This window comes from Pelophylax lessonae, assembly GCF_965119305.1.
Source record: "Pelophylax lessonae genome assembly, chromosome: 13".
Classification (NCBI taxonomy): domain Eukaryota; kingdom Metazoa; phylum Chordata; class Amphibia; order Anura; family Ranidae; genus Pelophylax; species Pelophylax lessonae.
The window spans coordinates 10,582,840-10,642,787 of NC_138780.1; the positions used below are offsets into that span (position 1 = coordinate 10,582,840).

The 59,948-nt window shown below is 45.8% G+C and overlaps 2 protein-coding genes across 2 annotated transcripts; both read left to right on the forward strand.

The window, feature by feature from the left end:
• Positions 1–918: 918 nt before the first annotated feature.
• On the forward strand, positions 919–27,325 carry LOC309569909 (uncharacterized protein; the record flags this gene model as incomplete). The annotated part of the gene is made up of 8 exons (XM_082275900.1): positions 919–1,080; positions 3,945–4,028; positions 4,567–4,647; positions 7,733–8,047; positions 10,513–10,623; positions 20,214–20,306; positions 20,431–20,511; positions 25,661–27,325. The coding sequence occupies 8 exons, from the start codon at positions 919–921 to the stop codon at positions 27,323–27,325; spliced, it is 2,592 nt and encodes an 863-aa protein (XP_082132026.1).
• Positions 27,326–35,287: 7,962 nt separating this feature from the next.
• On the forward strand, positions 35,288–56,271 carry PEX19 (peroxisomal biogenesis factor 19). The gene is made up of 8 exons (XM_082242755.1): positions 35,288–35,427; positions 38,087–38,190; positions 41,458–41,623; positions 43,872–43,957; positions 45,274–45,438; positions 47,401–47,565; positions 48,211–48,255; positions 56,142–56,271. The coding sequence occupies exons 1-8, from the start codon at positions 35,379–35,381 to the stop codon at positions 56,220–56,222; spliced, it is 861 nt and encodes a 286-aa protein (XP_082098881.1). The 5' UTR covers positions 35,288–35,378; the 3' UTR covers positions 56,223–56,271.
• The last annotated feature ends 3,677 nt before the right edge of the window (positions 56,272–59,948 follow it).

Below are 59,948 nucleotides of genomic sequence, written 5' to 3' on the forward strand. Positions count from 1 at the left end.
CCCCCCTGGTTCCCCCCCTACTGTGCTGCCCCCCGCCCCCTTGGTCCCCCCTACTGTGCTGCCCCCCTGGTTCCCCCCCCCCCCCCCCCCACTGTGCTCCCTTCCCTCTCCTGCCGGCTGCTGCAGGGGATGTGTCACAATAGACAACCAGGAAGGGATCGGTAAATATGTAATTTACCAGCTCCTTCCTTTTCTGAATGGACAGAGTCATAGTCAGTGACATTGTAAAAAAATAAAATGATAAAAAATAATACAATTAAAATACCAAAAAATAAAAACTACTGACACCAGTGGGTGAACTTCCAGGATCGCAAATGTCACACTTGCGACCGGGCCCTGGCATTTCACCACCGTGAAGAGGCCCCAAGATGTCAGGAAGGGGGCCCACTGCAGAACTTGTGAAAGGGCCCCATAACAAGAGTAAAGGGCCCCAGGATCAGTGGGAAGAGCCCCAGGCTTGAAGGGAAGGGCCCCGGCCAGGGGTGTGGGGGGCCCTCCATGGTTTCTTGCACCGGGGCCCTGAAGGTTCTAGTTACGCCTCTTGAGCGGACTATGGCGGTGGACCCGGTCTGGGGCTGGTATAGGTAATTTTTTAATCACTCTTTTTGGGGGGGCCACTCTTAGCTCTGATGACTTTAGTGGCTCCCGACAAGTTCTATTTATTAATGCCACGGGCCAAAACACTGCGGGGGGAGGGGAGGGGAGGGGAGGGGGGGATTAGAAGGAAAACTGAACACAAGTGCAAAATTGTAACATATCGCATGTAGTTCTGCAATACCTGGAGGGCCGCCATGTTTGACACCCCTAGCTGGTTAAAAAAAATCACATTTTTTTTTTTTTAAGCTCTTACCATAATAAATAAAATAAAATACAAATCTGCTATATGATGCTTTTACCAAACCACCTTCTTGTACGTAGATGGCTTCGGTTTTTGAGCTCCAGGATGATAACACGGTGATTAAAAAGTCGGTTTCGCTGACCTTTCCTCGATCAAACAACAGCCGCTTGAGCATCATCACCAATCAGAAAAGTAAATGTCACCTTTTACAGGAGTCGGTCAACCAGAAAGGCATGGAAAAGGTGAGAAACTCCCACACATAAAGGGGTGCCCCGTCTAAAACTATCTTCAGATAATTATTTTGGGATTACCATAGGTCTAAAGCCGGCCATAAATGCAACAATTAGATTGGAAGATCTCCTTTATATTGATTATGTAGGGGTCTACTTAAACCATCCGTTCAATTTGTATCCAATCAGGTGGGCCCTGTGCCCTATAGGGGTGTGGGAAGATTTACAGGAGGAGGTACAATCAGATTCTAAAGCGTTCCCTCACCTTAAAGGTGACCCTCTCACCCTTTCATAACTGAAACATCCATTAATACCATGGTGGATGAAGTCACCAATGGGCCCTTGTGCAAAAGCAATTAGTTCTGTGGTATGGGGTAAAATCAAATGTTCTCCTTCTATTTCCTCTGCAGATCGAATGTTAGTCACTCATGAAAGAAAAATCCTGCCGAAATACTGCATCGTGGCCACTAGATGGAGCTGAAGATCCTACAAAATACATATTTACTATGGTCTTCAGCTCCATCTAGTGGCCATAATGCAGTTTTTTCATGAACCACACTCGTTTTTGTTCATGAATAAATATTCAATCTGCTGAGAACATTCAATGCTGCTCCATTTGGACAGAATGAATGTACAGTACCAGCAGTTTTGCTGGAAGAATAGCTATGCATATTTTTCCTAAATACACCCCTACACTGTACAGGCAAAGGTTTGTCGACACTCTACCATCACACTAATATGAGCTTGTTGGCCATCCCATTTCAAGACCATGCCTATTAATATGCTGTTGGCCCCCTTTTTGGGGTTTAAATAGCCCTCACTCATTTGGGAAGGCTTCCCACAAGATTTTGGGATGTTGTGCCTGTTTGTGAGGGCAAATACTGTAGTTAGATAAGGACACCTGGCTCCCAAATGGTGTTCCAGTTCATCCCAAAGGTGTTCAGTAGGGTTGAGGTCAGGGCTCTGTGCGGGGCACTCGAGTTCCTCCACATAAAACTGGTCTAACCATGTCTATATGGAGCTGGCTTTGTGCACGGGGACACAGTCGTGCTAAAACAAAAAAAGAAGGTCCTTCCCTAAACTTTTATCACAAGGTTGGAAGTGTACAATTGTCTCCAGTCAATGGGAGGGTTGTCCAGTCTATGTTTAGCCATCATTTGGAGGACTGTCAGATAATGTTTGACCATCACTTGGAGGGCTTGTCCTTTGGTCATCATTTGGAGGGTTGCTAGGCTAAAAAAAAAGGTCCTTTTACTAAACTTTTACCACTAGGTTGGAAGTGTACAATTGTCTCCAGTCAATGGGAGGGTTGTCCAGTCTAGGTTTGGCCATCATTTTGAAGGTTGTCCAGTCTACCTTTGGTCATCATTTGGAGGGTTGCTAGGCTATCTTTGGCCATTTCTTGAAGGGCTGTCCCGTTTATGTGTGGCCATCATTTAAAGGGTTGTCCAGTCTATGTTTAGCCATCATTTGAAGGGTTGTCCAGCCTATATTTGGCCATCATTTGAAGGGTTGTCCAGTCTATTTTTGGCCATCATTTAAAGGGTTGTCCAGCCTATTTTTGGCCATCATTTGAAGGGCTGTCCAGTCTACATTTAGCCATCATTTGGGGGGGGGGGGGTGTTCAATCTACCTTTGGCCATCATTTGGAGAGCTGTCTATTCTATGTTTGGCCATCATTTTGGAGGGTTGTCCAGTCTACAGTTGGCCATCTTTTGGAAGCCTGTCCTGTTTATGTTTGGCCACCATTTGGAGGGTTGTACAGTCTAAATTTGACCATCATTTGAAGGTTTGTCTAATCTACATTTGGCTATTATTAGAAAGGTTGTCCAGTCTATATTTGGCCACCATTTGAAGGGTTGTCCAGTCTACATTTAGCCATCATTTGGGGGGTTTTTCAATCTACCTTTGGCCATCATTTGGAGAGCTGTCTATTCTATGTTTGGCCATCATTTGGAGGGTTGTCCTGTCTGTTTGGCCATCATTTTGGAGGTTTGTCCAGTCTACAGTTGGCCATCTTTTGGAAGCCTCTCCTGTCTATGCCTGGCCATCATTTGGAGGGTTGTCCAGTCTATGGTTGTCCAGTGCACAGTTGGGCATCATTTTGGGGGTTGTCCAGTCTACAGTTGGCCATCTTTTGGAAACCTGTCCTGTTCATGTTTGGCCATCATTTGGAGGGTTGTACAGTCTAAATTTGACCATCATTTGAAGGGCTGTCTAATCTACATTTGGCCATTATTTGAAGGGTTGTCCAGTCTACATCTGGCCATCGTTTTGAAGGGTTGTCCAGTCTATATTTGGCCAATATTTGAAGGGTTGTCCAGTCTATATTTGGCCAATATTTGAAGGGTTGTCCAGTCTATATTTGGCCAATATTTGAAGGGTTGTCCAGTCTACATTCAGCCATCATTTCGGGGGGGGGGTTGTTCAATAAAATAATAGAGTAAAACAGAACAGAATAGAATATAAAATAATAGAATAGAAGAGAAAATAATAGAAAACAATAGAGTGAAACAGAACAGACTAGAATAGAAAATAATATAATAGAAAATATTAGAATAGAATAAAATAGAATAGAAGTTTAAGGAATAGATTAGAATAGAATAGAATATAAAAAACAATAGAATAGAATACAATAGAAAGAATATAACCGTCTTTTGAAATTCAAATTTCAAATAGAATATATTGGAATGCCATTTTGAATTGAATCAGAAAAGGAATAAATAAACGAATTTTGAAAATGAATTAACGAATGTAACTAAATGAAATTATTTAAATAACCAATGGAAATGAAACATTGTTTTCTGTTCTGCACATGCCTAATATCTGATGACAGCTCCACTCATCTGTATCTATTTCTTTATTTATGTGGGAAGAAGTTGGAGGAGAAGGAGATATTCCAGTACGGCAGCTCCACCAAAGTCTTTTCTGTGACTGATAGAACTGGGAACCAATGGGAGGTGAGGAGTGATGTCATCCATCCAATGACGTCTATATGAACGTAGATGGGTCAGATTTCTGTCTTACAGCCCAGATACGGCCAAACTTTTTTTTTCGGTTGTTTTAGGAGTTTGTTAGTTATGAATAGAGTGGGGCAAAGTTACAATTTCTGTGACCCCCACTGGGTAGATTTTCCTCACTTCCTGTCCCTGTGACACCCCAGAAATAAGGAATGGGGCTGTCGCTGAGACAAGAAGACAACAATGTCAGACATAACGCTCCCCCATTCTATAGACAATGGATTTCTGCTATTGCCAGGGACCCCGCTCTGGAGATTTGTCACCATTTCCTGACATGAAGTGAGGGCATACTTCATTTAGACCACTGGGTCTCTGTGCTTCTCTATGCAATGCAGGAAGATCATGGCTGGTGGGAGGGGCCTGTATTACAGTGCATGACTGAAGGGAAGGCCTGGAGGGGAGATTTAGGTTTGCGGGCAGTTGATGACGTTGATATCTGTATCTCTGACCCTTCAGTTGGGATCTTCTGTCTTCACAGGTGCGTTTGCTGCTGAGCCCCTCAGAGGTGAACCGGCTGTCCTCCAACTTTAATTTGATTGGCTACCTCAGCACTTACCTGGTGAGTTGTGGATTGTAGAGTAGATTAGAAATTCTCAGTTTATAATTTGAATAAACCGACCAATAAAATTACAGACTGATCATTTCTTTGTCAGTGGGCAAACGTACAAAATCAGCAGGGGGTCAAATACTTTTTCCCCCTCGCTGTATACGTTGTGGTCGGTAAGTGGTTTATCGGGTTGGCTGAAGACATCATCCATAACCCCCGGTACCGTCCTTTCAGCAGACGGCCACCTTTCTCATGAAACTGGTCCGAGCCACTGGAAAGGTTTTAAAGACCCCTCCCCCCCCCCTTTTCCCGATCGCCGGTTCGCCCATGAAACGATCCAGCGGTGCTGGCTAAAGAGTTAACAGTCTTTGATTGCCTCTATGGCCTTGGAGGACCGGAACGACGTCATGACGTCACTTCCTGTCCAGGCTGGAAGTGAATCAAATTTTTTCTTTTTTTTTTTTAAGGCAAAAGTTAAAAAAAGTTTTATTTTTTTAATTTTTTGCTTTTAAAGGTAAAGAAGAGATGCTGCAGACATATGACATATATCAATGACAGTTTCTGAGGCCGTTTGACATATGTCATTGGAAGTTGCTGTGGACATATGACATACATTATTAGCAGTTGCTGTGGACATATGACATACATTAATAGCAGTTGCTGTGGACATATGACATACATCAATGGCAGTTGCTGTGGACATATGACATACATTAATGGCAGTTGCTGTGGACATATGACATACATTAATGGCAGTTGCTGTGGACATATGACATACATCAATGGCAGTTGCTGCGGACATATGACATACATCAATGGCAGTTGCTGTGGACATATGACATACATCAATGGCAGTTGCTGCGGACATATGACATACATCAATGGCAGTTGATGTGGACATATAACATACATCAACGGCAGTTGATGTGGACATATGACATACATCAATGGCAGTTGCTGTGGACATATGACATACATCAATGGCAGTTGATGTGGACATATGACATACATTAATGGCATTTGCTGTGGACATATGACATACATTAATGGCAGTTGCTGTGGACATATGACATACATCAATGGCAGTTGATGTGGACATATGACATACATCAATGGCAGTTGCTGTGGACATATGACATACATCAATGGCAGTTGCTGCGGACATATGACATACATTAATGGCAGTTGCTGTGGACATATGACATACATCAATGGCAGTTGCTGTGGACATATGACATACATCAATGGCAGTTGCTGTGGACATATGACATACATCAATGGCGGTTGTTGTGGACATATGACATACATTATTGGCAGTTGCTGTGGACATATGACATACATCAATGGCAGTTGCTGCGGACATATGACATAGATCAATGGCAGTTGCTGCGGACATATGACATACATTAATGGCAGTTGCTGTGGACATATGACATACATCAATGGCAGTTGCTGTGGACATATGACATACATCAATGGCAGTTGCTGTGGACATATGACATACATCAATGGCAGTTGCTGTGGACATATGACATACATTAATGGCAGTTGCTGTGGACATATGACATACATTAATGGCAGTTGCTGTGGACATATGACATACATCAATGGCAGTTGCTGCGGACTTTGACATACATCAATGGCAGTTGCTGTGGACATATGACATACATCAATGGCAGTTGCTGCGGACTTATGACATACATTAATGGCAGTTGCTGTGGACATATGACATACATCAATGGCAGTTGCTGTGGACATATGACATACATCAATGGCAGTTGATGTGGACATATGACATACATTAATGGCATTTGCTGTGGACATATGACATACATTAATGGCAGTTGCTGTGGACATATGACATACATCAATGGCAGTTGATGTGGACATATGACATACATCAATGGCAGTTGCTGTGGACATATGACATACATTAATGGCATTTGCTGTGGACATATGACATATATTAATGGCAGTTGCTGTGGACATATAACATACATCAATGGCAGTTGATGTGGACATATAACATACATCAATGGCAGTTGATGTGGACATATAACATACATCAATGGCAGTTGATGTGGACATATGACATACATCAATGGCAGTTGCTGCGGACATATGACATACATCAATGGCAGTTGCTGCAGACATATGACATACATCAATGGCAGTTGATGTGGACATATAACATACATCAATGGCAGTTGATGTGGACATATGACATACATCAATGGCAGTTGCTGTGGACATATGACATACATCAATGGCAGTTGATGTGGACATATGACATACATTAATGGCATTTGCTGTGGACATATGACATACATTAATGGCAGTTGCTGTGGACATATGACATACATCAATGGCAGTTGCTGCGGACATATGACATACATCAATGGCAGTTGCTGTGGACATATGACATACATCAATGGCAGTTGCTGCGGACATATGACATACATTAATGGCAGTTGCTGTGAACATATGACATACATCAATGGCAGTTGCTGTGGACATATGACATACATCAATGGCAGTTGATGTGGACATATGACATACATTAATGGCATTTTCTGTGGACATATGACATACATCAATGGCAGTTGCTGTGGACATATGACATACATCAATGGCAGTTGCTGTGGACATATGACATACATTAATGGCAGTTGCTGTGGACATATGACATACATCAATGGCAGTTGCTGCGGACATATGACATACATCAATGGCAGTTGCTGTGGACATATGACATACATTATTAGCAGTTGATGTGGACATCTGACATATATCAATGGCAGTTGCTGTGGACATATGACATATATCAATGGCAGTTGCTGTGGACATATGACATACATCAATGGCAGTTGCTGTGGACATATGACATACATCAATGGCAGTTGCGGACATATGACATACATCAATGGCAGTTGCTGCGGACATATGACATACATCAATGGCAGTTCCTGTGGACATATGACATATATCAATGGTAGTAAAAGGAGTGAAAACGGAAGCACATGGAACATTCACATGCAGTGAATATTTGGTGAATGTCCATTCATGTAAAGCAGGATTGTATAATTCCATATTTTAGGTATCCGCAGAGTCTCATAAGGATTTTCGTGAACTCCTTTGTGGAACAAAAACCAAGGATGCAGCAGAAAAGATCTGCAGTGCCATCTCCCCGTTCCTCTGCCTTAAGGAAGGTGACTACCGGGCCCAACTCATCGGAATGGTGAACACAAGGATCAGAGAGTCCTGCGAGGACCTACATGGAAAGGAGGCAGTGATGGTGGCCGGAGGACTGACGGCTCTGATGGCGGCTGAACTGGCCGCCTCTTTTGTAGCCTCCAACACATTTGACTATACAGGAGAGAAGACGGAGAGCAAGGAGGACATGAAGGAGAAGGTGAGGAGATTGTAAGATTTGGAGAAGAATTCAGGGTCCGGTTGTAGGACCTCACTGTCCTGATACCACTGTATTATAATAATTAGGAGCTGTGGTCCCCAACTCCTCCTCCGCATGGTATAGATAAGCTGGGTAAATCAAGGAGGGGAAGTGCTTGAACCACCATTGGTCAGCGTACATCAGTCTTGTATTTGTAAGGAAGCCCACCATTGGTCAGCATACATTAGTATTGTATTGATAAGGAAGTCCACCATTGGTCAGCATACATCAGTATTGTATTTGTAAGGAAGCCAACCATTGGTCAGCATACATCAGTATTGTATTTGTAAGGAAGCCCACCATTGGGCAGCATACATCAGTATTGTATTTGTAAGAAAATCCACCATTGGTCAGCGTACATCAGTTTTGTATTTGTAAGAAAGCCCACCATTTGTCAGTATACATTAATATTGTATTTAAAAGGAAGCCCACCATTGGTCAGCATACATCAGTATTGTATTTATAAGGAAGCCAACCATTGGTCAGCATACATCAGTATTGTATTTATAAGGAAGCCAACCATTGGTCAGCATACATCAGTATTGTATTTATAAGGAAGTCAACCATTGGTCAGCATACATCAGTATTGCATTTGTAAGGAAGTCAACCATTGGTCAGCATACATCAGTATTGCATTTGTAAGGAAGCCCACCATTGGTCAGCATACATCAGTATTGTATTTGTAAGTAAACCCACCATTGGTAAGCGTTCATTAATATTGTATTTATTAAGAAGCCACCCATTGGTCAGCTTACATTAGTATTGTATTTATAAGAAAGCCAACCATTGGTCATCGTACATCAGTATTGTATTTGTAAGGAAGCCAACCACTGGTCAGTGTACATCAATGTTTTACTTGTAAGGAACCCCCCCCATTGGACACCCTACATAAGTATTGTATTGGTAAGGACGCCCACTATTGGTCAGCCTACATCAGTTTTATATTTGTAAGGAAGCCCACCATTGGTCAGCATACATTAGTATTGTATTGATAAGGAAGTCCACCATTGGTCAGCATACATCAGTATTGTATTTGTAAGGAAGCCAACCATTGGTCAGCATACATCAGTATTGTATTTGTAAGGAAGCCCACCATTGGGCAGCATACATCAGTATTGTATTTGTAAGAAAATCCACCATTGGTCAGCGTACATCAGTTTTGTATTTGTAAGAAAGCCCACCATTTGTCAGTATACATTAATATTGTATTTAAAAGGAAGCCCACCATTGGTCAGCATACATCAGTATTGTATTTATAAGGAAGCCAACCATTGGTCAGCATACATCAGTATTGTATTTATAAGGAAGCCAACCATTGGTCAGCATACATCAGTATTGTATTTATAAGGAAGTCAACCATTGGTCAGCATACATCAGTATTGCATTTGTAAGGAAGTCAACCATTGGTCAGCATACATCAGTATTGCATTTGTAAGGAAGCCCACCATTGGTCAGCATACATCAGTATTGTATTTGTAAGGAAGCCCACCATTGGTCAGCATACATCAGTATTGTATTTGTAAGTAAACCCACCATTGGTAAGCGTTCATTAATATTGTATTTATTAAGAAGCCACCCATTGGTCAGCTTACATTAGTATTGTATTTATAAGAAAGCCAACCATTGGTCATCGTACATCAGTATTGTATTTGTAAGGAAGCCAACCACTGGTCAGTGTACATCAATGTTTTACTTGTAAGGAACCCCCCCCCATTGGACACCCTACATAAGTATTGTATTGGTAAGGACGCCCACTATTGGTCAGCCTACATCAGTTTTATATTTGTAAGGAAGCCCACCATTGGTCAGCGTACATTAATATTGTATTTATTAAGAAGCCTACTATTGGTCAGCATACATCAGTTTTGTATTTGTAAGGAAGCCAACCATTGGTCATCGTACATCAATGTTTTACTTGTAAGGAACCCCCCCCCATTGGACAGCCTACATAAGTATTGTATTGGTAAGGATGCCCACTATTGGTCAGCATACATCAGTATTGTATTTATAAGGAAACCCACCATTGGTCAACATACATCAGTATTGTATTTGTAAGGAAGCCAACCATTGGTTTGTGTACATCAGTGTTGCACTTATAGGGAACTCCGCCATTGGCAAGTGTACATCAGTATTGTACATGCAAGGAAGCCCATCATTGGTCAGAGTGCATCAGTATTGCATTTGCAATGAAGCCTACCATTGGTCAGAGTGTATCAGTGTGTTACTTGTAAGGAACCCCACCATTGGTCAGTGTTCATCAGTATTGCATTTGTAGGTTAGCCCACCATTGGTCAGCGTGTATCAGAGTGTTACTTGTAAGGAACTCCACCATTGGTCAGTGTTGTCAGTGTTCATCAGTGTTGTACTTGTAGGGGAGCCCACCATTGGTCAGCTTACATATCCTGTTCTAATTACTTTCTCTTTAGATCGATCAGATGGTCAAGGCGTCTATAGAAAACGCTGAACTTTTGGAGGTTTCACATCGGGGGAAGTCAGTGTTCATTATATTTCGTAACCCCTCCTGTACTGATAACTGGGTGAGTGCAGAACTTTTATTGTTGAGTGTATTAGAATGAAACTAAGTATGAAATGAAAATAACGGCAACAGTTACTTTGGCTACAATGGTTCTCTTAGCAAATCACAAATGATGTTCTAATATAGTGAGTCCATGGGTGCCCAGTATTGGAATACACCTTCCATCATGGGATGTCAGTAATAAGTAGGGATGATCGAACGGTTCGGGTCGACCATCGGTTCGACCCGAACATTGGATGTTCGATATTCGGCCGAATACCGAACTTTTTGCGGCAAAAGTTCGGTATTCGGCCACCAGAACCGCCCAAAATGCACTGGGACAGGAACTGGGCTTTAAAAGCCCGTGATTGGCCCAGAAACGTCTGCAAAAGCCAATGAGGGGGCAGGAGTCTCCTAGGAACGTGATTGGAGTGACTACGGGGACCAGAGGCCAATCAGGAGTGAATACGCCCCACACTATATAAGATGGCCCCGCCTAACCCCTAGCACAGTTATCCAGAGCCTGTTGAAGAGAGTTGAAGCAGTTCTGTCTGACTCCTGCTTGCTACACTACATTTCCTACATATCGAGTGGTTCTAAAGCTCCATATAGCAGAATTGTATTTAGCTTACAGCCAGTGTAGTTAGATACAGCGATTGTGCTGGTTCTTAGAGTTAAAAAAAAAAAAAAAAAAAACTTAAGGGACAGTGTCAGTCTTCTGCTGTATGGAGCTTTCTATTTAGTGGAAAGGGATATCTAGTGTAGTTAGGGAACTTTGTACTACATTAGTTAGATTTGAAAATTTAGTTTCTGTAGGGAAAGTGTGAGGGTTCTGTTTAGTGAGCACGTGGCACAGTGCTGCTCTATCACAGCAGGTATACGTGCTTGCTAGGCAGCAAAATACAGTGACAACTTAACGCCTGTTGTTCAAAGCGTTAGGTGCACTGTACAAAAGCCTTTGCAACTGTGCGTGACACGCAACTGCTGTGCTGTATCCAGCGACAACTGTGGGTCGCATAGCAGTGTGCGTTTTTCACCGCACACAGTTGCCAACGCATCAGTGACAACCTAACGCCTGTTGTTCAAAGCGTTAGGTCCACTGTGCAAAAGGCTTTGCTACTGTGCGTGAACCGCAACTGCTGTGCTGTATCCAGCGACAACTGTGGGTCGCATAGCAGTGTGCGTTTTTCACCGCACACAGTTGCCAACGCATCAGTGACAACCTAACGCCTGTTGTTCAAAGCGTTAGGTCCACTGTGCAAAAGGCTTTGCTACTGTGCGTGAACCGCAACTGCTGTGCTGTATCCAGCGACAACTGTGGGTCGCATAGCAGTGTGCGTTTTTCACCGCACACAGTTGCCAACGCATCAGTGACAACCTAACGCCTGTTGTTCAAAGCGTTAGGTCCACTGTGCAAAAGGCTTTGCTACTGTGCGTGAACCGCAACTGCTGTGCTGTATCCAGCGACAACTGTGGGTCGCATAGCAGTGTGCGTTTTTCACCGCACACAGTTGCCAACGCATCAGTGACAACTTAACGCCTGTTGTTCAAAGCGTTAGGTGCACTGTACAAAAGCCTTTGCAACTGTGCGTGACACGCAACTGCTGTGCTGTATCCAGCGACAACTGTGGGTCGCATAGCAGTGTGCGTTTTTCACCGCACACAGTTGCCAACGCATCAGTGACAACCTAACGCCTGTTGTTCAAAGCGTTAGGTCCACTGTGCAAAAGGCTTTGCTACTGTGCGTGAACCGCAACTGCTGTGCTGTATCCAGCGACAACTGTGGGTCGCATAGCAGTGTGCGTTTTTCACCGCACACAGTTGCCAACGCATCAGTGACAAATATGCCTGGTAGACCAAGAAAAGGCATACGTGGCCCTGCTGCGGAAAGGGGCACAGCTTCTAGGGTGTCTAGAGGCAGGGGTGGACGTGGTGGTCAGTCCTCAGCCAGGCCACCATTTGGATTGTTCTCCGGCAGTGGCCAAGCTATACGTCCACAGTATGTACAGGAGGTGGTGGACTATATGAACAAACCCTCATCATCGGCATCATCTGCAACTACAGTGACCCAGGCAGAGAAAAGTGGTCAGTCTTCTGCAGTTGTCAGAACAAATACAGATGAGTCCATGTCCACCTCATGTCCTCCCTTAGACCCAATTTCAGACATGGCAGAGGAGTCAGCTGAGCTGTTTGACCACAGTGTCGGCCATCTACTCCAGCCTGATGCTCAGTCCTTTATGGAGTCTGATGTTGGGTCTGAGTTTGAGGAGGAGGCAGAGCAAACAAGAGGGGAGAGCAGACGGCCCGCTCCATCTAAGGCCGCACCTGTTGTCTCCCAGGCCAGGCCTGATGCTCAGTCTTTGATAGAATCAGATGTTGGGTCTGAGGTTGAGGAGGAGGCAGAGCAAACAAGAGGGGAGAGCAGACGGCCCGCTCCATCTAAGGCCGCACCTGTTGTCTCCCAGGCCAGGCCTGATGCTCAGTCTTTGATGGAGTCAGATGTTGGGTCTGAGGTTGAGGAGGAGGCAGAGCAAGCAAGAGGGGAGAGCAGACGGCCTACTCCATCTAAGGCCGCACCTGTTGTCTCCCGGGCCACTATACACACCTCATCTTGCTGGGCCTTTTTTGAGACATCCCATGCAGATAAAACAGTTGCGATCTGCAAGATTTGTAAGAAGGGTATAAAACGTGGCAAAAATGTCAACCACCTGGGTACAAGCTGCCTAAACAGGCATTTGACAACCCACCACTCGGCCCGTTGGCAGGAGCATTTAAAGAACCCACAAAAGGGCCAAAGATTGGTCAGTCGGCCTCCTAGTTCTCCTCGCGCTCCTCCTCATGCTCCATCTGCTCCACCTGCTCCACCTGCACATCAGTCTGTTCCTGGCCCTGCTATAGTCACTCGTCACCTGTTGGCAGCCTCCACTGGCAGGGATGATGATATAGCAGGCAGTGTCGCATCTACCTCCAGCACACCACCAGCTGTATCATCTAGACGCCAAATTTCGATTCCACACATGCTGGAACGAAAAAAAATGTATACTCCCCGCCACCCACATGCCCAGCGTCTAAACAGTAGTTTGGCTAAACTACTGGCTCTGCAACTATTACCATTTAACCTGGTAGAGTCTGCTCCCTTCCGTGACTTCGCAAAATGTGCAGTTCCACAGTGGCAGGTGCCAAGTCGGCATTACTTTTCCCGTAAGGCCCTGCCATCCCTATACCAACATGTGGAAGGCAATGTAGTGTCATCCCTGGCCAAGTCAGTCAGCCGTAAGATACACTTGACGGCTGACACTTGGTCAAGCAAACATGGGCAGGGACGGTACATTTCTGTCACTGCTCACTGGGTGACACTGCTTGCCAGTGGAAGGGATTGTAGCCAGGGCTCGGTGCTGCAGCCAGTGTTGCCCCCACGTCTGCAAACAGCTGGTGGTGTCGCTGATCCGGGTAGATCGATCACTTCTACCCCCTCCTGCTCCTCCTCCTCTACCTCCTCCATGCCCTCCTCTGCAGAATGGTCCTTTGAATATGATGAGATACCACGTAAACGTTCAAAGGGCTATTCTATGTCTCAGGCCAAAAGGTGTCACGCAGTGCTGCAGCTTGTGTGTCTAGGGGACAGGCAGCACACTGCCCCTCAGATTCTTGGGGCTCTGCAGGCACAGGCCCAGAGGTGGTTGACACCACGCCAGCTGCAGCCAGGGATGGTGGTTACTGATAATGGGTCAAACCTCCTGGCCGCCCTTCGTCAGGGAAAGTTAACCCATGTGCCATGCCTGGCGCATGTCCTGAATCTCGTGGTACAGCGGTTTTTGAACTCGTACCCGGGAATGCAGGATGTGCTAAGGATGGCAAGAAGGGTGTGCAGTCACTTCAGGCGGTCGTACAGTGCCACTGCACGTTTGGCCGAAGTGCAGCGCGAGTTTCACCTGCCGGTACACCGCCTCATCTGTGACATGCCCACCCGCTGGAACTCCACCTTGGCTATGCTGCAGCGCCTGTACACGCAGCAGAGGGCCCTCAATGAATACCTATGCGAGTACGGCACCAGCACTGGCTCTGCGCGCCTGGGCTTCTTTTCACCACGGCAGTGGCTTTTGATTAAGGATGCATGCGCTGTCCTCTCGCCATTTGAGGAGGCCACAAGGATGGTCAGCCGGGACAGCGCATGCATCAGTGACACCCTACCGGTACTGTTTTTGTTGGAGCACACTCTGCGTGGCATTATGGACAGGGCACTGGAGGCAGAGCAGCAGGAGGAAGAGGAGGACTTCCTTGCCTCTCAAGGCCCCCTTTATCCTGAGAATCCTGACCCCATTATGCCTAGCTCCCAGAGGCCCGAGCAGGATCCAGGGGTGGAAGAGGAGGAGGAGGACGATTCTGCGGGAACTTTTGCAGGGTTTGAGGAGGAGGAGGAGGAAGACATGCGGCAATCTGCAAGGCCTAGTTTGACTCCCTCGGGACACTTTGGAGTAGTACGTGGCTGGGAGGAGGAGGAGCCCGTTGAAGATAATGTCGTTATGAGTGACCCCGAGGAGTCAGCTTCTCAGGCCTTCGCTAATTTGCGACGCATGGGAAACATCATGCTCCAGAGCCTGCGAAAGGACCCCAGAATCAAGGCCATTAAAGAGACTAACCACTATTGGTTGGCCACCCTACTTGACCCCCGGTACAAGTGTAAAGTCTCGGAGCTTTTCCCATCCACCCATAGAGTCCACAGGATCAAATCCCTTGAGGACAGTCTCAAGAGGAATCTGGTGAACATGTTCCCCGACTCCCGTAGGGTGCAGGGGCGGGGACAACCTACCATGGATTCTACTGGTGGTCACGAGAGGAGCGTTGGAGAAGGCGTGCGGTTGACGGATGCCTTTCGGTCTTTTTTTAGTCCTCACCGCCCAGGCCTCTCAGCTGCCACATCGCATCGACAGCGTCTGCATCACATGGTGGACGATTACGTGAGGGCACAAAGTGACACAGAGGGCTTTTCATGTGACGAATCCGATCCACTGGCATACTGGGTCTTAAGATTAGACCACTGGCCAGAACTGGCCCAGTATGCCATGGAGTTGTTGGCCTGCCCTGCTTCCAGTGTCCTATCGGAACGGGCATTCAGCGCAGCAGGAGGATTCGTCACAGACCATCGAACTAGACTCTCCACCGACTCAGTCGACCGTTTGACATTCATTAAGATGAATCAGTCGTGGATATCAAGCTTTGATGCACCTGATGCAGACCTTGTAGACTAGGCTATCGTTGTGATGTGGCAGTTGAGCCTCAGTTTAAGCCTGGACCATGGTGCCACCCTCAAACCCTCCTCTCATTCTCTTTACGTTCACAGAACCTCATTTTGGTTATGACAAAAACGACAATGTTTGCGCACCTGTTCCACAGGTGCACACCTTTACAATTTTTGGGCCTCCTTCAACACCAGCTCTTTGGGGTTAAGGTGGGGAGGCTATGCTAAAACAAAAACGACAATGTTTGCGCACCTGTTCCACAGGTGCACACCTTTACAATTTTTGGGCCTCCTTCAACACCAGCTCTTTGGGGTTAAGGTGGGGAGGCTATGCTAAAACAAAAACGACAATGTTTGCGCACCTGTTCCACAGGTGCACACCTTTACAATTTTTGGGCCTCCTTCAACACCAGCTCTTTGGGGTTAAGGTGGGGAGGCTATGCTAAAACAAAAACGACAATGTTTGCGCACCTGTTCCACAGGTGCACACCTTTACAATTTTTGGGCCTCCTTCAACACCAGCTCTTTGGGGTTAAGGTGGGGAGGCTATGCTAAACAAAAACGACAATGTTTGCGCACCTGTTCCACAGGTGCACACCTTTACAATTTTTGGGCCTCCTTCAACACCAGCTCTTTGGGGTTAAGGTGGGGAGGCTATGCTAAACAAAAACTACCATGTTTGCGAACCTGTTCCACAGGTGCACACCTTTACAATTTTTGGGCCTCCTTCAACACCAGCTCTTTGGGGTTAAGGTGGGGAGGCTATGCTAAAACAAAAACGACAATGTTTGCGCACCTGTTCCACAGGTGCACACCTTTACAATTTTTGGGCCTCCTTCAACACCAGCTCTTTGGGGTTAAGGTGGGGAGGCTATGCTAAAACAAAAACGACAATGTTTGCGCACCTGTTCCACAGGTGCACACCTTTACAATTTTTGGGCCTCCTTCAACACCAGCTCTTTGGGGTTAAGGTGGGGAGGCTATGCTAAAACAAAAACGACAATGTTTGCGCACCTGTTCCACAGGTGCACACCTTTACAATTTTTGGGCCTCCTTCAACGCCAGCTCTTTGGGGTTAAGGTGGGGAGGCTATGCTAAAACAAAAACGACAATGTTTGCGCACCTGTTCCACAGGTGCACACCTTTACAATTTTTGGGCCTCCTTCAACACCAGCTCTTTGGGGTTAAGGTGGGGAGGCTATGCTAAAACAAAAACGACAATGTTTGCGCACCTGTTCCACAGGTGCACACCTTTACAATTTTTGGGCCTCCTTCAACACCAGCTCTTTGGGGTTAAGGTGGGGAGGCTATGCTAAAACAAAAACGACAATGTTTGCGCACCTGTTCCACAGGTGCACACCTTTACAATTTTTGGGCCTCCTTCAACGCCAGCTCTTTGGGGTTAAGGTGGGGAGGCTATGCTAAAACAAAAACGACAATGTTTGCGCACCTGTTCCACAGGTGCACACCTTTACAATTTTTGGGCCTCCTTCAACACCAGCTCTTTGGGGTTAAGGTGGGGAGGCTATGCTAAACAAAAACGACAATGTTTGCGCACCTGTTCCACAGGTGCACACCTTTACAATTTTTGGGCCTCCTTCAACACCAGCTCTTTGGGGTTAAGGTGGGGAGGCTATGCTAAACAAAAACTACCATGTTTGCGAACCTGTTCCACAGGTGCACACCTTTACAATTTTTGGGCCTCCTTCAACACCAGCTCTTTGGGGTTAAGGTGGGGAGGCTATGCTAAAACAAAAACGACAATGTTTGCGCACCTGTTCCACAGGTGCACACCTTTACAATTTTTGGGCCTCCTTCAACACCAGCTCTTTGGGGTTAAGGTGGGGAGGCTATGCTAAACAAAAACTACCATGTTTGCGAACCTGTTCCACAGGTGCACACCTTTACAATTTTTGGGCCTCCTTCAACACCAGCTCTTTGGGGTTAAGGTGGGGAGGCTATGCTAAAACAAAAACGACAATGTTTGCGCACCTGTTCCACAGGTGCACACCTTTACAATTTTTGGGCCTCCTTCAACGCCAGCTCTTTGGGGTTAAGGTGGGGAGGCTATGCTAAAACAAAAACGACAATGTTTGCGCACCTGTTCCACAGGTGCACACCTTTACAATTTTTGGGCCTCCTTCAACACCAGCTCTTTGGGGTTAAGGTGGGGAGGCTATGCTAAACAAAAACGACAATGTTTGCGCACCTGTTCCACAGGTGCACACCTTTACAATTTTTGGGCCTCCTTCAACACCAGCTCTTTGGGGTTAAGGTGGGGAGGCTATGCTAAACAAAAACTACCATGTTTGCGAACCTGTTCCACAGGTGCACACCTTTACAATTTTTGGGCCTCCTTCAACACCAGCTCTTTGGGGTTAAGGTGGGGAGGCTATGCTAAAACAAAAACGACAATGTTTGCGCACCTGTTCCACAGGTGCACACCTTTACAATTTTTGGGCCTCCTTCAACACCAGCTCTTTGGGGTTAAGGTGGGGAGGCTATGCTAAACAAAAACTACCATGTTTGCGAACCTGTTCCACAGGTGCACACCTTTACAATTTTTGGGCCTCCTTCAACACCAGCTCTTTGGGGTTAAGGTGGGGAGGCTATGCTAAACAAAAACTACCATGTTTGCGAACCTGTTCCACAGGTGCACACCTTTACAATTTTTGGGCCTCCTTCAAAGCCAGCTCTTTGGGGTTATGGTGGGGAGGCTCCGCCAACACCAAAACTACCATGTTTGCGCACCTGTTCCACAGGTGCACACCTTCATAATTTTTACGCCTTCTTCAACACCAGCTCTTTGGGCTTACAGTGGTATGGCTCCGCCAACACCCAAACAACAATTTTTGCGCACCTGTCACACAGATGCATATCATTGTAATTTTTTTCCTTACAAAGGCAATTATTGCTTTCATTACCAGCACTTTCATAGGGATATGGTGTCAAGGCATCGTCCGCACCACCAAATGCCCAATTTTTAAGCATCCTTTACTTCTATTCAAAGTCAAGAGACAACAGTATTCATCCAAAACATCTCTAATCTTGTTCACTCTGCACTACATTGTGGCCCCTATCCCTAACCCTCAATGTATCCGTGCATATATGTCTGTTTCTTGTGAGATTTCAAGTTAAAGTGCACCAAACACCATTTTACATGAAATAAAGTGCAATTACATACATCTTTGGACTTCTTGAAACATTTGGTAATAAAAGCCCCATTGTGGAAATACACCCGTTAATTATATGCACATTTAAAGAGACAGCACCTTTTTCCAAAAAAACCTCTAATCTTGTTCCCAGTGCACTGCATTATGTCCCCATCATACACATTGGCTGAGCCGTTGATTAGGAGCAAAAGAAAGGTGCGGTTAAGCAAAAAAGTCATTTTTGAAGGTTTGGTATGCTGTAATTCTGGTTCTGGACATGCTACAGAGCTGAAACTTCACAGGTACAACTTTTAGACCCCCCAGACACTAAATCCAAAGAAATCTCTTTTTTTTTTTTTTTTTTTTCAATAATTGGCTATCTATCAAAAACGACAATTTTTAAGAACTTTTTTTTGTGTGATTAATAGTCCCTGGGGCATGACCCAGAACCCTAGGCACTTTTTAGGGGCATTTATTGGGTTTTAGGGCTTAAAAATGGTGTTTTTTGATTACAGAAGTTCGGGTCCCATTGATTTCAATGGGGTTCTGAAATCCGAACCGAACTTTCGTGAAGTTCGGGTGTTCTGGTCGAACCGAACTTTTCAAAAGTTCGATCATCCCTAGTAATAAGTACAGCTAGTTCCAGTATAGATAGAGGCCCCTTTGAACCTATGAGCTTCAGTGACGCCTGAAGTGTGCAGTGCCCCTTTCATTTAGAATGCACAAAGTACAAGTACAAGCACACAACTCCAGACATATAATTGATATCAGCCTCTTGCAGTCCTTATACATCAGAGCTCAGACTGGAGGGAGAAGCCAATCCATTGTGCTGCAATGCTCATGTGCTAATCAAAGAGTATGCTTATAGGAGGAGAGAGCAGAGTGCCAGAGATAGGAACTCATCAGTCTTCTGCTTTTCCTTTCATTGTCCAATCACAGTCTGGGGGAGGGACAAGAACTGTAAATGTTACTGAACTGCCTCTGAAATCAGGTTTCCTGTCCTGCCAGACAGGGTTGTGCTGTGTAAATCTTAGGTCTGTATGGACGGAAATACAAACCCTTTGGCAGATAAACCAACCCGCATGTATGTATTTCATCTGTGAGTTTAGCCGTATGCCAGGAGTTCAGGTTTAATTACCCATTCTGTTCCAATATGCTATGACTTATGAAGGTGCCTCGGGTGTTTTTTTCCTTATGTGGTTGTTTTATTTTCATATTCAGGCTTCTGGTGGTAGGAAAAGCATACAGAGCGGAGAAACTTTTGAGTTTGGCCTTTGTCACAAGGTTTTTTCCATCTCTGGATCACAATCCGAGGTGAGCAACAGCATGGGAAACCTCAGGAGTTCCCTCCTTATCATACACCGCCTCTATATTCTCCACTGTTCTCCTATGGATTATTTACAATTAAGATACTTCTTCCATTGTCCTCATTTCATAGGTTCAATTGCTGCAAAGCCTGCAAGGATCCTATGACCTCATCACCGTCTTCCATACTGCCGCTTTTGCTGAACACTTGCTGGTAAGCATGTAACAACTACACCAAGAGAAACATGTCTAATCTCATGTGGGTTCGATTTTCTGGCCTCCTGGTCCTTCCGGGAGTGTTGCTTTTGGCCTTCTGAACCATGTAAGAACTACACCAAGTACTGGCCTCCTCCGCTTTGAAGGGAAAATCAGAGCTGGGGGAACCTCTTAGTAATCCCAACCATAATTCATAATCTTTTTCAGCTTCAAAGTATACAGTAGATATTTTTTAGATTTGCTGACATTCGTTACTGTGTCCATTCGGAGATTAGTATACATCCGAATTTCTGAAAATAAAATTTGCGTCCGAAAAACGAAACTAAGTGAAACATGTCTAATCTCATGTGGGTTTTATTTTCTGGCCTCCTGGTCCTTCCAGGAGTGTTGCTTTTGGCCTTCTGAAACATGTAAGAACCACACCAAGTACTGGCCTCCTCCGCTTCGAAGGGAAAATCAGAGCTGGGGGAACCTCTTAGCAATGCCAACCATAATTCATAATCTTTTTCATCTTCAAAGTATACAGTAGATATTTTTCAGATTCGTTGACATTCCTTACTGTGTCCATTCAGAGATCCCTATATATCCGAATTTCTGAAAATTAAATTTGCGTCCGAAAAATGAAACAAAGAGAAACATGTCTAATCTCATGTGGGCTTGATTTTCTGGCCTCCTGGTCCTTCCAGGAGTGTTGCTTTTGGCCTTCTGAAACATGAAAGAACTACACCAAGTACTGGCCTCCTCCGCTTCGAAGGGAAAATCAGAGCTAAGGGAACCTCTTAGTAATTCCAACCATAATTCATAATCTTTTTCAGCTTCAAAGTATACAGTAGATATTTTTTAGATTCATTGACATTTGTTACTGTGTCTATTCTGAGATTCGTATACATCCAAATTTCTGAAAATTAAATTTCCGAAAAACGAAACGAAGAGAAACATGTCTAATCTCATGTGGGTTCCCATTTCTGGCCTCCTGGTTCTTCCAGGAGTGTTGCTTTTGGCCTTCTGAAACATATAACAACTACACCAAGTACTGGCCTCCTCCGCTTCGAAGGGAGAATCAGAGCCGGGGGAACCTCTTAGTAATCCCAACCATAATTCATAATTTTTTTCAGCTTCAAAGTATACAGTAGATATTTTTTAGATTCAATGACATTCGTTACTGTGTCCATTCAGAGATTCGTATACTGTATTTCCGAATTTCTAAAAATGAAATTTGCGTCCGAAAAACGAAACAAAGAGAAACATGTCTAATCTCATGTGGGTTTGATTTTCTGGCCTCCTGGTCCTTCCAGGAGTGTTGCTTTTGGCCTTCTGAAACATGTAAGAACTACACCAAGTACTGGCCTCCTCCGCTTCGAAGGGAAAATCAGAGCTGGGGGAACCTCTTAGTAATCCCAACCATAATTCATAATCTTTTTCAGCTTCAATGTATACAGTAGATATTTTTTAGATTTGCTGACATTCCTTACTGTGTCCATTTGGAGATTTGTATACAGCCGAATTTCTGAAAATTAAATTTGCGTCCGAAAAATGAAACGAAGAGAAACATGTCTTATCTCATGTGGGCTTGATTTTCTGGCCTCCCGGTCCTTCCAGGAGTGTTGCTTTTGGCCTTCTGAAACATGTAAGAACTACACCAAGTACTGGCCTCCTCCGCTTCGAAGGGAGAATCAGAGCCGGGGGAACCTCTTAGTAATCCCAACCATAATTCATCATCTTTTTCAGCTTCAAAGTATACAGTAGATATTTTTTAGACTCATTGACATTCGTTACTGTGTCCATTCTGAGATTCGTATACATCCAAATTTCTGAAAATTTAATTTGCATCCGAAAAACGAAACAAAGAGAAACATGTCTAATCTCATTTGGGTTCCAATTTCTGGCCTCCTGGTCCTTCCAGGAGTGTTGCTTTTGGTCTTCTGAAACATGTAACAACTACACAAAGTACAAGAGCTGTGGGAACCTCTTAGTAATCCCAACCATAATTCTTTTTCAACTTCAAAGTATACAGTAGATATTTTTCAGACTCGCTGACATTACTTACTGTGTCCATTTGGAGATTCGTATACATCCAAATTTCTGAAAATGAAACGAAACATGTCTAATCTCATGTGGGTTCGATTTTCTGGCCTCCTGGTCCTTCCAGGAGTTTTGCTTTTGGCCTTTTGAAACATGTAACAGCTACACCAAGTACTGGCCTCCTCCGCTTTGAAGGGAAAATCAGAGCTGGGGGAACCTCTTAGTAATCCCAACCATAATTCATAATCCTTTTCAGCTTCAAAGTACATAAACACAAGACATGCCCATACAAAAAAGCCAACATTTACCAGGTTCTTGTAGACACAACCGGAACTGAGAGGAGATCTCTCCAAAATGCAGGAAATCTTAGTTGTCATTAGAGTAATTTTACCCCATTGGAAGATTTTCACTCTAGTCATGTTTTGGTGGCAAATTACAATTTTGGATTTTCCCTCAATCCTAATGACAACGGTCACCAAGACAAATAATGAGGACGAATTGAAGGAGGAATAAGGACACACACAGCAATAAAATGCTAATAAGGGTTTTAACTTATCCCTACTAAAAAAAATATAGATTTAGATACGCTTTAACCACTTCTAAACTGGGCCCCTTTCCTGCCAAGGTCAATATTCAGCTTTCCGCGCTGTCACACCTTGAATGACAATTGCGCAGTCATGCAACACTGTACCCAAATACATTTTTTATAATTTTTTTCATACAAATACAGCTTTCTTTTGGTGGTATTTAATGACCACTGGGGTTCTTTACTTCTTGCTAAATAAACGAAAAAGACCAAAAACTTTGAAAAAAATGTATTTTTCTTCATTTCTGTTGAAATTTTGCAAATAAATAATCTTTCTTCATACATTTAGGTCAAACTGTATTCTGCTACATTTCTTTGGTGAAAATAACCCAAATCAGTGTCTATTATTTAGTCTGTAGGAAAGTTTTAGAGTTCACAAACTATGGTATACAGCAGGGATCTCCAAACTAAGGCCCTCCAGCTGTTGTGGAACTACATGTCCCATGAGGCATTGTAAAACTCCGACATTCACAGACATGACTAGGCATGATGGGAATTGTAGTTTCTTAACAACTGGAGGGCCATAGTTTGAAGACCCCTGGTCTACAGTATATCTGAAAATTAATCAATCCCGATGTACTGACGGCCTATCTCATATCTTGAGGGTAGAAAATGCCAGGACAGTACTTATATCCCCCCAAATGACCCCTTTTTGGAAAGTAGACAGTACAATGTATTTAGCAAGAGACATGGCAAGTTTTTTGAAGTTATCATTTTTTGGGTAAATTAGGAAATTAAAAAAATAATTTTTATTTCATTTTTTTTTTTTTTTAAATACTGTCACCAGTGCAGTACAGAGTCATCATATAACGGGTGTGGTGGTGATCAGGGACACTGACTGGAGACCATATGTAAAAAAAATAATAATAATAATATTTTGTTTTAATTTTTTTTATTATTAAATTTTTTTTTTTTTTTAATAACTATTTTTTTCAACACACTAACCAGAGTAATACAGTGTTTCCATAGTAACATTATACTACTCTGGGGAAGTGATTAGGATTTTATTTATTTTTTTTACACATTATGATTGCTTATACCAGTGAATTTCACTGGTATAAGCAACCACTTTTACTTAATGAAACTGATTCATTCAGTTTGTATTGTTGTGATTAGCTGTGGTTGGCCACAGTTAATCACATGGTACAGATGGGCTGTAATTGGTCCTCTCTGTACCATATGATCACCTTAACCACTTAAGCCCCGCAAGATTTTACCCCCATCCTGACCAGGGCCTATTTTGCGATTCGGCACTGCGTGACTTTAATGGACAATTGCGCGGTCGTGCGACGCTGTACCTAAACGAATTTGACGTCCTTTTTTTCCCACAAACAGAGCTTTATTTTGGTGGTATTTGATCACCTGTGCAATTTTTTGATCATGCGCTATAAACAAAAAAAGAGCGTCAATTTTGCAAAAATAACAATATTTTTCAAATTTTTTTTATATGAAATTCCCCCCCAAAAAAATGTAAAAATCTAAATTTTTTAACATTTTCGGCCAATTTGTTTTATGCTACCTATGTTTGGTAAAAAAAAAATCACAAAAAGCGTATTTTGATTGGTTTGCGCAAAAGTTATCGCGTTTACTAACAAAGGGAAAGATTTTTGTCATTTTTGTTGTTTTTTTTTTAACGAGTAATGGCGGCGATCTGCGATTTTTTTTGCGGGACTGCGACATTGCGGCGGACAGATCGGACCCTTGACTGACATTTTTGACACTTTTGGGGTTACCAGTGACATTACTGCAGTAATCAGTGCTATACATATGCACTGTTACTGTAAAAATGACACTGGCAGAGAAGGAGTTAACTGTATTGGAGAGGGAGGGGTTAAGTGTGTCCTAGGGGCGTGTTTCTAACTGTGATTGGCTGTGGCTACTAGTGTAGGAACAAAGATCAACGGTCCCACATAGTAGAACCGTCTGATCTCCATTCTTACACAGGGAAGAATGACAGGCGGCTGTGTTTACATTAGCCGCCTGCCTTTCTTCCGGTGTAACGGAAGATCGCGAGTGCCCGGCGGACATCGGGTCCGCTGGGCACACGCACGGGGGGGTCCGTGACCGCGCGGGAGCGTGCCTCCGGCGGCGCGCTCGCTCCCTAGAGCCTCACAGGCTAGGGACGTAGCCCTACGTCGCTTTGCCTGTGAGGGGCTGACCGCCGCAGTAAATAGTTGTGCGGCGGTCGGCAAGCGGTTAAGCAATCACAGCTAGCAACACAATTGTACACAATGAATGGCATGAAAGGAAGCCATCCGAAAAACGAAACAAAGCAAACGTGTTTAATCTCATGAAGGTTCAATTTTACGGCCTCCTGGTCCTTCCAGGAGTGTTGCTTTTGGCCTTCTGAAACCATAGATGGTACCTCATCCAAAAGAATAGTAGAGTGTTCTACTGTGCTAGCTGTGCAGAAAGTTTGGAGTTTAGGTGATACCCCTTATTGGCTATTAAGGACTCCAGCTTTTGGGATGCCTTAGATGGCCTTCAAGCTTTATACAATTCCTTAATCTGATATCATAACATCTTGATTTTCTTTCAGATGACTCAGAAGTGGAGGAAGACAATGGATGTTCTCCTGAAGGACGGTGAAAACAAGGAGACGATTAAGGAGCTTTCCCAGTTTGCTGCTAAATTTGTTTGTAGCAAGAAGTGTGATGTGGAGATTTTTCAAAAATGTTTTATAAAGGAGATGAGGGAAACGTTGTCTAAGGTTAAAACATTGCAAGTGGGTGGTGCGGCAATATCTGTCTTTGGTCTTTTGGTGGCTATCATGGCAGCTCTCAAGGCCAAAGCCATTACAGATAATCCCACTGATTATATCAATTTAAGCAGTGATGAGGATACAGAACAGCCTCTTGCTCCAGAAAGTCAACTTTCAAGTGAAGACCCTGATTCTAATAGGGGTGATTTACCAAAAACGCAAGATGTTGTCCACTCCGAGCCTCAAACCATCGGTCCAAATTTAGCAGGAAATGATTATGGTAATGAAGAAGCAGCGATCGGTAACGTTGGTGGGATAGCAGGAGGTTTAGGGGATAGTCTTGGGGACAAGAATGTAGATCCTTCTGAAAATCCCAACATTGACAGCAATGAGATAGGTTCTTCTAGAACATCTGGGGTTGGAGCACCGGATACTAGAACATCATCGCCATATCTAGATGATGCTTCATATCCTTGTCCAACAGAAAAGCCTTCAAATGAACATTTCGATTCAAACAATGATCGTCCAGTGAGTAGCAGTGATAATAAAAGATCTGATTCACTGGACTCTCCAGTTGATGCCCCAACAGCTAAAGAACCTCAATCAGCTGAAGAACCTCAATCAGGTAAAGAACCTCAAACTATAACATCACCAGAAACTATAACATCATCAACGTATCCAGATGATGTTCCACATTTGTGGCCAACAGAAAAGCCTTCAAATGAACATCTCGATTCAAACAATGATCGTCCAGTGAGTAGCAGTGATAATAAAAGATCTGATTCACTGGACTCTCCAGTTGATGCCCCAACAGCTAAAGAACCTCAATCAGCTGAAGAACCTCAATCAGGTAAAGAACCTCAAACTATAACATCACCAGAAACTATAACATCATCAACGTATCCAGATGATGTTCCACATTTGTGGCCAATAGAAAAGCCTTCAAATGAACATCTAGACTCAAACAATGAGCGTTCAGTGAGTAGCAGTGATAATGAAAGCTCTGATCCACTTGGCTCTCCAGTTGATGTCCTATCAGCTAAAGAACCTCAATCAGCTGAAAAACCTCAATTGGGTGAAGAACCTCAAGGTTTGTCTGAGATCACCTCAAAAGTTGACACTATCAATGGTGACAGACAAGGTTCATCTCTAAGGAGTATCCTTAGTGAGACACCTGTAGGTCAAGTTCATGATCTCGATAGTGGTTTGAGGACAACTCCCGATGAAGATGCTACAGACAACACAGCACCTAATGTGCCAACCCAAACATCATATATTGATCAGCTGGGCCCAAGGCCGGACCACCCATCTAATGTAGATCATGTAGAAGACACATCTAATAGACCTGTTGCCCAAAGCTCATCATTTCCCATGCTGCTGATCATTCTGATTGTCGCTTTGGTCATTGCGCCATTCATTCTTCCCAGTCGGTGGACATCTGTTTTATTCACAGGCTTGGCACTGATGCTGGGTGTATATTTGTTTCTCGGCAGGAGACCTTAGTGTCTTCTCGGTGGGGATTCCTAAACAAAATCTCTCACTTTGCCTAATTGGAGCAAAGTTAAGGTCCTCTTGAAAGCCCACCGCCACCCAGGACTGTCTTAACGCATGGACACTGTCCAGGGGCCCCATGCTAATCTTGCATTACATCATACTTGCCAACTGTCCCGGATTTGCCAAGACAGATGAATGGGAAATGCAGTTGGTTGGAGGCTTTCAAGAGAACCTGTCATTTCGGTAATTCAGGACATAATGACTGACAATAACTGATCCTCTCTACATAATTCTCCACTCCATAATCTCAAAAAATGAGGATTTTCCATCTTAATCGAGCGTTTATTACAAACTGACAAAATAAAGACGTTTAATTACAGATGCTTTTTATCTACATTGTATGCAAAGACTTGTTTTGTTTCCAAGGGAATGTGAAGGACTTTTTTTATAATCTGGTGATGGACATGCTAATAACTTTTCCAATAAATAAACTGTAAACCATGTTATGTGTTATATCTGATGATTTTTTTTATAAGTTTTTTTTTTTTTTTATGGTTTTAGGTACAGCATTGTCTTTATTTATGGTCTATAACATTAAATTCCAGGCAAACAGCTGAATACTAAGTTGAAATACATCTGTGGGACATCTTATATGTTCTCTGCACCGCTCCAAAGTCCTCCTGTGCTAGACATCCTCTGCACCGCTCCGAGGTCCTCCTGTACTAGACATCCTCGGCACCGCTCCGAGGTCCTCCTGTACTAGACTTCCTCATCACCGCTCCGAGTTTCTCCTGTACTAGACATCCTCGGCACCGCTCCGAGGTCCTCCTGTACTAGACATCCTCTGCACTGCTCCGAGGTCCTCCTGTGCTAGACATCCTCGGCACCGCTCCGAGGTCCTCCTGTGCTAGACATCCTCCACACGGCTCCGAGGTCTTCCTGTACTAGACATCCTCGGCACCGCTCCGAGGTCCTCCTGTGCTAGACATCCTCCACACGGCTCCGAGGTCTTCCTGTACTAGACATCCTCGTCAACGCTCCGAGGTTCTCCTGTACTAGACATCCTCTGCACCGCTCCGAGGTCCTCCTGTACTAGACATCCTCGGCACCGCTCCGAGGTCCTCCTGTGCTAGACATCCTCGGCACTGCTCCGAGGTCCTCCTGTACTAGACATCCTCGGCACCGCTCCGAGGTCCTCCTGTGCTAGACATCCTCGGCACTGCTCCGAGGTCTTCCTGTACTAGACATCCTCGGCACCGCTCCGAGGTCCTCCTGTGCTAGACATCCTCCGCACCGCTCTGAGGTCCTCCTGTGCTAGACATCCTCGGCACTGCTCCGAGGTCCTCCTGTACAAGACATCCTCGGCACCCCTCCAAGGTCCTCCTGTACTAGACATCCTCCACACGGCTCCGAGGTCCTCCTGTACTAGACATCCTCAGCACCGATCCAAGGTCCTCCTGTACTAGACATCCTCGGCATGGCTCCGAGGTCCTCCTGTACTAGACATCCTTGGCACGGCTCCAAGGTCCTCCTGTACTAGACATCCTCGGCACCGATCCAAGGTCCTCCTGTGCTAGACATCCCTCTGCACCGCTCCGAGGTCCTCCTGTGCTAGACATCCCTCTGCACCGCTCCGAGGTCCTCCTGTGCTAGACATCCTCGGCACCGCTCCGAGGTCCTCCTGTGCTAGACATCCCCGGCACCGCTCCGAGGTCCTCCTGTGCTAGACGTCCTCGGCACCTCTCCGAGGTCCTCCTGTGCTAGACATTCTCGGCACCACTCCGAGGTCCTCCTGTGCTAGACATCCCTCTGCACCGCTCCTAGGTCCTCCTGTGCTAGACATCCGCGGCACGGCTCCGAGGTCCTCCTGTGCTAGACATCCCCGGCACCGCTCCGAGGTCCTCCTGTGCTAGACGTCCTCGGCACCGCTCCGAGGTCCTCCTGTGCTAGACGTCCTCGGCACCGCTCCAAGGTTCTCCTGAGCTAGACATCCTCGGCACCGCTCCAATGTCCTCCTGTGCTAGACATCCCCGGCACCGATCCAAGGTTCTCCTGTGCTAGACATCCTCGGCACCGTTCCGAGGTCCTCCTGTGCTAGACATCCTTGGCACCGCTCCGAGGTCCTCCTGTGCTAAACATGTGCAGAACCAAAACATTTCTTTCGATTCATTATTTAAATAATGTAGTTTAGTTAAGTTCATTTAATTTGTTTTCTGAAGTCATTTAGCTTTGTTTATTCTATTCGAATTTCGGAAGAGGATTATCTTCTTTCTGGGTAATAATAAGTCAGTTCTAGAGACAACTTTCCACAACCACATCCAATATATTTTTTTAGAAAAAACAAGAAAGAGAACAGGGAGCAACAAGGGGGGTCAAGATGGCCTCTCCGTGTTCTTCTCCAAATCACTAGGAACTTTAAGGGGTGTGGAGTTGTCAAAGAAAGGTGACAATGGAATGGAGACAAAGGAGAGATCCCACTTCCCAGGATTAGACCTAAGTCCACCGTCGTGCTTCACATGGATAAACCCTTACCAGGAGGTGTGGATCCCCAAATGAACGAGTGGTTTAGATGGGCTTGTAATATAGTGTAGGTGGTTGATGTATATTCCACACCCTGTGCTAGGCAATCTCACGCTCCTCACTTATGTCCAGTGGATACGGAATATCCCCCTCCAGAGGTTTGGTGGTCAGAAGCAGTCAAACAAACCTCAAGGGAAGAATGGACTCCAATTGTGTAATACGTAATGAATGTTTTATTGAATTAAAACAGAGTAACTACTCACATGTCAGCAGATGAATTACGGCATGTATCAAAGATGGCCGCGGCGTGTGTGTGCTTGCGTGCGTGGACGTGCCTAAAGGCTTCAGGCCTACCCAGCAACAGCTGTTCCTCACACACCCACCCAGACTCCTGTCAAAAGTACAATAGCACAGTCTCTGAGGTACAAAAAAATTACTTGCCACTCTCCCATGGAACCAAACAAAATTCCTGTGTAGTTGCAGCCGGTTGCTAGGGGTGACCACAGCAAAAATAATATTGAGCCCCACGTTGGGCGCCAAAACATAACGCCCACCCCCAGAGGCCTGGTGGTGACCCCCAGAGACAGGGAGGTCGACGTTCCTCCTCAGGGTGCAGGTTACTAGGCATGGTGGGTGGTGCACAAGGTAGAAAGATGGGCGCCACTCATCTTGATGCTTTCCCAGGCTCTCCATGGTTCCCCGGTTCATGGCAGAGTCACCTTTGGTACTTCATCTCAGGTCTCCATCCTTTCCTTCATGCTTCCGGGTAGTGATCAGGCCCTCCCTTGCAGAGCCCTGAGCACATGGCCTAGGCCTCAGGCTTCAGGCCTACCCAGCAGCAGTTGTTCCCCACACACCCACCCAGACTCCTGTCAAAAGGACAATAGCACAGTCTCTGAGGTGCAAAAAAATTACTTGCCACTCTCCCACGGAACCAAACAAAATTCCTGTGTAGTTGCAGCCGGTTGCTAGGGGTGACCACAGCAAAAATAACGTTGAGCCCCACGTTGGGCGCCAAAACACAGCGCTCACCCCCAACCCCCAACCCCCAGAGGCCTGGTGGTGACCCCCAGACACAGGGAGGGCCGATGTTCCTCCTCAGGGTGCAGGTTACAAGGCATGGTGGGTGGTCTACAAGGTAGAAAGATGGGCGCCACTCAGCCACTCATCTTGATGCTTTCCCAGACTCTCCATGGTTCCCTGGTTCATGGCAGAGTCACCTTTGGTACTTCATCTCAGGTCTCCATCCTTTCCTTCATATGCTTCCATGTAGTGAGCAGGCCCTCCCTTGCAGAGCCCTGAGCACATGGCCTAGGCCTCAGGATTCAGGCCTACCCAGCAGCAGTTGTTCCCCACACACCCACCCAGACTGTCTGGGTGGAAAAGACACAGATCACCTGACCTCCTCCAAATCAATACCTTCCCCAGGATGCTCAGCGAGCAGTGTGATTGGCTGAGAGAAGTATACATACTGTATATATATATATATATATATATATATATATATATATATATATGTATATGTATATATATGTATATGTATATATATATATAATGTTTTAGGTTTCTAAGCCATTTTCTAGCAAAAAAATTCTGATTTTAACAAGTGTCAGAAATAGGCCTGGTCCTTAAGTGGTTAAAGTCACCCTGTCACTCAAGAAAACAAGACAAACAAGCTTCATACTTACCTTCTTGGCCCCATTTGTAGGACCTTCACTCCAAAGCTGAGCAGAGCCACCCAAAGAGTCTTCACATCCGACACACTTCTGGAGTGTCCGATGCCTGCCTCCCCCCCCGCTTTGTTCTGTGGTACCTCCCAGCAGCCTCCTATGTCACAGTGCAGAGGAAGGAACCACAGGATGCAGTGGGGGGGGTCTCAGGGATCTGACACTTCCGGAAGTGTGTTGGATGTGACAATTCTGCAGGTGGCTCCTCAAGATTCTATGGATGAACGCCAGGACAGGTAAAGTCTCTTCTATCCTGGAGCTTTAAAATTTTGTCTTTTGGGGTTTTATTTATTCATTATAGCACTGGCAATTTATTTCCAATTTTGGACATTCACATCAGTCCCTGCCCTCAAGGAGCTTACAATCTAAGGTCCGTTTCTCACATACTAGGGCCAATGTAGACTGGAGCCAATGGTCCTACCAGAATGGAGTGTGGGAGAAACCCATACAAGCACAGGGAGAACATGCAAACTCTATGCAGGTATTGTCCTGGTTGGGATTTGAACCGAGGACCCCATCGCCGCAAGGCACGTGAGCCAACATGATGCCTCCCCAGTGTCAGGATCTCTTTATTCGTTACCAACAACTCGGGAAGCACTGAAGTCAGAGCAGCCGATAACCAGGTGACCGGCATTTTCAGAAGGAGGTCAATGATGGCCATGTGTCTCTCAGGATTTCCTTTAAAATGGTTTAAAATGTAGAAAAACCCATAAAAATTTGTATTTCCCCCAACATCTTACCATTTGATTCGTACCGAAGATGAAAACCATTGGGAAAGAAAAATTAATAAACAAATAAATATACAAATAGAATAAAGGAATAAATACCTTTAGGCTACATTCACACATGAGCGTAGAGTTTTTGCGCGATTTTTACCGCGATTTTACCACGATTTTTACCACGATTTACAGGCGTTTTTACAGGCGTTTTTTATGCAGGCGTTTTTACAGGCGTTTTTACAGGCGTTTTTTGTGCAGGCGTTTTTAGATTGAATAGAAACCAATGGAAAACGCCTGTAATCTGCCCAAAAAGAAGCTCATGTACTTTTTTGAGCGTTGGGCGTTTTGCTGACAGCGTCAAAACGCTCAGATGTGAACAGGGGGCCATTGAAATGAATAGGATTTGTCTTGTTGGGCGTTTTGAGAGCTGATCCTAGAGCAGAAAAACTCCCCAAAAACGCCCCAAAACGCCTAGATGTGAACGGAGCCTAAATTAAATAAAGCAAATAAAATAAATACTTACTGCACTTAAAAAAAAAACAATAAACAAATTAATTTGTTGAATGTGTTTAAATTAGATTTTTTAAATAAACGAATCTATTAAAGTAAATAAAATAGATACATACATGCATAAATAAAATAGAATAAATAAATAAAATACATAATGAAAAAAAATGCATACATCAAATAAATAAATAAAAAAATAAAGCAAATATACAAAATATATAAAAAATAAAAAAAATAAATAAAGTAAATATACAAAATAAATGAATAAATACATACATAAATAAAATACATATGTATATAAAATGCATAAATCTATAAAAGAAACAATAAAATAAGTATATAAAAAAAAACATAAATACATACACAAATACATATAATAATTATGCAAATAAAATTAACAAATATAGAAAACCAAATAAATAAAATAAGTTTAAAGATGTAGATACAATAATTGAATAAATATATGAAACTAAATAAAGAAATAAAATAAGTATAATAAAAAATGCATACATAAAATAAATGAATAAATAAATATAGTAAAGATGTAGATAAAATATTGAAATAAATATATAAAACTAAATAAAATAAGTATAATAAAAAATGCATACATAAAATAAATGAATAAATAATATTAATAAATATAGTAAAGATGTAGATAAAATAATTGAATAAATATATAAAACTAAATAAATAATTAAAATAAGTATAATAAAAAAAAATGCAAACATAAAAAAATGAGTAAATAAATATAGTAAAGATGTAGATAAAATAATTAAATACATATATAAAACAAAATAAATAGTTACATAGTTACATAGTAGGTAAGGTTGAATAAAGACAATAGTCCATCCAGTTCAACCTGTGTAGGTGTGTGTGGCTGTAATCATCTCACATACCCCTGAATGTTCTGATCCTAGAGATGTACGTCTAAGAGTCTTTTGAAAGCCACCATACTACCCGCAGAAACCACCTCTTGTGGTAGAGAATTCCACAATCTTGTTGCCCTAACAGTAAAGAACCCCCCGCGTTGCCTGAGGTTAAAATGCTTCTCCTCTAATCGCATTGTATGCCCTCGAGTCCTCATGCAATCCCTTCGAATGAACAGCTTTTTTTCTAAGCTGGGATCCCCATTAAGATATTTATAAATTGCTATCATGTCCCCCCTCAGACGTCTCTTCTCCAGGGAGAATAAATCGAGCGATTGTAGACGCTCTTCATAGTCAAGGTCCTCCAATCCCCTAATTAGTTTAGTTGCCCTTCTCTGGACTCTCTCCAGCTCCAACACATCCCTCCTGAGGACTGGCGACCAGAACTGGACAGAATACTCCAGATGCGGTCGGACCAGAGTTTTATAAAGTGGAAGGATTATAGTCTTATCTCTGGAATACATCCCTTTCTTTATGCATGCTAATATTCTGCTGGCTTTGGCAGCTGCCGCTTGACATTGCATAAATAAATAAATAAAATAAATATAATAAAAGAAAGGAAACATAAAATAAATGAGAAAAATATAGTAAAGATGAAGATAAAATAATGAAATAAATAAATAAAATAAGTATAATAAATAAATGCATGCATAAAATAAATGAATAAATAAAATTAATAAAAATAGTAAAGATGTAGATAAAATAATTGAATAAATATATAAAACTAAATAAATAAATAAAATAAGTGTAATAAAAGAAAGCAATAAGTACATATATAAAATAAATGAATGAATAAATATTGTAAATAAATAAAATAAATGCACGAATATATAAAACCAAATAAATAAATAAAATAGGTATAATAAATCAAATACATACATAAAATAAATGAATAAATAAAATAAATAAAAATAGAATATACAAAAGATGTAAATAAAATAATGGAATAAATAAATAAACCAAATAAACAATTAAAAAATAAGTATAATTAAAAATAAACAACAACCAATACATACATAAAACAAATGAATGACTAAAATAAATAAATATAGTAAAGATGTAAATAAATATATAAAACCAAATAAATAATTATTAAAAAAAATAAAAATAAAACATACATAAAATAAACGAATAAATAAATATGTAAATAAAACATATGAATAAATATATGAAACAAATAAATACAAAAAATATATAATAAAGCAAATAAAAAAATGAATACATATATAAAATACAATTTATAAATACAATAAAAGAAATGGGTAAAAAAAAAAGGAAAGGAAAAATAAACATAATACATAAAAACGTCCATAAAATAATAGCATAAATAAATAAATAAATAAATAATAAACACATGAATAAGGTAAATAAAGAGTATCAATATAAAAATGGGAACTGACTGACATGTTTGGCCCCGATGTTGCAGGGTGTCCCCCGATCACATGACACGAGTGTCCCCGGACTGTCAGTGTCACACACGGTCACCTGTCACACGCTCAGCTCTCTGTCAGACTCCTCCCCTTTTACCTTTTGCCAGTACTTTAACAATGGCGCCGTCCGCAGCGGCCTCGCTGCCCTTACTGCTCTGCCGCTCCCCATTGGCCGGCCCAGGCTGACGTCGGCTGATACGCAGCCCTCCCCTAGTAAGCAGAAGGGAGTAAAGATGGCTGAAGCAGGAGGAGAGGACAAGGAGCTGGAGGAACTGCTGGACAGTAAGGGGGAGGTCAGGGGTCATGTGATCAGGGTGCCATGGTGGGGGGGCACCTAGGTTGGTGCTGTGCCCCCCCCTGGCTGCTGTGTGTATGATATGGGGGGAGGAGGGGGGAGGGTGCCTTTACCCCAGGTGGACTTTAACCCCTGCACTGCCAGCTGGCTCTCCAGACACAGACATAGTGTGAGGGTTTGTAGTTGGATTCCATGCAATGCACTCACCGGTTATATTCACCCTTCTACCCCTACAGGGCATGGGCTGCCATGGTACCAGAGGGCACCTGGGGGGGGGGGGGATGGGCATAAGTGGGGTGACCTTGACTTTGCTGGGTGAGGTGTTGGGGTGTCTGATGATGATGATGTCATTTGCTGGATCTGGGCAGACTTGAACCCCAGGCGGACTCTGGAGCTGGGAGTGACACTGTTGTAGATCAGCCACTGGAGGGCGCTCTCCGTGGCTCAGTGCCATCACTCTGCCCTTTCAGAGAGTCCTCAACAACGTATGACCTCCCAGTCCCCATTTTTGTTGGGAAGGGGTTAATGTGACATTGCCGAGACCTTCCAGAGTCCCAACCTTTACCCCGTCCTCCAATCACCTGTCGGGGTTATCTGTGATCACATCTCCTGGTATCGCTTTATTTACTAAGAGATCCACTGGGTGATCTCACATTACATCTCCCCCCCCCCCCCCCATGTATTATTCTCTTTATTTTATATATTATTAGTGGGAGTCTGTCCTATAAATGTCTTCTTCTAGTAATGCAGATCCTTCCCTTGGGGGATGCCTGGTCTGTGCAGGGGAGGTGCTTGGGGATGCCTGGTCTGTGCAGGGGAGGTGCTTGGAATGCCTGCTCTGTGCAGGGGAGGTGCTTGAGGATGCCTTCTCTGTGCAGGGGAGGTGCTTGGGGATGCCTGGTCTGTGCAGGGGAGGTGCTTGGGGATGCCTGGTCTGTGCAGGGGAGGTGCTTGGGGATGCCTGGTCTGTGCAGGGGAGGTGCTTGAGGATGCCTGGTCTGTGCAGGGGAGGTGCTTGAGGATTCCTGGTCTGTGCAGGGGAGGTGCTTGCGGATGTCTGCTCTGTGCAGGGGAGACGCTTGCGGATGTCTGCTCTGTGCAGGGGAGGCGCTTGGGGATGCCTGGTCTGTGCAGGGGAGGTGCTTGGGGATGCCTGGTCTGTGCAGGGGAGGTGCTTGGGGATGCCTGGTCTGTGCAGGGGAGGTGCTTGAGGATGCCTGGTCTGTGCAGGGGAGGTGCTTGAGGATGCCTGGTCTGTGCAGGGGAGGTGCTTGAGGATGCCTGGTCTGTGCAGGGGAGGTGTTCGAGGGTGCCTGGTCTGTGCAGGGGAGGTGCTTGAGGGTGCCTGGTCTGTGCAGGGTAGGTGCTTGAGGATGCCTGTTGCAGGGGAGATGTTCGAGGGTGCCTGGTCTGTGCAGGGGAGATGTTCGAGGGTGCCTGGTCTGTGCAGGGGAGGTGCTTGAGGAGGCCTGGTCTGTGCAGGGGAGGTGCTTGAGGATGCCTGGTCTGTGCAGGGGAGGTGTTCGAGGGTGCCTGGTCTGTGCAGGGGAGGTGCTTGAGGGTGCCTGGTCTGTGCAGGGTAGGTGCTTGAGGATGCCTGTTGCAGGGGAGATGTTCGAGGGTGCCTGGTCTGTGCAGGGGAGATGTTCGAGGGTGCCTGGTCTGTGCAGGGGAGGTGCTTGAGGATGCCTGGTCTGTGCAGTGCTGGTGCTTGGGGGTGCCTGGTCTGTGCAGTGCTGGTGCTTGAGGATGCCTGGTCTGTGCAGTGCTGGTGCTTGAGGATGCCTGGTCTGTGCAGGGTAAGTGATTGAGGATGCCTGGTCTGTGCAGGGTAGGTGCTTAAGGATGCCTGGTCTGTGCAGGGGAGGTGCTTGGGGATGCCTGGTCTGTGCAGGGGAAGTGCTTGGTCGTTGCAGGGGAGGTGCTTGGGGGGATGTCTGGTCTGTGCAGGGGAGGTGCTTGCAGCTGCCTAGTCTCTGCAGGGAAGGTGCTTGAGGATGCCTGGTCTGTGCAGAAGAGGTGCTTGGGGATGCCTGGTCTGTGCAGGGGAGGTGCTTGGGGGGGGATGCCTGGTCTGTGCAGGGGAGGTGCTTGAGGATGCCTGGTCTGTGCAGGGGAGGTGCTTGGGGATGCCAGGCTTGTGTGAGCGAGGTGTTCACCGCAAAGAAGTTACTCCGAGCCCCGTGGACTCTGCAGGGGAGGTGCTCAAAGTCACGTTGGCTGTTCAAGGTTCTCTGTGCCACCTGGACTGTGCATATGAGGTGCCTGGAGTCACCTGGGCTGCATGAGGGAGGTTCTCTGTGCCACCTGGACTGTGCATGGGAGGTGCCTTAAGCCACCTGAACTGTGCATGGGAGGTGCCTGGAGCCACCTAGGCTGTGCATGGGAGGTGCCTGGAGCCACCTGGACTGTGCATGGGAGGTGCCTGGAGCCACCTAGGCTGTGCGAGGTAGGTAATTAGATACAAGCAGGTTTCAGAAGGAGGGGCTTGTGGCACTGAAAAATTGTAGGCCCAGAAGGTGTCTTGGAGAAAAATTTCAAAAAAGAGAGACTGACCCCACAATTAAAAGGAAGTGTTTACAAGTGGTATAATTTTTGGTTGGACACATTTAGGCTTGGAGTCACTGAATGTTATTTCCTTGGCAGGTGCACTGGATGATTTTGAGAAGACCGGCCAACCTCCTCCTCCGTCCTCAGACAAAACTACTAAACCCTCCGGTCCTGAAAGGCCGCCTGCAGATGCTGCTAAGGTACGTGGCAGCCATTTTTGTCTCTTTCGGTGTATGGAAGACTCCAGAGGCCAATGTGGAGTCCCATTCTTGTGTCTCATCCCTCTGGTGGCTTCGTGTTTGGATTGAAAGGCAGGATTTGGAGGTAGAGGGTGGGGAAGGATGTTTGCCGGCGGCTGTATGCTACATCCTCCCTGCCTGATGTGCCGGCTTACTTTGCTGCTCAGGCTGCTGGTATGTTGGGAGCTGGCACAGGGGTGAGGGGATCCACCTGGGGAGCTCCTGGGGTGGTGGCTACAGGGGGCAACATTTTTATATACAGCCCTCATAGCAGAATATGATGGCACAAGTCTATCTGAGTGTTCCGTTACTGGTACAGACTCCGTCTCCTGATATGGTGATCTCCATAACACAACACTTATCAGTATGCCAATATGCCCGGAGGAGCTGGAGCCGAGTCAGACTTCAAACATCAGGCAGGGCACCTGACATTCAGTGTGATAATCCTGTTCCTATTTACCCAGCTCCTTCCTGAAGAGTATTTAACTGCAGGTGTATGAGGAGCTTGCGTATACAGTGCCGTATACAGTGCCCCAAATATAATTGCCATACTAGCATTGAGGTGGTGGAAAGGTATATTTATGGATATGTGGAGCATGTGGTTCACCTGCTGGGAACAATGCTGTGTGGTTGTCATGATGTCCTTCATGGGTCTGTGGTTTAGATATGGAGCAGCTCTTGGGTTTTTGTAGAAGAACAGCTGATTTGCTGGGCCTTCAGGGGACATTGTCTTTTCGGACCTGCATAGAAACGATCTGGAGAACTCCATTAAGAGCATTCCAGAGGGTCTAGGGCAGCCTTTGGCAAACCTTTTTTTTTTTTTTTTTTTTACCCAAGAGTAACTCTTAAAATTATTTTCAAGTCTTGCAACAACCAGTTCCTAGGGGTTCAGTGGGAAAGGTGTCCCTTGACTTGGTAGCCAGTGGAGGGAATGGAATGACCCCCTTACAGTGATGGTCAGAATGCCATCACTATGGATCTCAAATAGATTGTTGGTATCATCATAGCTTTTTTACTCAGAAAAAAGGTGCAGGAACTCCCTCTTTCTGGGAAAATTCTTGTCTCTGCCCCTACCCACCTTGGAGCACCGTTTCTTGATTTAACCCCCCCACCCCCAATTTGTCAGCGCTGCCCCCTTTAGAGAATACAGAGCCAGGTATCAATTTGTGATGCTAAGTAATTTGTATGGAATTTAGTAATAATAGCACGAAAAATTACTAAAATAGATCCCCTGCAGCCACCAGTAATAGACCCTCCCCAGCAACCACAGATCTCCCAGCAGCCAGCATCAATAGACCCCTTCCTCAACAGCAGGTCCTATCCAGCAACAATTTACTCCCCAGCATCATAAGCCCCCCTCCAGCAAACCAGCAACATTTGACCTCCCCAGAAACAATAAACAACCATTCAAAAATAGATCCCCTCCAGCATCAATAGGTCCCCTAGCAGCCAATATCATTAGACCCTCCGCAGCACATCCCAGCATCTCTTGCCATTAAATACAGTACCATTCAGTACTGAAGGTGCCAGAACTGCGTTCCCCCACGTTCCCGCTAAAAAAAAGCCCTGGGTATCATGCTGCTGGCTCTGCCAAGTGGCGTTGGCCTCTGAACTCTACAGGCACCATCAAATGAGAGCCACAACTCAAGGAACCTCTAGCTACCTCTGGAGGAACCCTGGTCAAAAAAGTCTGGCCTAAGGGATAGTCAACTGGGCCAGGCTGCCTCAATTTATTGTCTTGCCATTTTCAGTAGGCGATTGGGCCACCTCTTTGTAGCATCCCTAGCAAGAGGTTGCTTCCGGGGACTAAGGTAGGTGTATCATGTCATGCGTAGTATCTACTGGAGTATGCAGTGGTCAGTTCTGTTCATTGGTGGGTTCCAACAAGTTACGATGTCACTGGCAAGTTAGGTCTAGTCTACTGTTAAAATGACCTACACCCTGTAAGACCTGTGTGTCCACTCAGGGTTTGAGCACGTTTCACTCAATCATTTCATGGGGGACCGGGGCCTTTTTTTGTGTTAGTCGGAGAGCCATCTCATGGTCTAGCTCTGACACTTATTTCAGACTTGGCAATATTGTCCTTCTGTCCTATCTAGTTTGGTCTTTGCTTTTTAAAGCTTTTTCTGGTTTTGGTCCCTCCCAGACAGTACATCTTTGTAGTCTCTCATGTGACCGTCCTGGAGGATGACTTGGAAAAACATGAGTTATTACCTGATAACTTCTTTTCCAGGAATCCTCCAGGACGGTAGCATCCCTCCTTATTTTTTGAACATTTATTTCTAGTTTTCTGCTCCTTGTGTTTCACCCAAAACTGGACTTAATTATGGAGGCTTTACGATCAAATACCATTTTTGGGCGAAACACGTCGGGGAGGTCCTAGGCCTTGCCTGAATAGAATAGAGTGGGGAAAGGTTAGTGTAAGGGAAATCACCTTTAGACCACAAGCTGATACAAGGAAAGATGCATTTATTACTCGTATACGAGGAGACAGGTTACACCGGCATAGAACTATTAGCTACAATGACCTGTCTGGTTTGCATACGTGTCACCTACCCTTATATACATTTTGAGGTCTTGCAAAAACATATGGGCAGGATATATGGAGAAATACAGTTCTAGGAAAACTACTTATAATATATGTATGCATATATATATTACAAGCATAAATGATTATAAACATATAATAATTATGAAACATTCATAATTTCTTTAACAGTTAGGACTTCTTTTAATTATAAGAGAGATTTGACATCACTTCCTGTCCCAGTGTCAGTGGTCACCAATACAGGAAGAGAGAAGGAATCTCTATAATGTACACACCGATGGGGAAATCAAACCTGATCAAGGTTCTAATTCTTCCTTACCTTTTTTTTTTCACTGTTAAGATTTTCTCTAATTTCCTGTCCTGGTGGCCAATGTGAGCAGAGATGGCAGTGAAAACCTTGCAGGGGTTCTACTACTACCCTGCTTTATCCATAACAAAAAAAAGTTAAATTTTAATAGACCTCACACTCTTGAATGTTGGCTTTTCCTTAAAATAGCCACCACAGTGTAGTGGTCCTCAACGAATTGATAAATGTTGGTTCAGCACAAAAGACAACTGGTATAAAGTTGGGAATGTGGCAGAGGTAAAGGTACACAGAGGATGGAATAATAGCTGCTGTTCTGGAGCAATAGGTGTCCTCCCTTGGTCTCACCCTAACCAAGGTCCTTTTGTCTTCTCAGGATCCCATGTTGGCGTCTCAGGAGAAGTTCTTCCAGGAGCTGTTCAGCAGTGAGTTGGCGGCCCAGGCCTCGGAGGAGTTTGAAAAGGCCATGAAGGAGCTGGCCGAGGAGGAACCCCAACTGGTGGAGCAGTTCCAAAAGCTGTCTGAGGTTGCTGGAAAAGTGGGTGGGTACTGACCTTCCTGAAGACTGGGAGGGTTACCCTTTTAATATGGAGGACAAACGATGAAGACTGAGAACGGGTCATGTTCAGAAGTCCTCCTGGCAGAGAAGGCTTACTTCAGTTGATGTGTCTCGGTACACCAAAGGGACAGTGAAACTCAGATTCTTTTATCAATGTCTAAAATACGAATGGTCACTGTTTTCCCATAGCAGCCAATGAGGTTCTCTCTTTTCATGCCTCACTATTATCATCCAGTTGAGCTTAGGTTCTCTGTGCAACACACTTCTTGAGCTTCGGTTATCAAAGTGTTTGAGATAAGAAGTGATTGTGCCTTCAACCAGCACTGGATAACACCCAAGTTATCTCATTGGACGGGGGATCCTAAGCCATTGATATAAGGGGGCGGGGGGGATATCCCAAGCCATTGATTTGGGGGGGGGGGGGGCGGAATTTCAAGCCCTTGGTGGGGGGGGGCATCCCAAGCAATTGATTGGGGGGGGGGGATTCCAAGCCATCGATGGTAGGAGGATCCCAAGTGATTGATGTGGGGTAGGGGGATCCCAAGCGATTGATTATGGGGGGTGGGGGGATTCCCAAGCCAGTGATTATGGGGGGGGGGGGAATCCCAAGCCATTGATTATGGTTTTGGGCGGGACCCAAGCCATTGATTATGGTTTTGGGCGGGACCCAAGCCATTGATTATGGGGTGGGGCGGGACCCAAGCCATTGATTATGGGGTGGGGCGGGGCCCAAGCCATTGATTATGGGGTTGGGCGGGACCCAAGCCATTGATTATGGGGTTGGGCGGAAACCCAAGCCATTGATTATGGGGTTGGGCGGAAACCCAAGCCATTGATTATGGGGTTGGGCGGAAACCCAAGCCATTGATTATGGGGTTGGGCGGAAACCCAAGCCATTGATTATGGGGTTGGGCGGAAACCCAAGCCATTGATTATGGGGTTGGGCGGAAACCCAAGCCATTGATTATGGGGTTGGGCGGAAACCCAAGCCATTGATTATGGGGTTGGGCGGAAACCCAAGCCATTGATTATGGGGTTGGGCGGAAACCCAAGCCATTGATTATGGGGTTGGGCGGAAACCCAAGCCATTGATCCAACCCAGCACTGGAAAAAAATAACTAAAAGAAAAGAGCAGGATTCTTATTGGCTATGCTTTATATAATTTCCAGCACAAAAGAGATGCTGTCACTATGTTGATTATGTGGATAGGACCCAGTGATATTCATTTGTATAGAGACCCCCCGACAATCCATCCTCTGTCGCAACTGATGCAAAATACTTAGTGCTCCCAGCTTTCAGGAAGCATATAATCTTCTCTAATGATCTATTGCTCAGTCAGATTGCTGCTGAGGGAAGTATCAGTTTGGTTGGGGGTGTGGGGGGGGGGGGCTTTACATAGACACTGTCTCTGTTTCCTGAACAGATAAATAAAAAAAAACACATGAAGGTATGAATTTATTTAATAATGGTGTGTGAATTCGACTTGGTATCAACCTCTTGCATTCCCCCCTGTACAGTAGAGCTTAGATTGGGGGCAGGAGAAGCAGCACAGAGAACCAGATCAGTTTGTGCTGCAATGCTTTATATGCTGCTAGGAGGTGAGAGCAGAGTGACAGAAAGATGAGCTCTTCAGTCTGCTGCGCCTTAACTATCCAATCAGTCTGGGGGAGGGACAAGACCTGTATTAACTGCAGGAGAGAAAAATCCGGTCTCCAGGTGTCAAGGCCAGGGATCCTCCAACTACTGCCCTCCAGCTGTTGCGAAACTACACATCCCATAAGGCATTGTAAAACTCTGACATTCACAGACATGACTAGGCATGATGGGAATTGTAGTTCCTGAACAACTGGAGGGCCATAGTTTGAAGACCCCCTGGTCTAGGCTAACATTCTATAACAGTGATGGTGATCCTTGGCACCCCAGATGTTTTGGAACTTCATTTCCCATGATGCTCAACTACACTGCAGAGTGCATGAGCATCATAGGAAATGTAGTTCCAAAACATCTGGGGTGCCAAGGATCCCCATCACTGTTCTATAGAGAGGCCATCACAGCAGCCAGAAGAGTTCAATCCTCCATCATTGGGCACGTTGGATACTTAACGACCCTAAGGAAGTGCAGAGGTTAATAATCAGTACTACAGAAATGTATCGTTTGCCTCATTGAGTCTGGAAGAAGAATAGATTGATCTCCATACAGATGATACAATTTTATCTTCATTTATCTGATAGGAAGTGATGAAACCTCCCAGCAAGAGTTTACTTCCTGCCTAAAAGAGACCCTGTCCGGATTGGCCAAGAATGCCAACGACTTGCAGGTAAGAGTTAAAAATTACATCCTACATTATTTATTTATTTATTTATTTATAGCATCTTCCAGGGCATCATTTGATTAACTCTGTGTCGCTCTTAAAGACACAGTCCACCTTTTTGGAGAAAAAAAATGAATACGTGCATTTGTATTGATAAAATATAAAATGTGCCTGTATACATTTCTGCATTGGAGCCTGCAGAGCATTGCATCCGTGATCAGTGCATCAAAGGGGGGTGCGATTCACAAGCTCCTACAATCTCCCTCCTCCCCACCTCCCTTCCCCCCCAGCCGCAATGATATACATATAGTTAACCACTTGCTGATCAGCCACCCCAGATATATGGCGCCATATGGCTTCTGTAGAGTAGAACTTGGAGGGGCTTCTTGGTTCATGTAGTCCCTTCTCACGATACCACTGTCTGTAAATCGAATGATCTCTCTGGGTGTATAGAGCCTCTTTCCTCCCTGTACACATACTGCATGCAGTGGTTTCAGGCTTGTTGGGCTTCATCAGTGCAGTGTATGGAAACCATGGCTTCTGTAGAGTAGAACTTGGAGGGACTTCTTTGTTCCTGTAGTCCCTTATCACGATACCACTGTCTGTAAATCTATTGATCTCTCTGGGTGTACAGAGCCTCTTTCCTCCCTGTACACATACTGCATACAGTGGTTTCAGGCTTGTTGGGCTTCATCAGTGCAGTGTATGGAAACCATGGCTTCTGTAGAGTAGAACTTGGAGGGGCTTCTTTGTTCCTGTAGTCCCTTATCACGATACCACTGTCTGTAAATCTAATGAACTCTCTGGGTGTATAGAGCCTCTTTCCTCCCTGTAAACAGTGGTTTCAGGCTTGTTGGGCTTTATCAGTGCAGTGTATGGAAACCATGGCTTCTGTAGAGGAGAACTTGAAGGGGCTTCTTGGTTCCTGTAGTCCCTTCTCACCATACTACTGTCTGTAAATCTAATGATCTCTCTGGGTGTATAGAGCCTCTTTCCTCACTGTACACATACTACATACAGTAGTTTCAGGCTTGTTGGGCCTCATCAGTGCAGTGTATGGTTTCTACAGGGTGGGGCTTAGAGCAGGGATCCTCAAACTGCGGCCCTCCAGCTGTTGCAGAACTACACATCCCATGAGGCATTGTAAACCTCTGACATGACTAGGCATGATGGGGAATTGTAGTTCCTGAACAACTTTGGGGACATAGTTTGAAGACCCTTGGCTTAGAGGGTGCTTTGATTTCTGTAGTCCCTTCTCACCATAAGTTGTATGGTTCTATTTTTATCCTGCAGATAAATCTTCTTCCTTGTTCTCTTCTCAGAACCCCCCCAGCCTATCAGAGGAGGAGTTGGCTCGGGCGATGGAGGGTCTCGCAGTGGACGACGCAGACGGAGAAGGAAATATATTACCGTTCATGCAGAACATCATGCAGAGTCTGCTGTCCAAGGAAGTCTTGTATCCGTCCCTCAAAGAGATTACAGACAAGGTGGGTCTTCCTTGTGCCCCTCTGAAGACTTGCTAGCACTGAAGTGGCTTTCTCAACAGGAGGTGACCAGCAGTAGGGTCGGTGTGATAAACTGAAGGCAGGGGAGGCAGTCCACACCTTTGGGTTTCAGTACTCTTAAAGCTGAAATCTGAAATCTGGGCACAATTATTACACACATTCTATATTAGTCGGGGTAGAAATCGACATTTCTCATTCGTTCATTGACCAACACAGCTCCTGATTCTTAAGCATTGGGTTATGCTGCCCCCTACAGGAGTAGGACACTAGGCAGGAAAAAGCTTGATTACGCCTATGGGCAGTCCCAGGGGGTATACTCCCACTCTCAGCTATATTCACTCAGTTTTTTTCTGCCTAGTCAGGAGTAAGGACTCCGTTCCTTGCTGGGATCTCTGGTCCTGACAACTTTTTTTTTTTCTTTTTGAATTTAATTTTTTTCCTCCTTTTTTTTATTATTTCGTTTTTTTTCAGGGGAGCTCCAGTTGTTTATGGTTGAGCTCCATGTTACCTGGTTGACTATGATTAGCCTTGGGAATTTTCGTCCCAATGGTTATGAAGATCAGGAGCTGTGTCCGCCAATGAATGAAAGAGAAAATAGGATTTTTGACTCACTGTAAAATCCAATTATCTGATGTTCATTGATGGACACAGCACCCACCCCTTTGTGGAGTTGGTTTTCTTCTGACACTGCTTGTATAACTGAGTGCCTATAGCTGAGAGTGGGTGAATACCCCCTGGGACGGTCCCATTGGCCTAATCAAGCTTTTTTCTGCCTAGTGTCCTACTCCTGTAGGGGGCAGTATAACCCAATGGTTAAGAAGAATTAGGATCTGTGTCCATCAATGAACATCAGAGAAATGGATTTTACGGTAAGTCAAAAATCCCATTTGTGCACCAGATGCATTCCTAAACCTTGTAAACGTAGAAATGAAGTCATCTCGGGGTCTCTGAGCTTCTCTATGCAATGCAGGCAGAACATGGCTAATGGGAAGGGCCAGCAGAGTGCTATGATGTTTTCAGTAAGTTATGTAGAGCACCTTGCTGGTCCCTCCCACCAGCCATGATCTGCCTGCATTGCATGGAGAAATGGAGACCCTGTGCCACACCCCTCTCAGAACCTTCAGCCATTATAGAAGCAGTGGGAGGGGTTATGCAAATATCAAAATGTCTTAACAGAGAGTGGGTGTCAGTTTGAGGCAGTGGGGCGTTCCTAGGCAGGCTGTATTTGCATGCATATCTCCCACAGGTGATTCTGAGCCTGCATGATTGGAAGAACTGAAATCCAGTGAATGAAAGGGGCAGGGACAGTCAGGCTGGGAAGGGGCAGGGCCAGGGACAGTCAGGCTGAGAAGGGGCAGGGGCAGTCAGGCTGGGAAGGGGCAGGGCCAGGGACAGTCAGGCTGAGAAGGGGCAGGGCCAGGGACAGTCAGGCTGAGAAGGGGCGGGGCCAGGGACAGTCAGGCTGAGAAGGGGCGGGGCCAGGGACAGTCAGGCTGGGAAGTGGCAGGGCTAGGGACAATCAGGCTGGGCAGGGGCAGGGCCAGTCATGCTGGGAAAGGGGCAGGGCCAGGGACAGTCGGGCTGGGAAGGGGCAGGGCCAGGGACAGTCGGGCTGGGAAGTGGCAGGGCCAGTGACAGTCGGGCTGGGAAGGGGCGGGCCAGGGACAGTCAGGCCGGGTAGGAAAGAGCTAGATGATGCAGGGCATCCTCCAGCCAGGAAATGAGGTGGGGCTCCATCTGACTTGCTGCAGTTTCTAATGTACATGGTGAGAAGCTCACAGTGTGCAGTGAAATCAGAGTAAGCCATTTCAGTCCAAGAGAGGAGCCGCTACAACTGTGCAAGAGTGAAGGGAAGGCCGGGGGTTAGATTTATCAGATTTCTCTCATCTCCTTCTCCCTCTCTTGATGTCCCTTTTCACGCCCGTGTTTCCACCTCCTGCGCAGTACCCAGAATGGCTGCAGTTGCACCGCGAATCTCTGCCCCCCGAGGAATACCAGAAATACCAGGAGCAGCACAACCTCATGAGCAGGATCTGCCAGAAATTTGAGTCCGAGCAGCCAGGTGAAGAGGCAGCCAGGTTCGAGGCTGTCATGGATCTCATGCAGCAGGTAGGGAGCCAATGTGCCAACATTTAGGGTCCACTTAGACTCCTTAAGCCATGTGTCCACTCAAAAGGGATGTTTCTTTTTTGGCTTGTTATATATTTGCAGCTGTGTCTGTACGCTGTTGCTATATATATATATAATTACTAAGATAATATACTAATATTATATATTATATTTATTTTTTTGTTATGTTTTAGTATAATATACTAATATTATAATATTTTTTAAATTATATTCTATTATATATATTATTATAGATTTTAATTTTAATATATTTTTTATGTTCTATTATGTTTTAGTATAATATATTAATACTAATAATTCATTTTTTTTGTTGATATTAATATATTATGTGTTAGTATATTATAATATACTGATAATATAATATTTTTTTGTTATTTATATTCTATTTTCATTATTATTTTTATTAATTTTAGGTTATGTTCTAGTATATTCTGTCTTATACATAAAAAAATTAGTATATTATGCTATTTTTTTTTAATGTATATTAGATTTTTTTTATGTTATATTATTTCCTATTATAATGTTTTAATATATTATAGTATAATAAAATCTACTAAAAAAAAAAAAAAAATATATATATAATATTTTTTTTTCTAATTCATTTTATTTTATTTATTAATGCAGCTTCAAGAATTGGGACACCCACCCAAAGAACTGGCTGGAGATTCTGTAAGTTACTGGGTGTTATACAGCAAGTGCACCGTAATTAAAGGAGGAAATGGTTCCCCATTGTAGTGCCCCAGTCCAGCGCCACCAATCAGATTCAAATATACAGATTTGGGAAAGGGAGCCCAGAGCTCCCCCTACTGGTTGGGTGTTTGATTGTTCTTGCCCATCACAAGGGGAGCAGGCCTGATAAGTGTCTCCACCACCCAGCTTAAAAAAATCCTGTCTGTATGAGTGCTGCAGTAGCGGGGGGGGGGGGGGGGGAACTCCGCATGGACGCTCCAGTCTTAGAGCCTTAGCATGAGGAGATTGCCCCAAATTCCTCTACTGGTTTCCTGCACTGACGTTTGTTGTAGACACTCTTTAGGAATGCCCCTGAGGGTGTCCTAGGCAGATGTTACTAACTTCACTTCTCTGGGTAATCGATGTACCTTACAGGGATTTTTCCAAACTTTGTTGCAGATCCCGACCTGTTGTTATTGAGAAGAAATAACGGTTTGCGTGAAATGAATCTGTATGGGAGTGATTTTATAATTATCAGTCAGCTGCTGCACTTGCAGGGTTCTAATGAGGAAAGTAGCAGAGTCTGCATCCTTTTAAGATGTAATTTCCCATTGGGAGTATCTCACCAAAATTGTATTTTAGTGCAGACTTCTAGGAAATTCAGTGAGCCAATCACACAAGCAGGAAAAGACATTTCTGGGGGAGAGTTTTGTACCCCCTTCTGTGTACAGTGCGCCCCTAGGTGGCCATATTGCATGAGAGGGAGGGGGGGGAGAATGGAGAGAGGGAGGGAGAATGGAGGGAGGAGGGAGGAGAGGGAGGAAGAATGGAGGAAGGAGAGTGAGAGGAATATTGGAGGGAGGAGAAAGAGAGAGGGAGGAAGAATGGAGGGAGGAGAGAGGAAGAATGGAGGGAGGAGAGAGAGAGAGAGGAAGAATGGAGGGAGGAGAGAGAGAGAGAGGAAGAATGGAGGAGAGAGGAAGAATGGAGGGGTAGAGAGAGAGGGAGGAAGAATGGAGGAAGGAGAGTGAGAGGGAGGAAGAACGGAGGGAGGAGAGAGAGAGAGAGAGAGAGGGGAAGAATGAAGGGGGAGAGAGAGAGGGAGGAAGAATGGAGGGAGGAGAGAGAGAGAGAGAGGAAGAATGGAGGGAGGAGAGAGGAAGAATGGAGGGAGGAGAGAGGAAGAATGGAGGGAGGAGAGAGGAAGAATGGAGGGGTAGAGAGAGAGGGAGGAAGAATGGAGGGGGAGAGAGAGAGGGAGGAAGAATGGAGGGAGGAGAGAGAGAGAGAGAGAGAGAGAGAGGAAGAATGGAGGGAGGAGAGAGAGAGAGGAAGAATGGAGGGGGAGAGAGAGAGGGAGGAGAGAGAGAGGGAGGAGAGAGAGAGGGAGAATGGAGGGAGGAGAGGGAAGAAGAATGGAGGAAGGAGAGTGAGAGAAAGATTGGAGGGAGGAGAAAGAGAGAGAGAGGGAGGAAGAATGGAGGGAGGAGAGAGGAAGAATGGAGTGAGGAGAGGGAGGAAGAATGGAGGGAGGAGAGAGAGAGGGAGGAAGAATGGAGGGAGGAGAGAGAGAGGGAGGAAGAATGGAGGGAGGAGAGAGAGAGGGAGGAAGAATGGAGGGAGGAGAGAGAGAGGGAGGAAGAATGGAGGGAGGAGAGAGAGAGAGGGAGAGGAAGAATGGAGGGGAGAGAGGGAGGGAGAGGAAGAATGGAGGGGAGAGGAAGAATGGAGGGGTAGAGAGAGAGGGAGGAAGGAGAGAGGAAGAATGGAGGAGAGAGGAAGAATGGAGGGGTAGAGAGAGAGGGAGGAAGAATGGAGAGAGGGAGGAAGAATGGAGGGAGGAGGAATGGAGGGGAGAGAGGGAGAGGAAGAATGGAGGGAGGGGAGAGAGAGGGAGAGGAAGAATGGAGGAGAGAGGAAGAATGGAGGAGAGAGGGAGAATGGAGGGGAGAGAGAGGGAGAGGAAGAATGGAGGGGAGAGAGAGAGGAAGAATGGAGGGAGGAGAGGGAGGAAGAATGGAGGGAGGAGATAGAGAGGGGGGGGTGAAGAATGGAGGGAGGAGAGAGAGAGGGGGGGTGAAGAATGGAGGGAGGAGAGAGAGGGGGGGTGAAGAATGGAGGGAGGAGAGAGAGAGGGGGGTGAAGAATGGAGGGAGGAGAGAGAGAGGGGGGGTGAAGAATGGAGGGAGGAGAGAGAGGGGGGGTGAAGAATGGAGGGAGGAGAGAGAGAGGGGGGGGGTGAATAATGGAGGGAGGAGAGAGAGAGGGGGGTGAAGAATGGAGGGAGGAGATAGAGAGGGGGGGGATGGAGGGGAGAGAGGGAGAGGAAGAATGGAGGGGAGGGAGAGAGGGAGAGGAAGAATGGAGGGGAGAGAGGGGGAGAGGAAGAATGGAGGGGAGAGGAAGAATGGAGGAGAGGGGGAGAATGGAGGGGAGAGAGAGGGAGAGGAAGAATGGAGGAAGGGGAGAGAGAGGGAGGAAGAATGGAGGGAGGGGAGAGAGAGGGAGGAAGATTGGAGGGGAGAGAGGGAGAGGAAGAATGGAGGGAGGAGAGAGAGAGGGAGAGGGAGGAAGAATGGAGGGAGGAGAGAGGGAGAGGGAGGAAGAATGGAGGGAGGAGAGAGAGAGAGGGAGGAAGAATGGAGGGAGGAGAGAGAGAGGGAGGAAGAATGGAGGGAGGGGAGAGAGAGGGAGGAAGATTGGAGGGGAGAGAGGGAGAGGAAGAATGGAGGGAGGAGAGAGAGAGAGAGAGAGAGAGAGAGAGGGAGGGAGGAAGAATGGAGGGAGGAGAGAGAGAGAGGGAGGAAGATTGGAGGGAGGAAGAATGGAGGGAGGGGAGAGGGAGGAAGAATGGAGGGAGGGGAGAGAGGGAGGAAGATTGGAGGGGAGAGAGGGAGAGGAAGAATGGAGGAAGGGGAGAGAGAGGGAGGAAGAATGGAGGGAGGGGAGAGAGAGGGAGGAAGATTGGAGGGGAGAGAGGGAGAGGAAGAATGGAGGAAGGGGAGAGAGTGGGAGGAAGAATGGAGGGAGGGGAGAGAGAGGGAGGAAGATTGGAGGGGAGAGAGGGAGGAAGAATGGAGGGAGGGGAGAGAGAGAGGAGGAAGATTGGAGGGGAGAGAGGGAGAGGAAGAATGGAGGAAGGGGAGAGAGAGGGAGGAAGAATGGAGGGAGGGGAGAGAGAGGGAGGAAGAATGGAGGGAGGGGAGAGAGGGAGAGGAAGAATGGAGGGAGGGGAGAGAGGGAGGAAGAATGGAGGGAGGAGAGAGAGAGAGGGAGGAAGAATGGAGGGAGGGGAGAGGGAGGAAGAATGGAGGGGAGAGAGGGAGAGGAAGAATGGAGGGAGAAGAGAGAGGGAGTGAGAGGAAGATTGCAGGATGGGGAGGGGGAGAGAGAAAGGAAGGAGAGAAAGTTGTCCTCTTCGGGTTGCCTATCCTTGTTGCTCCCGTGTCCGGCCCGCCTTGACCTTCCAATGCACACGTCTCAGATTTGAGCTCTGGTTGTATTTACAAGCGGCTCAGATAAAGAGCCAATCGCATTCTATTCCGTCCCCTCCGTTGTGAATCCCCCACCCCCGTCCTGTACAGCCAGTTTCTATTTGAAGCCTGTGACTCTGCTCTGTGTCACCGAGACGTCTGGGATCTTGTGACCACTTTTGGCTCTTTGGCTGCGATCTTCCCCCCACATAACCTGCTTACAAAGGATGTAATGTCCGGATTGATTTCCCTCCCCGCTCTGCCTGCCTGTGTCTCTTATGTCATTTCGGAAGAGCGAAGAGTAAAGCAGAGCTCTGAGTCAGGAAGGGTTAAAAACCTTGAAAAGTAGAAGAACGCTCAGTCCCTAACACCTCTTTCACGCTTTCAAAAGTCTTTTTAAAATTTTAAATTTGCAGTTTTCAATAAAATAATCCTTGGCGATCCTGCCTTGAAGGTCCTTCAGGCACTTCCTGTTATGGGGTGACCATTCTTAGTCACTTCCTGTTATGGGGTGACAATTCTTAGTCACTTCCTGTTATGGGGTGACAACACTCTGTCCCGATCTCCTAGCTGTGCTCCTGTGTTGTCACCCTGTCTCACAGGCTTCCGAGACCACAAGTGGCTGGCTTAGCACACATTTCATAGTCGCCATCAGGAGACCCGCCCTCAGAAACTTCATGCAGCCATCACTGGGGTGGACGTAGACTGGTAATGGCTGCAAAGAGGCAAACAAGGATGAAAGTAGGTGAAATTAGGAAATCCTTAAAATAATCCCTGGCGATCCTGCCATGAAGGTCCTTGTTCAGTCACTTCCTGTTCTAAGGGGACAGTGCTGTGTCCTGGGAGCTGTGCTTCCTGTAGTGTCACCCAAGCTTCTGATGGAGACAAGTGACCAATTTAAAGACTTGCCGGCCGCCCATAGTACATTTACTGCGAGCGGGCAGCAGCAAGGTTTCTCACACTGGACTTCCGGGTTTTCGGCCACACATGCGCGTACCGACCCCCCCCCCCCCTGCTGACCTGTGCTGTGATTGGACACAACACGAGTTTGTCAGCAGGTTACAGCCAACCGTTTTGGCTGTATACCTGCTGATCGGTTGTGGCCAACCACAGCACAGACCTGTGTGTTTGTAATCGCAGGCTCTGGCTGGATTTCTCCCTGCTGTTTAGAACTGAAAGCAAGAGGAGAAACTTAGCCAGATCTATAAGAAAAAGCAGCACTTTGTTAGGCACACAGTTAACCCCCTCCTGCTTTGTGCACTGGTGTGCAGTCATGTTGGAACAGGAAGGGGCCATCCCCAATCTGTTCCCACAAAGTTGGGAGCATGAAATTGTCCAAAATGTCTTGGTATGCTGACGCCTTAAGAGTTCCCTTCACTGGAACTAAGGGGCCAAGCCCAAACCCTGAAAAACAACCCCACACCATACTCACCCCCCCCCCCTCCACCAAATGATTTGGACCAGTGCACAAAGCAAGGTCCATAAAGACATGGATGAGCGAATTTGGGGTGGAGGAACTTGACTGGCCTGACCTCAACCCGATAGAATACCTTTGGGATGAATTAGAGCGGAGACTGTAAGCCAGGCTTTCTTGTCCAAAATCAGTGCCTGACTTCACAAATGCCCTTCTAGAAGAATGGTGAAACATTCCCATAGACACTCCTAAACCTTGTGAACGGCCTTCCCAGAAGAGTTGAAGCTGTTATAGCTTCAAAGGGTGGGCCAACTCAATATTGAACCCTACAGACTAAGACTGGGATGCCATTAAAGTTCATGTGCGTGTAAAGGCAGGTGTCCCAATACTTTTGGTAATATAGTGTATATCGCCTCCCTTCAACAAGGTGGTACTAGAACTTTCCCCGTAACCACTGGGCCATCCTGGGCACATCGTACCAACCTTTCTAGTCCTACCAGGAGGCCATTAAAGTTCATGTGCGTGTAAAGGCAGACGTCCCAATAGACACTCCTAAACCTTGTGGACGGCCTTCCCAGAAGAGTTGAAGCTGTTATAGCTGCAAAGGGTGGGCCAACTCCATATTGAACCCTACGGACTAAGACTGGGATGCCATTAAAGTTCATGTGCGTGTAAAGGCAGGTGTCCCAATACTTTTGGTAATATAGTGTATATCGCCTCCCTTCAACAAGGTGGTACTAGAACTTTCCCCGTAACCACTGGGCCATCCTGGGCACATCGTACCAACCTTTCTAGTCCTACCAGGAGGCCATTAAAGTTCATGTGCGTGTAAAGGCAGACGTCCCAATAGACACTCCTAAACCTTGTGGACGGCCTTCCCAGAAGAGTTGAAGCTGTTATAGCTGCAAAGGGTGGGCCAACTCCATATTGAACCCTACGGACTAAGACTGGGATGCCATTAAAGTTCATGTGCGTGTAAAGGCAGGTGTCCCAATACTTTTGGTAATATAGTGTATATCGCCTCCCTTCAACAAGGTGGTACTAGAACTTTCCCCGTAACCACTGGGCCATCCTGGGCACATCGTACCAACCTTTCTAGTCCTACCAGGAGGCCATTAAAGTTCATGTGCGTGTAAAGGCAGACGTCCCAATAGACACTCCTAAACCTTGTGGACGGCCTTCCCAGAAGAGTTGAAGCTGTTATAGCTGCAAAGGGTGGGCCAACTCAATATTGAACCCTACGGACTAAGACTGGAATGCCATTAAAGTTCATGGTAATATAGTGTATACATTAATAGAATAAAAAACCCAGTGGTAATAAAATACCACCAAAAAAGAAAGCTCTATTTGTGTTAAAAATTTCTTTGGGTACAGTGTTGCATGACTGCGCAATTCTCAGGTAACGTAGCACCATGCCCAATAGTAAAAAATGCACTAAAACCTTCTACAAGGTCAAAGTGCATTACGCAGGCATGATCAGGACTATTGTCACCATCAGCAAGGCCACCATGAGAAGGGCCATGCAGCCAGTGCTGGAATACTTGTAGTCAGAAAGTGGCGGAAAGCAGGCTCCGGGAGATCCGCAGCGCTGTCTGTCGACTAATCTAACGATTATTTTTATTTTATTTTTTTTGCTTAATTGAGTGTTTTTTGATTAGCTAATTAATCCTGTAATTAATACAGACCCCTCAGTAAGCCCCCTCCCAGTACAGACCCCTCAGTAAGCCCTCCCACCTAGTACAGACCACTCAGTAAGCCCTCCCACCTAGTACAGACCACTCAGTAAGCCCTCCCACCTAGTACAGACCCCTCAGTAAGCCCTCCCACCTAGTACAGACCACTTAGTAAGCCCCCCCCCCTCCCAGTACAGACCCCTCAGTAAGCCCTCCCACCTAGTACAGACCACTTAGTAAGCCCCCCCTCCCAGTACAGACCCCTCAGTAAGCCCTCCCACCTAGTACAGACCACTTAGTAAGCCCCCCCCCCTCCCAGTACAGACCCCTCAGTAAGCCCTCCCACCTAGTACAGACCACTTAGTAAGCCCCCCCTCCCAGTGCAGACCCCTCAGTAAGCCCTCCTACCTAGTACAGACCACTTAGTAAGCCCCCCCCCCCTCCCAGTACAGACCCCTCAGTAAGCCCTCCCACCTAGTACAGACCACTTAGTAAGCCCCCCCTCCCAGTACAGACCCCTCAGTAAGCCCTCCCACCTAGTACAGACCACTTAGTAAGCCCCCCCTCCCAGTGCAGACCCCTCAGTAAGCCCTCCCATCTAGTACAGACCATTACAAGCCGCCACAGTACAGTACAAGCCGCCATCTTGGTTTCAAACTTCAACCACAATTTTATTAATACGAACAAAAGCAAACCTGAAAAAAAAAATGTAAACTTTTCTTTCACGTGGTTTTTAAAACAAATGAGGCTGACCATTTTCTAGCAGGGAATGGAAAATGTGAATACCAGAAAGTGGAAGCAACCATTGCTATGCGGAACTCAATTGTGGGGGTTTGAGTTTCTGTCCGGAAGGGTTTGGAAGGGACACATCCGGTGTAGCGCCGCACATGTGACATCTCTGAGTACCTGGGTGATCGGGGAGGATGGCAAAGGTGTTGCGGCAGAAGCTGTGGCGGAGTACGGGGGTGCTGGAGACGGTCAGCGCTCACCCTCAGGCATTAATGGTCCTCTTGTCTCCGTCATCGGTGTGGACGGAGCCCGGGAAGGGGGGGGGGGGATTTAACCCGGCCGGCAATGCTTCAAGTGGCGCTGTGGCCGGCCAGGAGGCGTGTGACGTCACATGTTGACGTGTCAACGCCTTTCACGCACGTCGACGATTTTTCGTAGTCCACATAGTCGTTGCAGCCCTAAGGACTTTATTTAAAAATAAAAAAAAATACACACAAAGAACCCATTCCTATACTATATAATATAATGCCGAAATGCTCAGGCTTTGCTCTCGAAAATCTTATCTTCCAGTAACGTTTCTTTCTTTTTTCCTCCCAGCCCGCCGGCCTAAATTTCGATCTCGATGGCTTGAACCTGAATTCCAACAGCGCCAGTGGGGAGCAGTGCTCCATCATGTGACCTCGGTCTCACCGGACAGACGGCACGCAGACACAAGGGGCGACCTCCCGGGTTTTTTTTTTGTTTTTCATTAGCCGGAGCGCTGTATTTAAAGTCCATGGTGGGTTCCTGGCCGAAATCATGGAAGACCACTAAGCGGACTAGGTTTATGGACTGATCCTTGTTAACACCTGCGGGGAAGCCCTATCATACAATCAGACTGCCTTATTAACTGTACTAACAAAAAAAAAACTCGCACTGGTTATTAGCGTTTTTCGTTTCTTGCCGCAGCTCGGTGAAACTCATTGCATGGAGCGAGGGTGCCGCTGCTTGTTAAATTCACTCTCGGAAAATCGAAGATGGACATTGATTTGATCACAGCTGGAGATATCAGAGATGAGGCCTCTTCCCCAGAATCCTCTATACTACACCTAACCATCCATACACTAGAGTGTTGCTGAGCTTGGCAACTGCGGTACAACGTCCGTATCTAAAAGACAGTCTTTGGAACCAAACCTTCCTTAAGATGTTGGGTTTGAGGAGTGGGAAGGAATGTTTGATCTTTGACTAGTTTGTGTAATTTAGTAAACTCGTTGACAAAAAAGTGGATGTTCCAGTTGACGAGAAGCCATTTGTCCAGCTTGTTGAGTTTGAGAAGGCCAGTATGTGAAATGGGACAGACGCCATCTCAGCCTTATTTAGAATGTATTGGTTTTAGAAGTAGAGTTGATCTTCGTTACTTTTCCAAGTCCTGATTGGTTCAAAAAACGAGAACAGACCGGGTGCAGTAACTTTAACCTCCAAGCCAACGTTGGTTTCTAGACGGGCCAGGCCACCTGCTGCCTGGGTTTGTTCCTTTTTAGGGTTGGATCTAGCCCAGGGTTCCTCCTGAGGTTGCTAGGGATTCCTTGAGCAATGGGCAATTTCTGCCCATTGCTCAAGGAACTCCTAGCAACCTCAGGAGGAACCCTGCTTGAGAAACCCTCCTGAGGTTGCTAGGGGTTCCTTGGGCAATGTCTGCCCATTGCTCAAGGAACCCTTAGAAACCTCAGGAGGAACCCTGCTTGAGAAACCCTCCTGAGGTTGCTAGGGGTTCCTTGGGCAATGTCTGCCCATTGCTCAAGGAACCCTTTGAAACCTCAGGAGGAACCCTGCTTGAGAAACCCTCCTGAGGTTGCTAGGGGTTCCTTGGGCAATGTCTGCCCATTGCTCAAGGAACCCCTAGCAACCTCAGTAGGAACCCTGCTTGAGAAACCCTCCTGAGGTTGCTAGGGGTTCTTTGAGCAATGGTCAATTTCTGCCCATTGCGGAACCCCTAGCAACCTCAGGAGGAACCTTGCTTGAGAAACTCTCCTGAGGTTGCTAGGGGTTTCTTGAGCAATGGTCAATTTCTGTCCATTGCTCAAGGAACCCCTAGCAAACTCAGGAGGAACCCTGCTTGAGAAACCCTCCTGAGGTTGCTAGGGGTTCCTTGAGCAATGGGCAATTTCTGCCAGGAACCTCAGGAGGAACCCTGCTTGAGAAACCCTCCTGAGGTTGCTAGGGGATCCTTGAGCAATGGTCAATTTCTGCCCATTGCTCAAGGAACCCCTAGCGGCCACAGGAGGAACCCTGCTTGAGAAACCCTCCTGAGGTTGCTAGGGGTTCCTTGAGCAATGGTCAAATTCTGCCCATTGCTCAAGGAACCCTGCTTGAGAAACCCTCCTGAGGTTGCTAGGGGTTCCTTGAGAAATGGTCAATTTCTGCCCATTGCTCAAGGAACCCCTAGCAACCTCAGTAGGAACCCTGCTTGAGAAACCCTCCTGAGGTTGCTAGGGGTTCTTTGAGCAATGGTCAATTTCTGCCCATTGCGGAACCCCTAGCAACCTCAGGAGGAACCCTGCTTGAGAAACTCTCCTGAGGTTGCTAGGGGTTCCTTGAGCAATGGGCAATTTCTGCCTCTCAGATACGTTTCCAATGACACCATTGTTCCTTTTAGCTATCTGTAAGGGGGTAATTCTTCCCAATGATAAGAGTAAGGAGCATTCTTCCCACTGACTGTTACACTATTGTGTCATGAGTTGTAGATTTTTAACTTTTAGCAGGGGTTCCCCGAGACCAGAAATTTATTTCAAGGGTTCCTCTGTGTTGAAAAGGTTGGGAAAGGCTGATCTAGCCTGTCTGATGTGGGGGTGCAGTAAAACAAGTCGGGGGGGCAGAGGATGGGAGGTCAGAAGGGCAGAGCGTATGGTCAACAGTTTGTAGAGTAATACAGAGGTCATGGGTTTGTAGGGCAGTGTGCAGTAATCAGTAAGGCGATGGACAGGGGCCAGAAGGGCAGTGCATGGGGTCAGCAGGGTGGAAGACAGGGGTCAGAGGGGCAGTCTATTGGTAAAGCAGGGTGCAGGACAGGGGTCAGCAGGGTAGTGTCCACGGGTCTGCAGTTCAGAAGACGGGGTTCAAAAGGGCAGTGTATAGGAGTCAGCAGGGCAGTGCACAGACGTCACCAGAGTTGAGGACTGGGGTCACTGCTTTTGGAGGGGCACAATTGAAATCTGAGTAGGGCGCAGCTACCCCTAGATCCAGCCATTTTCCCATGATTTTCCATAATTTAAAGCAAATGTAAGATTTGGCAGGGGGAGTGATACCAGTTTATATTCTCCTGTGGTTGGGCACCTGATATGGGAATTCAGATGTGGAGATCTCACCACCTCAATCTCCTTGGGATATAAACTTTATGGGCAAACGTATGTTGACCTCTCTCCAAGGGACAGAGTTTAGGTGTTTCTAGGGAAGGCTACCGTTAATACTACAGCCTGCAAAGGCTTTTTAGATAAATGTACACTTCCAACTTTGTGGTAACAGTTTGGGGAAGGTCCTCTTTTGTTCATGAGTGTGCCCATGTTCTGCACAGAGCCCTGACCCTAACCTTACTGAACACCTTTTGGGGTTTATAGGAACCCAATTGGCGAGCCAGGTCTTCTCATCCAGTATCAGTACTGGACCTCACAAATGCTGTTTTGGCTTAAAAGCCACAAATTCCACCAGCCATGCTTGGTGAAAGCCTTCCCAGAAGAGTGGAGAATGTCAACTCCATATTATTGGCCATGGTTTTGGAAAGGGATGTCCAACAAGCTCATATAGAAGAGTAGAGAACGTCAACTCCATATTATTGGCCATGGTTTTGGAATGGGATGTCCAACAAGCTCATATAGAAGAGTAGAGAACGTCAACTCCATATTATCGGCCATGGTTTTGGAATGGGATGTCCAACAAGCTCATGTAGAAGAGTAGAGAACGTCAACTCCATATTATCGGCCATGGTTTTGGAATGGGATGTCCAACAAGCTCATGTAGAAGAGTAGAGAACGTCAACTCCATATTATCGGCCATGGTTTTGGAATGGGATGTCCAACAAGCTCATGTAGAAGAGTAGAGAACGTCAACTCCATATTATCGGCCATGGTTTTGGAATGGGATGTCCAACAAGCTCATGTAGAAGAGTAGAGAACGTCAACTCCATATTATCGGCCATGGTTTTGGAATGGGATGTCCAACAAGCTCATGTAGAAGAGTAGAGAACGTCAACTCCATATTATCGGCCATGGTTTTGAAATGGGATGTCCAACAAGCTCATGTAGAAGAGTAGAGAACGTCAACTCCATATTATCGGCCATGGTTTTGGAATGGGATGTCCAACAAGCTCATGTAGAAGAGTAGAGAACGTCAACTCCATATTATCGGCCATGGTTTTGGAATGGGATGTCC

Coding starts and splice junctions, on each gene's coding strand:
- PEX19 (XM_082242755.1), top strand. CDS start 35,379: ATGGCTGAAGCAGGAGGAGAGGACAAGGAGCTGGAGGAACTGCTGGAC. Junction 38,191..41,457: donor CGCCTGCAGATGCTGCTAAG/GTACGTGGCAGC, acceptor TTGTCTTCTCAG/GATCCCATGTTGGCGTCTCA. Junction 47,566..48,210: donor TCATGGATCTCATGCAGCAG/GTAGGGAGCCAA, acceptor TTATTAATGCAG/CTTCAAGAATTGGGACACCC.